The sequence below is a fragment of the Zingiber officinale genome, chromosome 8A (genome assembly GCF_018446385.1).
Source record: "Zingiber officinale cultivar Zhangliang chromosome 8A, Zo_v1.1, whole genome shotgun sequence".
In the NCBI taxonomy this organism is placed as follows: Eukaryota; Viridiplantae; Streptophyta; class Magnoliopsida; order Zingiberales; family Zingiberaceae; genus Zingiber; species Zingiber officinale.
The window spans coordinates 67,977,945-68,050,033 of NC_056000.1; the positions used below are offsets into that span (position 1 = coordinate 67,977,945).

General features: G+C 38.2%; 2 protein-coding genes, 1 long non-coding RNA gene and 1 pseudogene across 3 annotated transcripts; 3 read left to right on the top strand and 1 right to left on the bottom strand.

Annotated features, from left to right (window-relative positions):
* The first annotated feature begins 20,148 nt into the window (after positions 1–20,148).
* Positions 20,149–20,317, top strand: LOC122013082 (annotated as a pseudogene).
* Positions 20,318–22,504: 2,187 nt separating this feature from the next.
* Positions 22,505–25,721, bottom strand: LOC122011652 (probable nucleoredoxin 1-2). The gene is made up of 4 exons (XM_042568028.1): positions 25,632–25,721; positions 24,000–24,479; positions 23,436–23,924; positions 22,505–23,302 (listed from the first exon to the last, which is right to left on the bottom strand). The coding sequence occupies exons 1-4, from the start codon at positions 25,713–25,715 to the stop codon at positions 22,700–22,702; spliced, it is 1,656 nt and encodes a 551-aa protein (XP_042423962.1). The 5' UTR covers positions 25,716–25,721; the 3' UTR covers positions 22,505–22,699.
* Positions 25,722–36,739: 11,018 nt separating this feature from the next.
* On the top strand, positions 36,740–38,640 carry LOC122011653. The gene is made up of 2 exons (XR_006119998.1): positions 36,740–37,246; positions 37,350–38,640. It is a non-coding gene; the product is annotated as an uncharacterized LOC122011653 (long non-coding RNA).
* Positions 38,641–41,435: 2,795 nt separating this feature from the next.
* On the top strand, positions 41,436–42,646 carry LOC122011686. The gene is made up of 2 exons (XM_042568057.1): positions 41,436–41,604; positions 41,684–42,646. The coding sequence occupies exon 2, from the start codon at positions 41,688–41,690 to the stop codon at positions 42,558–42,560; it is 873 nt and encodes a 290-aa protein (XP_042423991.1). The 5' UTR covers positions 41,436–41,604; positions 41,684–41,687; the 3' UTR covers positions 42,561–42,646.
* The last annotated feature ends 29,443 nt before the right edge of the window (positions 42,647–72,089 follow it).

Sequence of the window (72,089 nt, forward strand, 5' to 3'; positions counted from 1 at the left end):
AATTAACATCTTAATCCAAGAGTAGTACCACTCAACCTTATCGTCATGTCGAACTAAGTCCACCTGCAGGGTTTAACATGACAATCCTTATGAGTTCCTCTTGGGGACATTATTAACCTAAATTACTAAGACACAGTTTCCTTCTATAATCAATGACACACACTATAAGTAATATCATTTCTCAACTTATCGGGCCTATTGATTTATCGAGCTAAATCTCACCCTTTGATAAGTCAAAAAAATAAATATTAAATATATGTGCTTGTTATTATATTAGGATTAAGAGCACACACTTCCATAATAACTAAGGTCTTGTTCTTTTATTAAGTCAGTATAAAAAGAACTTACCTTAAATGGTTCTACTCAATACACTTAGAGTGTACTAGTGTAATTTATTAGTCAAGATAAACTAATACATAATTACACTACGACTATTCCAACGGTTTGTTCCTTTCCATCTTAGTCGTGAGTAAATGTTTATAATTTATAAAGAACCGATAACATGATCTTCTGTGTGTGACACCACACACCATATTATCTACATTATAAATTAGTTGAACAACTACACTTAGCATATAAATGTAGATATTTGACCAATGTGATTCTTAAATGTTTATACAAAAAGCTAGACTTTTAGTATACACTCTAACAAAGGAAGAGGATAAAGCTATGGGATTTCGCCTAACTTAGAGGTATTGTCAAACATTAAAAAGGGGGAGATTGTTGGGGCAATTTTCCTTGGTCAAGTTTGACCAGTTTGACTAAGCTTGAGTTGAGTCAAGCTTGAGTCGGGATTTGAGTTCTGATGTTTGACAATATATAGAGATTGCTAGGGCAATCATCTAGTTGTGGAGATGGTCAAAGGGTTGACCAGGTTGATGAGAAAACAAGTCAAGTAGGTCAGGGATGATAGGAGACTAGACTGGGTAAGTCCTAACTGTTGGAGTGTATACTAAAAGTCTAGCTTGTGTATAAACATTTATAAGAATCACATTGGTCAAGTATCTACATTTATATATACCAAATGTAGATGTTCAATTAATTTATATTGTAGATAACATAGTGTGTGGTGTCACACACAGAAGATCGTGTTATCGGTTCTTTATAAATTATAAACAGTAGCTCACGACTAAGATGGAAAGGAACAAACCATTGAAATAGTCGTAGTGTAATTAGGTATTAGTTTATCTTGACTAATAGATAACACTAGTACACTCTAAGTGTATTGAGTATGACCATTTAAGGTAAGTTCTTTTTATACTGATTTAATAAAAGAACTAGACCTTAGTTATTATGGAAGTGTGTGCTCTTAATCCTAATATAATAACAAGCACATATATTTAATATTTATTTTTTTGACTTATCAAAGGGTGAGATTTAACTCGATAAATCAAAATGCCCGATAAGTTAGAAATGATGTTCTTATAGTGTGACTTGTTGATTATGAAGAAACTGTGTCCTAGTAATCTGGGTTGATAATGTCCCCAAGAGGAGCTCATAAAGATTGTCATGTTAAACCCTGCAGGTGGATTTAGTCCGACATGACGATAAGGTTGAGTGGTACTACTCTTGGACTAAGATATTAATTAAATGAGTTATCAGTAACTCACTTAATTAGTGGACATTCGATATCTTAAACACAGGGAGACTAACACACTCATAAGAAGGGCCCAAAATATAATTGATTGATGATAGTTCAATAATTCTTTGCTGGTATGAATTACTATTGAAGGGTGAACACGGGAAGCTTAATTTCATCGGGAGACCAAAATCAATTCCTCCTCTCGGTCCCTATCCTAGTCTCTTGTATATAGAGATTTATACCTACCACATATCCACCTTCTTACCCATCCTAATGGGGCCGGCCAAGCTAGCTTGGAACCCAAGCTAGGGCCGGCCAAGACCAAGTGGATGAGCCAAGTTGGTGGCCGACCAAAGCTTGGGTCCCAAGCTTAGGTGGTCGGCCACTAGAAAATTAAAAGGAATTTTTATTAAAATTATTTCTTATGTGGATATCATGGTTTTAAAAGAGAGTTTAAAATTTAAATATTTCCTTTTATAGCTTTCTACAAAAAATTAAGAAAAGATTTGAAATATTTCCTTATTTGTAGATTGAAAGGAGATTTTAATTTTGAGAAAACTTTCCTTTTTAACCATGTTCATGATTTAAAAGAAAGTTTAAAAATTAAATATTCTCTTTTATTAATTTCTACAAAAGATTAAGAAAAGATTTGATATATTTCCTTATTTGTAGATTGAAAAGAGATTTTAATTTTTAAAGATAACTTTCCTTTTTGAAAATTATTCACATGTTTAAAAGAAAGATTTTAATTTATAAAATTTCCTTTTACAAATCACAGAAAAATTATTGGAGAAATTTTTATAAATTTTCAGAAACAAATTAGGAAGTTTTAATTCTTGTTTTAATTAAAACTTTCCTTGTTTTGGGGAGAAAGTGGCCGACCAAGTAATTGGAAAAAGAAAATTGATTTTAATTAATTATTTTTTTTTTTTCATGGCAAAAGAATTAAGGAAGTTTTTATTAAAATTTCCTTATTTGTGAAGACCAAGGATTATAAAAGAGGGGGTAGAGGTGTCTTAATGGCTAACGACTCTATTCTTTTCTTCCTCTCTTTTCCTCCTTGGTGTGGCCGGCCCTAGGGTCTCCTCTTCTCTTTCTCTTCTCTTTCTCTTCTCTTCCTCCTTTGTGGCCGGCGACATCAACTTAAGGGAAGTCCATGGTGGCCGGTTCTAGCTAGGAGAAGATGGAGAGAAAGAAGGCTTCGTTTCTAGCATCCCTTGGAGCTTGGTGGTGGTGGTCGGACCTTTACTTCTCATGGAGATTTAATGGTGGCCGAATCTAGCTCGGAGAAGAAGGAGCTTGGTGGTTCTCGTCTCAGAAGATCGTTGCCCACACAACATCCGAGATAAGAACAGGAATACGGTAGAAGATCAAGAGGTTATTTTGCTTACAAAGAAAGGTATAACTAGTAATTGTTTTCCGCATCATACTAGTTTTCTTTGTATAGTTATTTATGGAAATACCAAACACAAGAGGCATATGATTCTAGAGTTTTCATAATAGTTTTTTTCGAGTTTGTGTTTTCTTCTTTTTCGAATTTGTGATTCGATTGTTCTTTTTTGGTTAACCTAGAGTTATTTAAGGAAATAAATATTAGTTTTCCTTAAAAGGCTTTGCCTAGGCGGTGGTGGTTGCTCCCATATCCAAGAAGGTCATGCGCCTCGCCATGCAGTCCTGAAAGCCAATTTTGGAAATTAATATTTATAGAATTAATAACTTAGGTAGATTTGAATAAATAGTGTTAAGTTCCACTTGCGATTCAAATCTAAACCATTAAGAATAGATAAGTTAAATTTGGAATCAATGATGTTAAGTTCCATCTGGGATTCCTAATTTAACTTCTAAAGAACACAATAGGTTATTTAAGGAAAGGTTCGACACTTGTACAAAAAAATTTTGTACAGTGGAATCGGTACGATTTTCTTAGGACTAACCAACACTAACTAGAGGTTAGGCATATGTAAGTCCTAACTAGAGGTTAGACGTCTGGAAGTCCTAACTGGAGGTTAGGCAGTGGTGAAGTCCTAACTAGAGTTTAGGCAGTATTGGAAAGTCCAAGTGTGATCTTGGCAAGGCAGAAAGTCCTGGTGAGGAGCCAGGCAATTGGAAAGTCCAAGTATGATCTTAGCAAGGGAGAAAGTCCTGGTGAGAAGCCAGGCATTTGGAAAATCCAAGTGTGATCTTGGTAAGGGAGAAAGTCCTGGTGAGGAGCCAGGTAATTGGGAAGTCCAAGTGTGATCTTGGCACAGGTTGTAAGTCTAAGTATGTGGTCTTGGCAAGGTAAGTTCTAGTGTGACTTGGTAAGGAGAACTCAATAACTAGGATGAGCCCGAAGGAAACTCTTGAAGGCAAGGCGTGAAGGATGGGGAGATATCCGAGGGACGCAAGGCTGATGGAGGAGGCTAGAAGGCTAGTTTGAGGTTAGTCGAGTGTGGTGGTATAATCCGACAACTAGGATGAGGCCGAAGGAAGCTCCTAAAGGCAAGGTGTGAAGGATGGGAGATATCCGAGGGATGCAAGTGTAACGACCCGCCTTCTACTGCCTAGGCTGTAAGGCCGGACCGTCACATTATGCTGTGCTAAACTATATCCATGACCAACACTAAATCTAGATGCGGAAGCTGTACTAATTAAAACCTTGCTGAGCTCTTATCATTTCTTTATTCTATATGTGCTAAGGGGTGTAATCTAAACTATTCATGACATATTTTACATCCCCCATGGTCAAGGAACTGAACTAAGGGTCTTTCGGCTGTTGTCAGGCCTCCCAATCGATCCATGGATCGATTGGAATGGTCTAATCGATCCAGTGATCGACCCAGCATGCTACTACTGTATGCGGAACTTAGGTTGGAACGATCCAGTGATCGCTCCAGCACGCTACTGTGCTCGGATCGACCGATCGATCCGGTGATCGATCCCAGGGCTTCTGGTTGCGGAGAAGGCATCCGGATTGATCGGCTGATCGATCCAGAGCTTTGATCGCGATGCGAACTTCTCAATCGATCGGATGATCGACTAAAACCTCAATCGATCGGCCGATCGATTGGGGTTTCTATTCGTACCATAAGTCGATTTGACACTGTTTCGTGCCAAATTCACACACACAAGTTCTAACATGACTATAAACATCCCAATAACACTAAGCGGCATTCTAGCAGAACACTAACAATCTAAACAGTCTTTCATGATTCGTAGCATTAAAATAACTGAAATGAGGAAAGTAACAACTTAATAAAATGCTAAGGTTTCAGATTTATTTCTAGTTTCTCCAAGGTCTTTATTCCAGGTTCCATCCACACACATCTTCATCATTGCATTGACCTCCAGCCTCCGCTAGTCCATTTTTCCTTTACCTTTATCTGCAGTATAAGGAAAATAATATCTGTAAGTTTGAGAGCTTAGTAAGAAACCATCTACCTCACTAAAACATGCATACAATTTATGTTTTTAAAACATGTTATTTGAAATACATACTAAAAATGCTAAGCATGCATACAACACATAGGACTAAGAAACTGATCATGGCAATAAGAGCTAATCATAAACTATCATGTTGTATCAATAGAAAACTAAATTGATACAAAAGCTGAGTTAGGCTATTACTATTCTGATGCTAAAGCTGTCCCGAATTCACATAACTATTTTTGTGAAAGCTTGAAAACTATATATATATATAATAGATGAAAATAATAATCATGTCATTGTTTGGGTCCAGGTGTCAGACAGAATCAAGAGCGGGTTAGCAAGTCCGAATTTTCAGTTTGCTCAAACGCTAGGTGAATTTCCTAGGGATCACTAATCCCGATTGTCCCTGCCAGAGATATAAAATCTAATTGATTATAAGTTCTTCTTATTCTTTATCTAGGTTTTTAAAAACTAGGCATCTAACTAGATGCGACTATGGGAGCCCACCATTGGACGTAGTCCCATATAAGCTGTAGTAAGACTGCATATACTAATTAAATGCTTCTATTGCATTTAGCTAAATTATTAAAATGCCCAAGTCGCATTTTAATTACACTGAACATACTATCGAGCACTTGGCATGCACTGTTGCACACCCTATGTGCCCAAAAATCCATATACTACTAAACTAAAGCATGCAATCACACGAGAACTACTTATACTGCAGGTGAGGGGTTTCTTACCTCCTGTGCTAGTTTTCTTACAATTCTAATCGCTAGATTTCCGGTGGAGACGATCTTCTCGACGGTTCCCTCGCGTCTACGTGTTCCTCTCATGAAGAAGCGTCCTCGTTATGTCGCGGAGGTGCTCCTAGAGCCCTTGGCTTGGTCGCCGAGAGAGGAAGAGGAGAGGGGGGCGTGAGGTTAGGGTGAGGAGGAGAAGATCACGATAAAATAACCCCACTTAATAATTTCCTATTTATATCAAGTGGTTAAATTCACCCAACTCAAATATAAATATAATTGTTTCTCTTTCCTTTCTGTACACCTTAGTTACTAGAGTCCGCTATAAGTCGTAGGACCCAATAGGTCTCGGGTTCAATTCCGCTTTAGTTATATTTATTTTTCCACTTCCGCTATTCTAAAATTCCATAAAATATTCTAAAATTCGGAACTAGGATATTTCTAATAATTATTTTGAGAATTTTTAAGATCCCCCATACCTTATAAAAGTTCATCCTTGAACTTAGAATAACTCTGAATACTGCTACCTCATCTCCCAAGTTGCCTCTTCTGCAAGGTGATTTTGCAAATGACTTTTACTAATGGTACCTCCTTGTTTCATAATTTCTTAACGATCTATTATCCTAATAGGACTATCATGCGAGGTCTTGGCAATTTGGTGAAATCGAGCTCAATCACAGGTGGCATCGGATATGCTTCTTGACATAGAGACATGAAATACATTATGGATGGTGACATCTCCTGTGGTAGCTCTAGCTCATGCTACCTTGCCAACTCTTCTAGTGATAAGGTATGGTCCCACATATATCCCTTCGGGGCCATTCTTCATACTCTTCTGGGAGCTACGAGGAACACCGAATCCCCAACTGGAACTCTAACTGGTTCGTATCAACAAGATAGCTTTTCTGGGCGACTGAGTGTCTCTATCCTCTGGCGGCACTGCATAGCTGCTGGTGTCTGCTTCTAGATCTGCTCAAGTTCTAGTTCTTCTCACCACCACTCATACAGTATTGGAGATCTACACCTCCGCCCATAGAGCCTCATAGGTGCCATGGAGTGGTGGCTGATAAACATTGTTGTATGCAAATTCTAAACTCGATATTTGCACCAACTACCCTTGAAGTCTAGGGCATGCTCGAGCATATCTTGAGTACACAGTTTACTCGCTCAAAATCGACCATCTGTCTGAGATGGAAAGCCGCCAACTTTAACAGTGCCAAAGCTAAGTATACACTCCAGTGGGATGTGAACCCTCATCTCTTCAAATAATGGTCCGTGGGACTCCATGTAGTCTCGACGATCTCCTTGAGATATAACTAAGCTAGCTGTTCCATGGGATATCGATTGCTAAGAAGTGGGTTGATTTAGTTAACTTGTCAACTATTACCCGGATGGTATCAAAACCATTCGTGGTTCGGGATCCTACTATAAAATCCATAGAGATGTCTTCCCACTTCCATTCGGATGGATAGGGTGTTCTCCGTCTCTCGTGTTCTCGGCTTGACTTCTAGGTTGACGGTGATAACATATCGCGGTGTCTCTTTTCATCCCGGCACAAAAATGTTTCTTTAGATCTTGGTACATCTTGGTGGAACTCGGGTGCATCGCGTCCTGTGAGCCTCGTCTAAAATCTTCCTGCGTAGTTCCTCGATCCAGGAGCGCGATATCACACCGAACTATAATGCCCCACTATCGATACTACAATCCCCACTTTCGATTCTGCTAACCCTTGCTTGATTCTCTGAATTTCTCTGATTCTGAGCCGTCTGGATGTCACCAAGGTAGATGCTAATGTCATAGTAGAGTTGTCCCACTATGAGTTCGAGACTAAAATCTGATCTCTCTTCTGAGGGGTGACATAGTGCTAGGGATAGTAAGGTAGCACTTTCTGCTATGCATACGCTACCTTATTAGCTTTCCTGGGTGGTAGAGGTATATCATAGTCCTTGACCAGCTCTAACCATCTGTACTGTCGCATATTCGGATCCTTCGGTGAAGAAGTACTTGAGACTCTGATACACTCTGACTGAGCTCCATACAAGTAATGTCTCCAAACCTTGAGCAGACACTATCACTGCTGCAAGCTCAAGGTCACGAGTAGGGTAATTCTTCTCATACTCCTTGGGTTGTCTCGGGCATAGCGTCACCTTGCCATTTTGCATATTTTCTCCCAGTCCCAACTTAGGGCATCACTATAAATGTCAAAACTGTCTGTTTTCCGGTAGAGTCGAATATGTGCATGGTCAATCTCCTCTTTAGCTCGCTAATGTCACACCTCACCGAATTGCTCTTTTCTTTGGTAAGAGTACATGCTGGGAGGCTATCTGGAGAAATCTTCACGAACTTTCTTAATACACAGTCCCACAGATCACTGGAGTTCTTGGGTCTTTCCATTCCTCATGACTTCTATCTTGCTGGGGTCTACCAGATACCATCCTTTGAGATGATGTGACCAAGGACACCGATCTAACCAAAATTCACATTTCGTGAACTTGGCGACATGAAGGTCGCAATACTATTCTCGGGTGCTCTGCGTTCTTCTTCCGAGTTCAATAGATAAGAATGTCATCGATAAACACGATAACAAATCTATCTAGGTAGTCCCCTACAATACTCCTTCATGAGGTCCATGAAAGTGTCGGAGCATTTGTCACGCCTAAAGGCATGACTACGAGTTCGTAGTGTCCGTGATTCAGTCCCGAATGTTGTCTTGGGTATATCCTTTAACTTTCACCCATGATAACTGATCCGAGGTCTATTTTAGAGAACACTCCTTTAGGATCAAGCGGGTCATCAATTAGGAAGAGGATACACTTCTTGATGGTGACTGGTTTCTTTCGTAATCTATCGCAGGCGCATGCTCCCGCTCTCCACGAACAATACGCCCCCATGGTGAGTGGACGGATGAAGCCTTTGTCAAGCGCCTCAGATTTGCTCATGAAGTTCCTTCACCTCTGCTGTGCAGTACGGTGCTTTGGAAATAGGATTGGTAACGGGAATGAGCTCTATCTGAATTCAATCTCTGTCTGTTAAGTAACTCTTCGGGAAGGCAATTTGGTAGTCACATACGACTCGGACCTCTCGCTAGCTGGTCCTGTCACAATCACTACGTGTGCTAAAATCCGCACATCTGAATCCATTAATCTTCATAGCTGAGAGAAACTTGGCCTTTCTCTTGGGTTCTCAGGTGAACTCGACTTATGCTTGTGGTTGGAATATGACTTTTTGCTTATGGCACTCTATCGATCAGGAAGTCCATTCCAAAGATGATCTCATAATCGCCATATCTAGCACCTCGCACAAAAGAGTTCTCTATAATGATCAATCATCCTTGCCGAAGCCGGCGTGGATGCCATAATTTCTCCCGAAGGTAATGTCATCGAAACTAACTCGAGTCCCTCGAGGTTATCCCTAACTTTTCGAAAACATCTCGATATAGGAATGGGTTGCCCCAGATCGAATAAGACGCTTGTACTTTTGTAAATAATGATCTGACTGTAACTTGAGGCATTCTCGCTACGCTCTCAGTGAGTGCGTAGATCCTCATCGTCGTGTGAGGGGCTTCTAGTGCCTCGCCGATGTGGACCATCTAAAGCGGCTGCATCTGAGTGTATCGAAGTGGCTGGCCTCCGTGCATCAATCTAATGGGGTTAAGAAGACTAATCTTGTTTGGGCACTGCTAGCCATATGCCCTTTCTGTCCACATTCAAAGCATCCTCGTGTGCCCTTGCAAACCCTTGGTGGAATTTCCCACAAGTAGCACATTTGGGATAACTAGGTTGTTTACTAGTTGGTCCTCCTTCTGCTCCTCGGTTTGCGCTTGTTCCGGAGTTCCCTTTCCGTTAGAGTTGTGGCCCCTGTTTCGAGTACCGAGGCCTCCTTGCCCTGGACTCAGAGGACTTGTCACGCTTGATATTGTTCTCGTAGTGCTTGGTTAGAACACCGACTAGTTCTTCGGTGGTTTGCGGCCAATGACGCCAGCCACGCTCATTGCTATTCCGGCCTCGCATCTTGAGCATCAACCGACTCGTTCTTTTTCGTGACTAGTTCAGGCATAGATGAGCCAATCTATTGAATTTCTTCACTGCCTCAACTGATAGGTTGCCTCGACGAAACTCAGAACGTCGCAGTGGCGGTTTGTGACCCGCATGTGAAAGAACTCCTCAAGAATTCTTTCTCAAGTCGGCCCATGTCATCTGGTTCATCGCGCCTTCCTACTCTCCCACCATACCGCATGCCGCGGCGAGGCGCACCACCTTTCATGCTCGCCACCCGTAAGCTCCATCGTGTTTCCATTGTTTTGAACCTGCTTGAGCATCCCATGGTTCACCGTGATGATTCTCGGGCTCTCACTTCCACAGAATGATCGATAATCCTTCTCTTCCACTCCCACTCGTCGGTGGAACCCTAGGCGGGTTCCGACTGTGGGAATAGTCTGCTGATTAGCCTTTAAGGTGGCTATCTCCTGTTGTTGTTCAGCTAGCTGCTGTTGTAACTGAGCCACTAATGCTGTAAGGTCTGGAGGAGGCACTGAACTGTCTACCTCATGCTGGGGCTCAGTAGCTGGTGCCCTTCTAGCTGGGCATCCTCGTGCCATTTCTAAAGGAACAAAGGACATACATAACTAAATTATCACGTTCACATAGCTAATACTATCATGTTAGTTACTATCACGGATAAGCATACTTGGGTTATCTACAACATGAAAGCAATAACATACAAAGTGAGAGATATTCTTACTTGGAAGTTGCAGGTTCAATGCTGATGTGTGTGAAGGAAGTATGGAAACTGCTCTGATACCACTCTGTAATGACTCGCCTTCTACTGGCTAAGCTGTAAGGCCAGACCGTCACATTATGCTGTGCTAAGCTATATCCATGACCATCACTAAATCTAGATGCGGAAGCTGTACTAATTAAAACTTTGCTAAGCTCTTATCATTTCTTTATTCTATATGTGCTAAGGGGTGTAATCTAAACTATTCATGATATATTTTACATCCCCCATGGTCAAGGAACTGAACTAAGGGTCTTCCGGCTGTTGTCAGGCCTCTCAATCGATCCATGGATCGATTGGAATGGTCTAATCGATTCAGTGATCGACCCAGCATGCCACTGTATGCGGAACTTAGGTTGGATCTATCCAGTGATCGATCCAGCACGCTACTGTGCTCGGGGCAATATTCTGGATCGATCGGCTGATCGATCCAGACTGGCCAATCGATCCAGTGATCGATCCCAGGGCTTTCTGTTCGCGACAGAAGGCATCCGGATCGATCGGCTGATCGATCCAGGAGCTTACTATTTGTGGTACGAACTTCTCAATCGATCGGCTGATCGACTGAGAAGCCTCCAATCGATCGGCCGATCGATTGGGGTTTCTGATTTTGTACCATAAGTCTGATTTCAGCACTGTTTCGTGCCAAATTCACACACACAAGTTCTAACATGACTATAAACATCCCAATAACACTAATTGACATTCTAAGCAGGAACACTAACAATCTAAACAGGTCTTTCATGATTAGTAGCATTAAAATAACTGAAATGAGGAAAGTAACAACTTAATAAAATGCTAAGGTTTCAGATTTATTTCTAGTTTCTCCAAGGTCTTTATTCCAGGTTCCATCCACACACATCTTCATCATTGCATTGACCTCCAGCCTCCGCTAGTCCATTTTTCCTTTACCTTTATCTGCAGTATAAGGAAAATAGTATCTGTAAGTTTGAGAGCTTAGTAAGAAACTATCTACCTCACTAAAACATGCATACGATGCAATTTATGTTTTTAAAACATGCTATTTGAAATACATACTGAAAATGCTAAGCATGGCATGGCATACAACACATAGGACTAAGAAACTGATCATGGCAATAAGAGCTAATCATAAACTATCATGTTGTATCAACAGAAAACTAAACTGATACAAAAGCTGAGTTAGGCTATTACTATTCTGATGCTAAAGCTGTCCCGAATTCACATAACTATTTTTGTGAAAGCTTGAAAACTATATATATATATAATAGATGAAAATAATAATCATGCTGCTGTTTGGGCCCGGCAAATGTACGTGTTATGCGTGCATCCCTAACTAGACCCGGGTTTGTAAGTCCCGAATTTAGTAGGGTTACTAGGTTAGCTGAACCTAAGGACGACTATGGGAGTCCAACCCAGAGGATATCTGATCCAGTACAGTGCCACTGCTAAAATAAAATACTGATTATAGCTGAGTTCTTCTTATGTTGCTATTTCTAGGTTATCTGAACCTAGAGGCGACTATGGGAGCCCACCCATTGGACCGTAGTCCCATATAAGCTGTAGTAAGACTGCATATACTAATTAAATGCTTCTATTGCATTTAGCTAAATTATTAAAATGCCTAAGTCGCATTTTAATTGCGCTGAACATACTATCGAGCACTTTGCATGCACTGTTGCACACCCTATGTGCCAAAAATCCATATACTACTAAACTAAAGCATGCAATCACACGAGAACTACTTATACTGCAGGTGAGGGGTTTCTTACCTCCTGTGCTAGTTTTCTTACAATTCTAATCGCTAGATTTCCGGTGGAGACGATCTTCTCGACGGTTCCCTCGCGTCTACGTGTTCCTCTCGCGAAAGGAAGCGTCCTCGTGTCGGAGTCGTCGCCGGAAGGTGCTCCTAGAGCCCTTAGGCTTGGTGCGCCGAGAGAGGAAGAGGAGAGGGAGGGGGCGGCGTGAGGTTAGGGTGAGGAGGAGGAAGATCACGAATAAAATTCCAACCCCACTTAATAATTTCCTATTTATATCAAGTGGTTAAATTCACCCAACTCAAATATAAATATAATTGTTTCTCTTTCCTTTCAGCACGGCCTTGCTGGGTTCACTTAGTTACTAGAGTCCGCTATAAGTCGTAGGACCCAATAGGTCTCGGGTTCAATTCCCGCGTAGACTATTTTCGTTTTCTATTTATTTTTGCCACTTCCGCTATTCTAAAAATTCCAGAAAAATATTCTAAAATTCCAGAAAAATACTAGGATATTTCTAATAATTATTTTGAGAATTTTCGGGTGTTACAGTAAGGCTAATGGAGGAGGCTAGAAGGCCAGTTCGAGGTTGGTCGGATGTGGCCAAATGCTAGGCATAGAGACCCAACAGGTCACGGTTGACCAGGAGTTGGGTTGGAGACTTTGGACTTGAGTTTGAGTCAAGTCCAGGCTGTTCAATTGATTGGGAGATCGATTGAACCACGGTCCAATCGATCAGTCAATCGATTGGAGTGTGCTGCAATTGTGGGAAGGCCCAATCGATCGGTCAATTGATTGGGAGGTGAAATCGAGAGCAAAGAGGCTTTCCCAATCGATCGGGCGATCGATTGGGAGCTGCCAATCGATCAGTAGATCGATTGGGCAGCAGAAGCTCTCGCGCAGACGCGAGAGCACAGAAAGTCTCTGAATCGATCGGGCAATCGATTCAGGTAGTCCCAATCGATCGGTTGATCGATTGGGAAGTGACCGTTGCGCAGGAAACGAGCGATGGACGGCTGGGATGGAGCGGTGCTGAAGTGGCAATCAATTGGGGATGAATTGAATCGATTAGGAGCATTGTTTAAAGCCTTGGCGGAACGTTTTCTCCGTAGATCTTTGCAATTTGTTTCCTGCGATTTCTCTGCGATTCACAGCAAGCTTCTCAGATCTTCACCGCCAGTTCTTGAAGGCTCTTGGGAGTGTTCTCTCAAGGTTTAAGAGGCAACAACAAGCAACAAGTAAGCAAGAAGGAGTGTGTGTTTCACTTGTATCTTTGTATTTTCTTCTTGTGTGAGTTGTATTGTTGTGTGTGAGTTTGTACAAGGCTTCTCCGCCTTGGTTGTGACCGAGAAGGAGGTTTTCATAGTGGAGATAGCGTGTCATGTGTGGATCCTTGGATTAGTCACCTCATCTTGAGGTGGATACCAAGTAAACCCTAGTTGTTAGCGTTGTGAGTGTTTTTGTCTTTGTATTCCGCTGCATATCATCAAGACGAAGCAAACCGACGCAAGCGCGACGAACCGCTATTCACCCCCCCCTCCTGCGGGTATATTGGTCCCAACAGTGTAGACATAAATATTTCCTAGATTCTTCTATTTAAACTATTAACGCACAATTCTTACATGCAAAGAAAAGAGAGACTTATGATCAGGGTCGACTTTATGCATAGGCCTAGGGCCCTAATTTTTATTGGGGCTCATTATTTTCAATATATTAAATATATTTTTATATTTTTTAAGCGAAAAGAAAAAAAATAGGGTCGATGTGATCAAAAATTTACACGATCTATTCTTTAAAAATTAGGGTAATTATTTTTAATATATATATATATATATATATATATATATATATATATATATATATATATATATATATATATATATATATATATATAAAGAGAATGGAAAATAATAAGGTCATGTGATTAAAAATCTGTATGATCTCATTTTACGATCAAAGTTTCAGTTTCGGATTTTGATTCCATCAAAGAAAGAGAGAGACATAAAGGGGATCTTTTTTAACATTTTAGATTTATTTTTAATTATGTATATTATTTTATAAGATCTAATTTATTCATATTTAATATCTCTCAATCCTAACCTTCTCGTTACATTTCTCTTTCATTAGTCACGTGATGCGTTGATAAGGAGGGGTCCACCCTGCGGAGGACCGTTGTCATGGCGGAGGTCAAAGTTAAGATGGTCAACGCTTCGATATCATCGACAGATCGGGCAAGTGGGTCTCCTGACTCGGAGGAGAAAGACCCGATTCGACATCGCCTTTGACTCGGCAGCACACCGAGCACGCGATGCTCAATAAGGGAGAAGTCACCAAGGATAAGTGTACCTATCAGCCAGATGGACAGTGGAGTAACGGCCGAGCGGCTATCCTCCTCGGCCAGGTAGCCGACTCATTAGCTGAGCGAACAATAGAAACCCGAGTCGAGCGGCTATCCCGCTCGGCCCAACAATAGACATAGCACCATCTTTCGATATCCTTTTGGAGCTAGTGCCGCTGACAAGAGGCGTGGTCAGACAGAGGATCGTACAGTGGAAACTTCCACTGTCACTTCAGAGATATGCTTGGCCCGTTAAGGTACTGTGTCAGGGATACTTTACCGATAAGTTTTTTCAGGAAAAGCTTTGAAAAGCGTGCATACCTTGGGAAGCATGTACGCGCGCTACAGTAGCTCTATATAAAGGGGGTCCAAGTTTCAGCGAAGGTATGCGCAATAGTTGTTGCTACTGTTCACTTCTTGTTGCTCCGCTTTCATCCTCATCACAGGTGACTGACTTGAGCGTCGGAGGGCCAACGCTAGGAACCCCTTCCCTGGCTCGGCACTAATGTGGTCTGTGGTTACAGGTCCGAACAGAGTCCACTAGCGGTCAGCAGGAGAGCAACATCCCCAGCTTCTATATCTTCGATATGCGGACAGGATCATCACACTTTCTCCTTTGATCAATAAGAACATGAATTAGAAATTTTTTATCTTATCCATACAATACAAAATATAAATGCTAGTTTTTTAGTTCCCCCTCTTCCCCTTTTCCAACTCTCCTTCTCTGCGCTACTCTTGCTCGTTGAGATTGGGAAAGTGAAAACACACCTAACACTATCATGTTGATCATGTTGGCGCTACTATACTCCTTACTTGATTAAATTCAAATGTTGATGCATTCGTCCGTATTGCATCTGATTGAAATGGAGGATTTTATTATTTTTTAGCAATAAGGAGTTAGATACCTCAACCATTCCGCTTCCTTGATAGACATTAAATTTAGCTTTTATTTAGATGTATTTATAATTATAAATTGTTCGATTTCCCCTTTATCTTCATTCTATTATTTACAACTATTCTAGGTTAGGTGATGAAAAATATAATTTATTTTTTCTTTTGCTCTATACCTAACTCATTTAGTTCTTGATAAATGATAATGACTTGTTTACTCTCGTTGTAATATTTATTTTTTAATGATTGTATTGAGTTTTGTTATTTTATACATGTGCTTTTTATTTATTTATTTTTTGTACTTCGTGGATAATGATGAGTTGATCATGAAAACATAATTTTTTCTATTGTTGTCCTATTACATACTTTTTATTTCTTTAATTTTATTTCTTTTTATAGGGATTGTTTTCTTCATCTTTTATTTAAGTAATTAGACATACTTTTAGTTTTTTTTTTTAAACAATTCTGAATATATTTATTTTCAGCTAAGCGAATTATACACTTATTATCTCTTTAAGATATATTATTATATCTAATAATAATACACTGTTTAATATCGTAAATCTTATACTTCTCTAACTTATCAAAACTTAGAATATGATCATTTAATTAATAATTTTAAATCTCAAATAGTAAGAAAATTAAATTTTATATAAAAATATATTTTTTTAAAATTAATCTTTTAATTCGTTAAAAAAATTTAAAATCATCATTTTCCATCCCAAGTTTAAAGTTTGTTGGTCTCAAAGGCCGAACCCATAGAAAAAAACAATTCTACCTAGAGCCTAAATAGCTAGCTCTGCTTATGACGTCAATTATTGGTCTTCATTTTCATTACATTCTTTTTTTAAAAATTTTTTACATTTGTCACTTTGATAATTAGCTTAGTGGAGGCTCTCTGCCAAATTTTGATCATTTTATACTAGCAGCCGCCTACCGTATATCACACTGTCATGTATGATGCTACTGTAGTCTCCTTGGACCGTGTGATAATTAACACATGAGATATTTTTAAGTCAAAATTTGATGTATTGAACATATTATTTTTATATCTTAGTCACTAGTATTAACAGTTAATAGTCATCTATCATATACATTTTCACATTTTCTATAAGGATAAATTGGTTGGGGGCGTTGAGAGAAATGAATTACCTGTTTTTATCACATGTGCTATACTACTATAATATTTTTTGCAAGTACTTAAAATTTTTAAGTGCAATCATTTACGATTTTATTTATGTTATGGGATTATATTTTGATGAAATTTAGTTTATTAATATATTATTTGCATAAATAAACAGTGGTTGTATTTCACAATCCGTATGTTGCTGTATCGCAGCATTAGAGTCCCTTCAGGACGGTAAGATAATTAAAGTATAGGGTATTATCGTATAAAGTTAAAATTTGACGTATTCAAGGAAGCCTTCCCTCATATCTTATCTGTCTATACTAATGGCTAGTAGTATTAACAAATGCTCAGAGTTTCTCTATTCAATCCTTCTTATTTTTCTTGTTGCTAGATATCTCATTCGTATATATCTTCTCTTTGTTTCTCAAGCCTCTAGTGAGTTACAGATAGAGTTAGAAAAGATCAAATTTTTGATGTTTCCATCATACATGATTGAGTTGTGAAAAATTCTTTCCAGTTAAAGAATCTCTTGCTAGTTGTTTTGGAATAATTAGGAGATTTTTTATGAGTTGCCCGGGACTCGAACTCAGAATTAGTCGGATGGAGTAGAAATTTTTCCTTTTGGTATGATAGATAACAAATCTCTCCCCAAAACGTGCTTGCATTTTTCATTACACACGACTTTCCCTACGTATACATAAAAATTAAAAAACATCCCGAGAAGAAAATAAAGTGCAAATAAGAATTTTAACTACTTAGTTGATTCAAGCAATACAATCTACATAAGCATTTCAGAATGATAATTCTCTGAATATTTTTTCGTTTGATCTATAGTATAAATATAGATTATTTGTACATCTTCTATGAATCATATATTTATATTGTATTATATTATATCGTGACTAATAAATAATTTACCAGGTCATTGATTCGGATAATATCCAAATACCAAATATATTATCTATATGATCCATATAAATAAAAAGAAATTATTTAGCAAAGATTAAAAAAATAACATGTTCTTCCGTAAAGAATTCTTTTAATAATCCCGAACTTAATCTTTGCAAAAAACTATGTGCTGAACTTTTATGTTTCATTTCATGCAAACTCTATTTTTTTGAGGATCCACTGTGATAGTAAGAAAGTTTTCTATATATCCAACCAAATCTATTAATAATATCATAATCTGCTAAATCAGTCTAAATTGATTTACTAATAACATACCCAGTACAAAATTGAGCTTTAGACAATAATAGAGGAATAATCAGAATTATAATATCGAATTTCTTAGTAAGTGTATCCATTAAAAATGAATTCTCTAGCATTTGATTCCTTACCATCCAAGAATTCATTTGTACACTTGAAAAATAACCAAGAAAATAAAAAGAATAGTTTGATAATTTCTTTATACCAATCCTATATGGTTGAGACTAAAAATGAAAATAATATTGTCAAAAATTAACAAGGTGGTGTTTCCATTTCTTCATAAAAAAAAATGAATCCCTCTTGAACCCAAAATCAATTTTTCTTAATATCGAATATAATATATGAAAGGATTCTTGAAAATCTATGGGTGTGTTTGGTTCGGGGTTATCATTGATAACTTTGGTTATCCATCTAAGGTTATCAACGAAAACCTTGTTTGGTTTAGGTAATCAATGATTTTCGAGTAATGTTCCATGCCTCACACGTCAACAAAAGAATCATGCAACCCGGAATCAGAAAATCTCAGAAAACTAAGGGTGCGTTTGGTTTGTCCTATTTTCATTTTCATTTTCTGAAAAACGCGTATTTTTCGTTTTTTAGAAAATAACTTTTCCGCGTTTTTTGTTTTCTTAGAAAACGCTCTCTCATTTTCTTAAAAATGAACATGGAAAACGCAAACCAAACGCGTTTTCCATTTTCTCAGAAAATGAAGCAAACTAAACGCCCCCTAAGGTTTTTCTTGATTCTGGGGTTAACGATTTTTTTTTATCAAAATACCCTCCGATAAGAAAAAACATGAAAAAAAGAGAAAAAACATTAAAAAAAAAATATTAAAAAATGTAAAATAAATAAAAAATAATGTTTAAAAAATTTTAAAATTTTAAAATTTTTTAAAATAAATAATTTTAAAAATAAAAAAATAAAAAAAATAAATAAATAAAATTAAAAAAATAAAAAATATATATATAATATATAAAAATATAAAAAACATTAAAAAAATAAAAAAAAACATAAAAACGTAAAAAAAATATACAGGAAAAAGAAAAGTAAAAAACATAAAAAAAAATAAATACTAATAATAATAATAATAATAATAAGTATAGTTGGTTTTGTAACTGAGGGTAATACAGTAAAATATTAAATTAGGGTATTCGTTAAAACCTTCAAACAAATAAGTTTTTGTTGCATTACCTAAGTTAAACCAAACAACATTTGGTTATGTTTTATTCCTCATAACCTTGGTTATGTGATTACCTAGTAATCACATAACTAAAGTTATACATGATAACTTGAACCAACCCAGATACAGTACAAAATTGAGCTTTAGACAATAATCAAATAAGAGGAATAAGCAGGATTATAGTATCGAATTTCTTAGTAAGAGTATCCACTAGAAATGAATTCTCTAGCATTTGATTCCTTACCATCCAAGAATTCATTTGTACACTTGAAAAATAACCCAGAAAATAAATAGAATAATTTGATAATTTCTTTATACCAATCCTATATGGTTGAGACCAAAAATGAAAATAATATTGCCAAAAATTAACAAGGTGGTGTTTCCATTTCTTCATCAAAAAATGAGTCCCTCTTGAACCCAAAATCAATTTTTCTTAATATCGAATATAATATATGAAAGGATCCTTGAAAATCATAGAGTCTTCTGATAAAAAATTCACACACTCCAAGATGTTCTATTTTTACATAAAAATGTATTTATTCAAGAAGGACTCCAAAATATATTAATCTTAAAAAAGAGGATGGTTTACCATGAAATACTAATAGAAATTCGTATTTATTAGTTTCCAAAATATATTAATCTTAAAAAAGAGGATGGTTTCCAAAATATATATATATATATATAATTTTATACAGAATCTTTCCCTTTATTAACTAATTTTGACAAAATGAAAGTACGTTAATGTCCTTTTATTATTCATATCGAAATATTTCTAAGATTTATTAGTAATTTTCACAAACACATCAATCAGTGATCTAGACTTCGAGACTCAGCTGTGGTGTATTATTGATAACTTTTCTAGTTAATTAATTAGAAATCTAAAGTTCTCTTTAGTCCCACATCTTAGAATTGACAATACTGCGAGCAGAGAATGTTCTATAAATACCTTGGGCCGGTGATATTAGAAAACATATTTTTCTCAACTTTTTAGCTAAGATCAAGTATTATATTAAATTAATTTTTATAAGAGGGAGTATGTTATTGTTGGGATTCTTTTGCACAATTTATTGAGTGTCACCTTATCATTGTACTATTCCATGGGTCTAGCGCACTCTTAGGGATTCTCGAGCATCACCCTAACACATCCGTATCCAATTTATAGATAATTTTTTGACTAAGATTAATGTAATATTTATTCTTATCAGTTTAATATCTGATATAAAGAATTAAATTATTTTTTTATAAAAGAAAGTATGTTACCTGCGTGCATTTATGTATTATATCAGGGGTGGATCCAGCAGGGGGGCGACATCGGCGGTCGCCCCCCCCCCCCCTTTTTACCGGCGGTGGAACTCCTAGTATTATGAAATAGAGGATACCGCCTCTTATTGCACGTAAAAATCGTCCCTCCATGCTTGAATTCCTGGATCCGCCATTTAATTATATTACACACACAAGCAAAGGCGGAGACACATATAGTTTTGGTGGGACAGTTGTCCCTTCTCAATTCTTTTTTGTAAGTATCCCAAGAAGTGTATAAAATTATAAAAATATTAGAATTTTGCTTCATTAAAAAAAATAAAAGTAGGGATAATCCTAAAAAATTAAAACTATTTGTTAAGGCTAATTCTTCTTTCCTTATATCTCTCCTGCATTGCCCCACTTGGTATAAGGACTTAGCTCACGTAACACATATGCATAATCGCTAGTATAAATTATATAAGAAACAAAATAGTCTTTTATTTTCTTTTGAAAATACGTAAATAGATTTTTTCGTAATAACGAGACTATTCCAATTTAATATTCATGGAGAAGAAACTACAATAAATGTAAAGAGAGAACATCTAGATCCAATATTGAAGCATTTGGACTAAGATTTCCATATGGACGGGATAAGGAAAAATAGAGTATATACAAGGTAGTTATAATACGTGACTAATTATAAGCATGTTAAATTAAGTTACGAGTCTGAACCAATTGACATAAAGTTTGACATTGATTTTAAATAACAGTACCATATTGCTCTTAAAAGTAGATAGAGCCATCCATTTGTGTTGGATTCGTCGGGTTATCCGTCTTGCTAAATAATTTAAACGGATTTAATTAAAATTTTATGAAAGGTAGGTCCAAGTGGTGGGTCTGTAATCATATGCTCTTAAAAATAATTAGAGTTATCAATTTGAGTTGAATTTGTCTATCTCGTCAAATAATTTAAATAGATTTAGTTAAAATTTTATCAAAGATAAGTTTAAGTGAACCAATCCATTTGGCCGGAAATCTATATGGATTGGCCTGAGACGGACTTGAATTGGCAGGTGAGTTAAGAAAGAAATCTTTAAAACTTAAAATTAAAATAAAAAAAATTCAACCAACACTTTAGTTGGATATCCCTATGTCTTTCGATCTGATTAAATTTTATAAAATCAAATTTTATAATTTAAAAAGAAAAAAATAATTTTAGTTTTATGAAATTTGAATTCTATATAAATGTAAAATATAGATTCTTAAAATTTGGATTTCAATTTTGTAATACGAACTTTCATTTTATTAAATTTTCATAAAACCTATAATCTTATTTTTGTGAATTTTTTAAATTAAATTTTAAAATAGAGTATTAAGAATTTAATTTTTTTATAAAAATATTTCCACGAATCCAAAACTTAATTGTTCGAATTAATAGAAATCTAAATTTAGATTCATATAATTTTGTAAAAAAATTATTATAAAAAATTTATATTTCATGGAAAGTAAAAATATTTTAATATTTTTAAAATTATGTACACTTTTATATAATTCGTAGAAAATCATTTTAAATTTATTATTAATAAATGCAAATTCATTAATTAAATTGGCATATAGGTATTATCTGATTTATCAATACATCCTAAAATTAAATTAAATTATTCGTGAAAAAACAACTATCAATGCGTCATTACAATGACCTCATTTGCCTCTAATTATCAGGTCCTTATTTTTTTTTATTAAATTATTTAGATAGAGTTTCCACTCATTTTTCAATAAACACAACCACATGTTAAATATTTTCTTTTACAAAATTTTTTTAACAAAAGTAAATTAAATAGGTAAAATATTACATTTACTTGTTTTTCGCCACCTCCTTTCTCCCAGTTTCCAGCAGCAGCACCGAGATAACGTCCTTAATTTCTTCTTCGTCTTTTCCAAGCAACAAGGAAGATAGCTACAAGTGAATCCGGTAGCCCTTTCTAGTTTTCCACATTTCCCATGGAAGATAGATATGAATCCGAGTGGCTATTTACCCAAGCGGGAAAATATCCGAGTGGCTAGGTCACCGCGGCTTCTTCTCCTAAGCGGTTGACCGCGGAGGATGTTTTCGATAGGGGTGTTCCCAAGCTGCAACAACATGTCTTTCAGGAATGTTCCCAAATCTCAACATATCATTTTGGGGGCGTTCCCAAAAGGGATGTTTTTAAATCGCAACATGTCTTTTCGGGGATATTTCCAAATAGCAACATGTATTTTCTAATCAAATCCTCTGATCCGCACTTTACAAACTAAAGGATGGATCACACAAATTGTATTTTCATCATCCATCCACACAGTAGATAAACTTTGAGGAAATAGTCTAAAATCAAAGGTTTAATGGGTTCAAAGCTAGCCAACTTATTATAAAAAGAACAAGGCAAATAAGGTTATGCTTTTCTTCACAACACACACATATATTCTTCCTCACTTCACAAACACCATAGTGCACATTTTGGGTGCAGATCAAAATCGCATTCGATGCAACAGTAGGACCAACTATCTCCGCGCTCTCCACAACGATCACAGCAATAAGTCGAGCAACAACGGATAAGGAAGAGATAATGGTCGCCAGGATCCTGGGGGTTATGGAGGTCATGCCTTCTTATCTTCTTAGGCCACCTCTTTGGCATTTCCTTATTTCGATGCTCCAACTCTTTGAGTTTCTCCTCAGTGAATGGGTAAGCATCAGCTCCATGTATCATCAACAACTTCCAGACTTCATTGGTAATTGTTCGTCCTGTAGGACCTATAGCAACCAGCAGGGAAGGTATGCCATGGATTTCGAATCTACGATTCAAAAATTCACTCCTCTCATAATCAAAAGGTAGCGCCAACCATGGTATGTCTGAGAAGAATTCATTAAATAAATTCTCATCGTCATCATATTTGCCGGGGACGAAGATAACCTCAAAATCAGTATCCACATTCTTGATCTTGTGATACTCTTCGATCAGTTCATTGACATAGACACCACACCAATTATATGTGAATTGCAGGAGTATGGTCTTTCCAACAAGCTCTTTTACTGGAACCTAACGGAAGAATATTACCACACGGGCTCAACTACAAGATTATAAGGAAAAATCTACTCCAGCGAAAAAAAAGGAAAGTTCAGTTAGGAAAATTGGACGCTGCTTACATGTTAAGAAAAAAAAAATTCTTTACCTTCAATCCTTTTTTTCCAATGACATAGTCCTGATCACCCGAAACCAGAAGTGACTCGAGTGTCTGCGACTCAAGTTTGGCCTTTTCTTTCTCTGAAAACTCATGCATCTTCTCCTGAGAAAACGGGAAAGCTTCCCATGCATCAAGTCCATACTCTTTAATAAGTTCAATTAAATCAACATCAATAGTTTTCCCATCTGATCCAATCAAGATGACAGTGGAACATATATATAACTGGAGACCAAAATAGCAAGAAAGCTTATCACATCTTTTGTCATTGAAAGGAAATGCAAGCCAGGGCATGTTTTCTACGGCTTTATCATAACAGGATTCCTCGTCATGCAAGGGCACTAGCACAACCTCAAAGCTCTCTCCAATTTCTTTGAGCTTCCTATAGATTTTTGTAAGTACTAGAGTGTACTCAGCGCAACAATCATTGCATGAGAAGTACAAAGCCACTATTTTTCCTTCGAGATTTGAAACAGAAACCTACATCAAAATCAGCATATAATAGACATAATTGTTAGTCAACATATCAAAAAAATACTGGAACATTTGCATCACCTTAGATCTATCGTTTGCAATCAAGTAGTCACGGGAAGGTGAAACTAAGACACTTCGAAGAATTTGATCCTTCTTAGCATTCTCTGTTTCCTCTATCAGTTTACTCATCTTTTCGATAGTAAATGGAAAACCCTCGGTACCATATTCTCTTACAGCTTGAACACCTTCTCTATTAAGAACCTTCCCATTGGCTTCAAGGATGATAAGTTCGGGATCAAAGGCCATGACCAGGAAAATATTTTCAAGTTTTATCCTCATCCAACTGTCAGAAAATGGGATTGCTAACCATGGCATTTTTGAGAAGCACTCATCAAAGAATTCCTCATAAGAATCTTTAGACACAAAAATAATTTCAAAGTTACTGTCCTGGGAGGAGAGCTCATTATACACTTCAATCAGCCTAAGAGTGAAGAGATTGCACAGTGAAAAGCGTGTGAAGTACAAAGCAATAATTTTCCCTTCGAGACTACCAATAGCCACCTAAACAAGTAAAGAACTGATTAGTCGCGTGATTTTGAAAACTGTTCATAAGCGCATTCATGTTAACATGCAAGAGGACATTGGGCTATGAAGTGCAGCCAACATAGAAAGAGAATTGAAAGGACATTCCTTCTTCATTCTTTTATTGTAGCAAACAATTGTATTGCTATAATTTTTTTTTTTTTTGCTACAATAAAAGAATGAAGAAGATATTTGCACGAAACAGAGCACTCATCTTATTCATTTAACTTTGGTAATAAGCTACCTCCCAAGTTGTTACTAAGTTGTCAATAAATGATTGTGCATTCCATGTAGATTGATAATCTGTGAAATTGCTTTTTCATAAGTTGAGTGTGCTTCAGGATGTATATATTCTTTCACTAAAACTTGAATCTTAACTTAGCACAAATACAATATGCAAAATAGTAGTATGTAATCCACTAATATAGTTAATAATGGACAAGGGGAGCAGCTGCATAACCTATTAATTGGGAATTTTAAGATTTCCTGTATTCTTAAAATATTGGATGGCCTGGATTGACAGCCAATCATAGTGCTTGGAATTACACAAGATGTAATTCAGAAGGGTAGACTTGAGCTAAAAGATTTTGACAAAAGAAGAAACTGGCAGAATAAAACTCAGCTAAAAAAGAATTTCTAAGAGCAATGAAGAAACAAGAATGCTCAACTACCTCCACTTCTAAATAATTGAAGGTACCAAAAAAAAAAAAAAAAGAAGAAAGAAATGTAACCAAAGTGCTCCTCTAATTGTATCGTCCCTTCTCATCCAATTCCCACAAACTACTGTAAAATCTCTCATCAAAGATCAAAAAGGATTGCTCGCTTAGGTCAAAGTTTTCATGCCGTAACAGTACTTACCCTCAACCAAAATCCAGTCCTCAGTTCATCTTAGTCAAATAGCTAACAATCGGATCGATCGACCCATCGAAAGATATCTCTTGAACCAACCAAAATCCCCAAAACCAAGGTTTAGCTTAGAGTGATAGATATGCAAAGAACAAGATCCCAACTTTCTATATCTTACTCTGCAATCGTCAAAACTTGAGATGAATAATCAATATCTTTGTAAAGAGATAGGTTCGTTCCTCATAAACTACAACAGATCAAAGTGGGTACTGAAAGGGAGCAAACCTTGTCGCCATTATTCCGGATGAGGAAGTTCCTCTCGTCGGTGGAGAGAAGCGATACGATGTCTCCCACCTCCTCGGCTGCCATTTTCTCATCGATGAAGTTACTTGGGAGCTAAATCGTTTTATTTATAGAAAATTTTCATTTACCCTTACCGCCTTTCAATGCTTTCCTATAATATTAAATTTTATAAAATCGAAATTTATGAAATCTGAATTCCATATAAATGTAAATTATAGATTTTTAAATTTGGATTTCAATTTTGTAAATAGTAACTTTCATTTTTTTAAAAAAAATAAGTAATCTTTTATATTTCTTATAAATTAATTTTAATATTAAATTTTCTATTAATAAATTATCAATATATCCCTAAAATAGCTTTTGATTTGAAAATTTTAAAATTAAATAAATTATAAAAACAAAACTTGAGCGTCAAGTTAAAAATTAAATTAAACTGATTCAATTAATTTAACATAATTTTTTAAAAAAAAAATAAAATAATTTTTCTCTTTTTCCACGTGCCGAGCTACCCCTTCCCTTTCTTCTTCCACCACCCTATTTCTTTCCTCCCTCTTCTCCAGCAACAACAGCAAATCTTTATGTATCTTCTCCTCTTCACAGCACCATCTTTGCTGCCCTCTTTCAGTTCCCTTCCTTCGCCTCCAGCAACCCAATAACGTAACAGCAAGCTTCTCCCATTTTCCAGCAACAGCACTAAGATAGTACTGTCCTTAGCTTGATTTCTTCTTCCTCTTTAATTTCCAAACAACAAGGGCAGTATTACAGGACTTTCTTTTGCAATTATCCAGCAGCAGTGAATCCGGTAGCCGTTGTTCAGCCTTTACAGCTTTCCATATTTCCCATGGAATCAAGATATTCTGATTTGAAAATAACCATTGCATATATTCGATTTGAGAAAGAACGTGAAGGGTTTAATTGATGGAAAATTATTTTTTAAATTTAAAAAAAAAATAACACTAAGTACATTGTCCATGATGGATGTGCAGGAAATAAATAGATAGAGAGAGAAAAATATCATCCTACACCTCCAATGGCGCAACAACTTATTTAGTTTTGTTTGTTTTTTTGGTTTTTTAAAAAATTTCATTGCTTAAATAGTATATATAAATACGACTGTACAGTTGGCATGCAACAATTTTTATTTTTTATTTTTATGTTTATGGTTTAGGCATTTAGGATTTTAACTTTTTAAGTTTAGAGGTTATGATTTAATATTAAGTCTAAAAATATTTTCAAACAAAAAATTATATTAGGTGTTTACAGGGTATGCATAGATACAACTATTTGAATCTCGATTAAAAAAAAAAATCATTCAATTAAATTAATGGACCGAGCTCGAGTCTATTTTCGAGTTCGAAAATATTATTAGTCAAGCTCGAGTTTAACACTAATTAGTTCACGAGCTCCCAAACATATTCATTAGCTAAATTAGCTCGTTTAACATTTAAATAAGTTATTTTCGAATTGAGTTCAAACTTAACTCGTTAAATTTTTGAATGAGTCATTTTCGAACCGATCTTGACTCGTTCATAAACTATTTGATTTCATTAGAAGTCAGGCTCATGCTTTAGAATTAAAGCTCAAATTGAATTTAAGCCCAGCTCAAACCTCTAGCTATTTAACTACACCCTTAGGTGTGTGGGACGTCACCTAATATGAGAGGTGTCCATAGGCACAACGTCACCCAGGCTTTTAGTCTTAGTATACAATTTTAATGGATGATTATAATCATTAGTGGTAAGAGAGAGGATCATCTAGTTCACTTTTTATAGATCAAGGAACAAGGTCGATTCTGAGGTATATCATCGGAGACGATAGTGGTATTGTCTTACCTGGCATGTACATCGGCGGAACTCTACTTAAGAGAGCGGAGCACCATTCTCTCGGGTAAGAAGTAATCGAGCACAACTTCTTCCGCTCTTACCTTTCTCAGATTGCTCCCCGCGGCGCTTCCTGGAGACAGATTCCTGGAGAGGAAGAAAGGTACGCGATCATTCTCCTAATACCTAATTCTTTTGGTGATTTTTATTTTCTTCTGATTATTAATAGAAGTTGTGCGCAGACTTCCTTTCTAAATTAATTAAAACCACCTTTTTCTTTGTAGATGTTGCTTTTCCTAACAAAGGTCCATGCAGATTAGTTTCGGAAGAAGATCGCAACACCGACAAGAACTGCTCAAATGACAGGACCTAAGTGTTTTTACGAACGTTGTCAAAACATTTCGTTTAAAAAATGTAACAGGACAGGAATTATTATTTTAAGCGAATCTAACGAAGACACGTCATATGATGACGTGGTATTGTCTGTTGGGTTTTTCGGGCCGCGAAAACCACTTTTTCGCGTCGCGAAAACCCCGAAACCCCCTAGCCATTGGATCCGTGCGAAGAAAACTTTCGAAAATACGAGTACGAGTTTCAAACTATGATCTACAGTAGATCTACAAAGGAAAAATATTTTATACCTTCGATGCGTGCCCTTCGCGAATCCCGCTCGTCCAAGGTACGCCGGATCTCGTGATTGTCAACGTAGACAATCCTCTAGAAGTATCCACACGAACAAGATGTGTTCTCTAACACACAAGGATGGAGAAGAGAGCACCACAAGTGTGCTAGCACTCTCTAGTGCTCTCGGGTAGGATTGGAAGAAGAAGAAAGGAAAAGAAGAAAACATACTCCTCTAAAATCTCTATGTGACTTTCACTAACCTTTCTTCTTGGATTAGATTCACTCTCCTTTCTTCTCCCTTGCTTAAAACCCACGACCAAGAGAAGAGAAGGAGCAAGAAGAGAGCTTAGGAGGAGGAAGATCACTTGAATGAGAGTTACTCTTGCAAAATGAAACTCTTTTCATCTAATTAAGTGGTTTGTAACCTCCATGGGATACCAAGAGTCACAACTCTTGGTAACTCACATGAGGTGGCACTTCACTTAAGTAACCATGATGATGTGGAGCATCATCATTGGTCCACTTAATGCCAACTCACCAATGAGGTGGCATAAAGTCAAGTCAAACTTGACTTAATCTCTCTCATGGTTGATCTAATCCAACCATTTAATTCAAGCCAATTTAATATAATGAATCTAATTCATTTAATTAAATTGATTTAATGAGTCATAATCTAAATTAGACTCATTGAACACATGAATCAACTTGAGTCCAACTCAATTAGCCCAATTAGGATTACTCTTAATCCAATTTGATTCATCAAATGAATCTAATCCTCTTGGTTCATCATATGAACCTAATCTCCATCCACTTGTTCTTTGTATGTGACCCAATAGGTTCTTGTAACGTTGGCAATGCCCCTAAACTCATTTAGAAACATAAGTAATGAGCGGTATCTAGCAATACATCATTACTACCCAAGTTACAAGAATGTTGAGATCCAACATCACCTTGTGACTACTAATTGTGACTCCTCACAATATATGACAAGTGTCCTTCTATCGTAGACATCTAGATTGATCAATGTGAGGCATAGACCGTGTCATCCTCTAATCAATCTAAATCTTGAACTCCAAGTAGACTCACTCAATCAAATGATCTCAATATCTCATATTGACTCATTTGGGCATGACCATGCACTTCGTGGTCTCACTCTATCAATAATACTGATGTCTCTCCCGTCATATAGGAGGGATAGATCCCATCTACATCACTCACATCCCTCCGCATAATTTGTTACATACCCAGTAATCGCCTTTATAGTCCACCCAGTTACGGGTGACATTTGACGAAACTAAAGTACATAACTCCTTATGTAGGGAACCATGGTGACTACAGGTCTAAGGACTAGTAGTCATACTAATAGCCACATGAGAAAGTATATGACACTCATATAACGATCCATGATACTTTCTCATGGCGGGTCATTCAGTATACATTCTTCAATGCATACCCATGTGTCAACTTGATATATCTATATCCATGACTTGTGAGATCAAGTCATCGAGTTGACCTACATGCTAGTCTTATTGCATTAACATTGTCCCTGAATATAAATACTCGACTAGGAATGATTAAGAGTAGTGTTCCCTATATCATCTCACTATTGGTTCAACTAACCGATTAATATAGGTGAGAACCTTCTACTCAAGGACGTTATTATACTTAGTTTATTTGGCACCAATACAAGTAAGTATAATAACCAAAAACCAAATACCTTTATTTATATAGAATATGATACAACAAGGCTAAAATACAATCATCAAATGATTGGCTCTAGGGCTCTAGCTAAGATGTCTTACCCGGCATGTACATCGGTGGAACTCTACTTAAGAAAGCGGAGCACCATTCTCTCGGGTAAGAAGTAATCAAGCGCAACTTTTTTCGCTCTTACCTTTCTCAGATTGCTCCCCGCGGCGCTTCCTGGAGGCAGATTCCTGGAGAGGAAGAAAGGTACGCGATCCTTCTCCTAATACCTAATTCTTTTGGTAATTTTTATTTTGTTCTGATTATTAATAGAAGTTGTGCGCAGACTTCCTTTCTAAATTAATTGAAACCACCTTTTTCTTTGTAGCGGTTACTTCTCCTAACAAAGGTCCATGCAGTTTAGTTTTGGAAGAAGATGGCAACACGGACACGAACTGCTCAAATGACAGGACCTTAGTGTTTTTATTAACGTTGTCGAAACATTTCGTTTAAAAAATGTAACAGGACAGGAATTATTATTTTAAGCGAATATAACGAAGACACGTCATATGATGACGTGGTATTCTCTTACCTGGCATGTACATCGGCGGAACTCTACTTAAGAGAGCGGAGCACCATTCTATCGGGTAAGAAGTAATCGAGCGCAACTTCTTCCGCTCTTACCTTTCTCAGATTGCTCCCCGCGACGCTTCCTGGAGGCAGATTCCTGGAGAGGAGGAAAGGTACGCGATCCTTCTCCTAATACCTAATTCTTTTGGTGATATTTAATTTCTTCTGATTATTAATAGAAGTTGTGCACAGACTTCCTTTTTAAATTAATTGAAACCACCTTTTTCTTTGTAGCTGTTGCTTCTCCTAACAAAGGTCTATGCAATTTAGTTTCGGAAGAAGATCGCAACACTGACACGAACTGCTCAAATGACAGGACCTAAGTGTTTTTACGAACGTTGTCAAAACATTTCGTTTAAAAATGTAACAGGACAGGAATTATTATTATAAGCGAACTAACGAAGACACGTCATATGATGACATGGTATAGTCTTACCTGGCATGTACATCGGCGGAACTCTACTTAAAAGAGCGGAGCACCATTCTCTCGGGTAAGAAGTAATCGAGCGCAACTTCTTCCTCTCTTACCTTTCTCAAATTGTTCCCCGCGGCGCTTCCTGGAGGTAGATTCCTGGAGAGGAAGAAAGGTACGCGACCCTTTTCCTAATACCTAATTCTTCTAGTGATTTTTATTTTCTTCTGATTATTAATAGAAGTTGTGCGCAGTCTTCCTTTCTAAATTAATTGAACCCACTTTTTTCTTTGTAGCTGTTGCTTCTCCTAACAAAGGTCCATGAAGTTTAGTTTCAGAAGAAGATCGCAACACCGACACGAACTGCTCAAATGATAGGACCTTAGTGTTTTTACGAACGTTGTCGAAACATTACGTTTAAAAAATGTAACAGGATAGGAATTATTATTTTAAGCGAATCTAACGAAGACACGTCATATGATGACGTGGTAATATCTTACCTGGCATGTACATCGGCGGAACTCTACTTAAGAGAGTGGAGCACCATTCTCTCAGGTAAGAAGTAATCGAGCGCAAATTCTTCCGCTCTTACCTTTCTCAGATTGATCCCCGCGACGCTTCCTGGAGGCAGATTCCTAGAGAGGAAGAAAAGTACGCGATCCTTCTCCTAATACCTAATTCTTTTGATGATTTTTATTTTCTTTTGATTATTAATAGAAGTTGTGCGCAGGCTTCCTTTCTTAATTAATTGAAACCACCTTTTTCTTTGTAGTTGTTGCTTCTCCTAACAAAGGTCCATGCAGTTTAGTTTCGGAAGAAGATCACAACACCGACACGAACTGCTCAAATGACAGGACCTTAGTATTTTTACAAACGTTGTCGAAACATTTCGTTTAAAAAATGTAACAAGGACAGGAATTATTATTTTAAGCGAATCTAACGAAGACACGTCATATGATGACATGATATTGTCTTACCTGGCATGTACATCAGCGGAACTCGACTTAAGAGAGCGAGCACCATTCTCTCGGGTAAGAAGTAATCGAGCGCAAATTCTTCCGCTCTTACCTTTCTCAGATTGCTCCCCGCGGCGCTTCCTGGAGGCAGATTCCTGGAGAGGAAGAAAGGTACACGATCCTTCTCCTAATACCTAATTCTTTTGGTGATTTTTATTTTCTTCTGATTATTAATAGAAGTTGTGCGCAGGCTTACTTTCTAAATTAATTGAAACCACATTTTTCTTTGTAGCTGTTGCTTCTCCTAACAAAGGTCCATGCAGTTTAGTTTCGGAAGAAGATCGCAACATCGACACGAACTGCTCAAATGATAGGATCTTAGTGTTTTTACGAACGTTGTCGAGACATTTCGTTTAAAAAATGTAACAGGACAGGAATTATTATTTTAAGCGAATATAACGAAGACACGTCATATGATGACGTGGTATTGTCTTACCTGACATGTACATCGACGGAACTCTACTTAAGAGAGTGGAGCACCATTCTCTCAGGTAAGAAGTAATCGAGCGCAACTTCTTCCGCTCTTACCTTTCTCAGATTGCTCCCTGCGGCGCTTCCTGGAGGCAGATTCCTGGAGAGGAAGAAAGGTACGCGATCCTTCTCCTAATACCTAATTCTTTTGGTGATTTTTATTTTCTTCTGATTATTAATAGAAGTTGTGCGCAGGCTTTCTTTCAAAATTAATTGAAATAACCTTTTTCTATCGAAACATTTCGTTTAAAAAATGTAACAGGACAGGTATTATTATTTTAAGTGAATATAACGAAGACACGTCATATGATGACGTGGTATTGTTTTACTTGTCATGTACATCGGCGGAACTCTACTTAAGAGAGCGGAGCACCATTCTCTCGGGTAAGAAGTAATCGAGCGCAACTTCTTCCGCTCTTACCTTTCTCAGATTGCTCCCCGCGGCGCTTTCTGGAGGCAGATTCCTGGAGAGGAGGAAAGGTACGCGATCCTTCTCCTAATACCTAATTATTTTGGTGATTTTTAATTTCTTCTGATTATTAATAGAAGTTGTGTGCATGCTTCCTTTCTAAATTAATTGAAACCACCTTTTTCTTTGTAGCTGTTGCTTCTCCTAACAAAGGTCCATGCAGTTTAGTTTCAGAAGAAGATCGCAACACCGACACGAACTGCTCAAATGGCAGGACCTAAGTGTTTTTACGAACGTTGTCGAAACATTTCGTTTAAAAAATGTAACAGGACAGGAATTATTATTATAAGCGAATCTTACGAAGACACGTCATATGATGACGTGGTATTGTCTTACCTGGCATGTACATCGGCGGAACTCTACTTAAAAGAGCGGAACACCATTCTCTCGGGTAAGAAGTAATCGAGCGCAACTTCTTCCGCTCTTACCTTTCTCAGATTGTTCCCCGCGACGCTTCCTGGAGGCAGATTCCTGGAGAGGATGAAAGGTACGCGATCCTTCTCCTAATACCTAATTCTTTTGGCGATTTTTATTTTCTTTTGATTATTAATTGAAGTTGTGCGCAGACTTCCTTTCTAAATTAATTGAACCCACCTTTTTTTTTTGTAGCTGTTGCTTCTCCTAACAAAGGCCTATGCAGTTTAGTTTCAGAAGAAGATCGCAACATCGACACGAACCGCTCAAATGACAGGACCTTAGTGTTTTTACGAACTTTGTCGAAACATTACGTTTAAAAAATGTTACAGGTTAGGAATTATTATTTTAAGCGAATCTAACGAAGACACATTATATGATGACGTGGTATTGTCTTACCTGGCATGTACATCGGGGAACTCTACTTAAGAGAGCAGAACACCATTCTCTCAGGTAAGAAGTAATCGAGCGCAAATTCTTCCGCTCTTACCTTTCTCAGATTGCTCCTGGCGACGCTTCCTGGAGGCAGATTCCAGGAGAGGAAGAAAGGTACGCGATCCTTCTCCTAATACCTAATTCTTTTGATGATTTTTATTTTCTTCTGATTATTAATAGAAGTTGTGCGCAGACTTCCTTTCTAAATTAATTGAAACCACCTTTTTCTTTGTAGTTGTTGTTTCTCCTAACAAAGGTCCATGCAGTTTAGTTTCGGAAGAAGATCACAACACCGACACGAACTGCTCAAATGACAGGACCTTAGTGTTTTTACGAACGTTGTCGAAATATTTCGTTTAAAAAATATAACAGGACAGGAATTATTATTTTATGCGAATCTAACGAAGACACGTCATATGATGACGTGGTATTGTCTTACCTGGCATGTACATCAGCAGAACTCGACTTAAGAGAGCAGAGCACCATTCTCTCGGGTAAGAAGTAATCGAGCGCAACTTCTTCCGCTCTTACCTTTCTCAGATTGCTCCCCGCGGCGCTTCCTGGAGGCAGATTCCTGGAGAGGAAGAAAGGTACGCGATCCTTCTCCTAATACCTAATTCTTTTGGTGATTTTTATTTTCTTCTAATTATTAATAGAAGTTGTGCGCAGGCTTCCTTTCTAAATTAATTGAAACCACCTTTTTCTTTGTTGTTGTTGCTTCTCTAAACAAAGGTCCATGCAGTTTAGTTTCGGAAGAAGATCGCAACACCGACACGAACTGCTCAAATGACAGGACCTTAGTGTTTTTATGAACGTTGTCGAAACATTTCGTTTAAAAAATGTAACAGGACATGAATTATTATTTTCAGCGAATATAACGAAGACACGTCATATGATGACGTGGTATTGTCTTACCTTGCATGTACATCGGTGGAACTCCACTTAAGAGAGCGGAGCACCATTCTCTCGGGTAAGAAGTAATCGAGCGCAACTTCTTCCGCGCTTATCTTTCTCAGATTGTTCCCCGCGGCGCTTCCTGGAGATAGATTCCTAGAGAGGAGGCAAGGTATGCGATCCTTCTCCTAATACCTAATTCTTTTGGTGATTTTTAATTTCTTCTGATTATTAATAGAAGTTGTGCGCAGACTTCCTTTCTAAATTAATTGAAACCACCTTTTTCTTTGTAGCTGTTGCTTCTTCTAACAAAGGACCATGCAGTTTAGTTTCGAAAGAAGATCGAAACACCGACACGAACCGTTCAAATGACAGGACCTAGGTGTTTTTACGAACGTTGTCGAAACAATTCGTTTAAAAAATGTAGCAGGACAGGAATTATTATTATAAACGAATCTAACGAAGACACGTCATATGATGACGTGGTATTGTCTTACTTGGCATGTACATCGGCGGAACTCTACTTAAGAGAGCGGAGCACCATTCTCTTGGGTAAAAAGTAATCGAGCGCAAATTCTTCCGCTCTTACCTTTCTCAGATTGTTCCTCGCGGTGCTTCCTGGTGGCAGATTCCTTGAGAGGAAGAAATGTACGCGATCCTTTTCCTAATACATAATTCTTTTGGTGGTTTTTATTTTGTTCTGATTATTAATAGAAGTTGTGCGCAGGCTTCCTTTCTAAATTAATTGGAGCCACCTTTTTCTTTGTAGCTGTTGCTTCTCCTAACAAAGGCCCATGCAGTTTAGTTTTAGAAGAAGATCGCAACACCGACACGAACTGCTCAAATGACAGGACCTTAGTGTTTTTACGAACGTTGTCGAAAATTACGTTTAAATAATGTAACAGGATAGGAATTATTATTTTAAGCGAATCTAACGAAGACACGTCATATGATGACGTGGTATTGTCTTACCTGGCATGTACATCGGCGGAACTCTACTTAAGAGAGCGGAGCACCATTCTCTCAGGTAAGAAGTAATCGAGCGCAAATTCTTCCGCTTTTACCTTTCTCAGATTGCTCCCTGCGACGCTTCCTAGAGACAGATTCCTTGAGAGGAAGAAAGGTACGCGATCCTTCTCCTAATACCTAATTCTTTTGGTGATTTTTATTTTCTTCTGATTATTAATAGAAGTTGTGCGCAGGCTTCCTTTCTAAATTAATTGAAACCACCTTTTTCTTTGTAGCTGTTACTTCTCCTAACAAAGGTCCATGCAGTTTAGTTTCGGAAGAAGATCGCAACACCGACACAAACTGCTCAAATGACAGGACCTTAGTGTTTTTACGAACGTTGTCGAAACATTTCGTTTAAAAAATATAACAGGTCAGGAATTATTTTTTTAAGCGAATCTAACGAAGACACGTCATATGATGATGTGGTATTGTCTTACTTGGCATGTACATCGGCGGAACTCTACTTAAGAGAGCGAAGCACCATTCTCTCGGGTAAGAAGTAATCGAGCGCGACTTCTTCCTTTCTTTCCTTTCTCCTAATACCTAATTCTTTAGATGATTTTTTATTTTCTTCTGATTATTAATTGAAGTTGTGCGTAGACTTCCTTTCTAAATTAATTGAAACCACTTTATCTAGTAAGATTAGTTGTATTCGATTTTTTTTCTTTGTTTTTTTTGTTTGTCTTTGATCGTTTTTGTTAGTTGAATGGAGTGGAATTGGTTACCGACTACTACGGAATCAAATTTCTTCGACACGTCTTTGATTCAACAAAATAAGGTTGTACAAATTATTATTGACTGTTACCTGAAAGTCATGATACCGCATATCAAATTTAAACTAGTCAGCACTGTCAGAGAGATTTGCCCCTTCCTTTTCGTGATCAACAATGTTCAACGTGTTCTCCGTGCGAAGAGTTTGAGGGAACTAAGCAAGGCTGTGCTCTTAAAACTTGGCGGAGGCATTTTTGAAGAACTAGAAAAGCTTGATAATTCGACGTGGGGCACTCCTCTTTACCCAAAAGCAGTTGGATAATTCACAGTATGGTTGAACCCAGGACCGGATCCACAGGCGTTGGAACTACTCTAAGGACTCTCTCCCCTTTAGTGCCGACAGAAGTGGGTAATCGGGTCCCCTAAGAACTATTGTAGGGACTTCAACAACTTCCTTTATCTATGGGGCTACTAATGCGGCGAGAGACTCCGTGGTAGAGTTGCCCTCTCTCTTCAGAAAATGGCTTTACCCATCTCTGAGTTGGAAGGTGATGGCATTCTCCTCAATCAAGCGGTTCTCCAAGGCGGAAGGAGCAAGCAAGGGTGAAGTTAAAGGGCTTTATATGGTATAGGGTTCTATTCCAAGCGAGATCACAAAAGAATCACTTTCGGTCATGTGCATAACCTGGGCCAAGACAAGAATGTCTATTCGTTCTTACCTTACGAAGGAAGGCGACCAATGTCAAACTCAAGCCTTGCCAGCAGAATATGGAGCTTCCTTAGTTAGGAGGCTACCGACCTCTATGTGGTGGACGGTTTATGCCTTGTCGATCTTGCTCCTTGAATGAAGCCTTCCTCACCTTATCAATAAATAGGTATGTTTGGAGCGGGGAAAGTGAACTACTCCTTACCGTATTATCACCTTGCTTCTTATTCCCTGTCCTCCACAATGAGAAAGATAATTGCGTGGAACGTAAGGGGGCCGCTAGGCCCAATAAAAGAAGGTTAATTTACTCAATCTTTAAAAGCGTCAATTGTGTGCTTACTATAAACTAGGGTAAAACATGCTCACTTTTCTTGTTTGCTTGATGTTCGAGGCGGGTTCAGCTGGGCTCGTTGTGCCAGTTTCTTTCTTATCTGTCAGATGGGAAGAACTAGTTTGGGTTCAGAATGGGCCTAACAAAAAAAGACAAAGAGGCGTATATACTAAGAGTAGCTTTCCCATGAGCACATGAAATATATTATATGAGTAAGGTTCTTCCCGGAAGAACGGAAAGAGAAGCGAAGGGGCGAAGAGTTGAGCCGAAGGGGCGAAGAGCTGAACGTAAGGGAAGGGGCCTGGAAAGTTTTTCTAAATCTGCTGAGAGGGGCTAGCTATCAGCTATAAGAACAGCTGAAGATCGGCTTCATAAGGGAATCCCTACCATCTCTTATTTACAGAACTGTGCCAACGTGTGCCTACATTCTGAGTATATTTGATTTAGGGAAGAGAGATTTATTGAATAGAAAGAATGAAACCAGTACCAGCAACTCGCCAACCGTGCTTCCTACCAACTCCGCCCCCCCTAGTAAGGAGAACTCTGGTTGCGCGGCTTTTTCTTATGGGGGTCTCTTTTCTCTGACTTCACTCAGCTTTACCTACTTGACTCAGCGGTTAGAGTCTCGCTTTCATACGGCGAGAGTCATTGGTTCAAATCCAATAGTAGGTCAAACCGGCCAAAAGCCCTGCTTTTTCCAGCATGACAGCAAGCAAGCAATAAAAGTCAGAGGAAAAGATCCAAGCTAGCTCAAGCCCCGAAAGAAATCTATCTCTTTTGACCCCATTGAGAAAAAGCGATCTCGATACGATCTGTCTAAACCAATCTATCACTGGCACTGGAATGAACCATTCGTTACTAGTATACTGGGCAGCGTGATCAAGTCAAGTCCTTCTCTTACCAGATTGAAATTCGATTAATGTGAGCTCGTATGGGAGTAGAAGGCACTACTTTCCCCTTCCCCCGATCTTTATAATCAAAGGTGTGTGCTCCATACTTGTCAAAAGTTATTGCTCATATACTGGAGAAAGCAGACGAACTCTTCTTTGCTCAAGCTTATGCTCGTACCTTGTCCTGGCAGCTCTTTCAACGTCTGATAGTTCAAAGACGGAGAAGGGATGATTTTCTTGACTTTCATTTAAAGCAGGCGCCTTTGGCTTGAAGAAGCATATCCTTGGCCCGAAGAAAGGGAGGCGTGGAAGCCTTTGTCATGGAACTGCTGAAGAAAGTTGGTGCAGAGGCTCTCATCGCGTAACTGCCGAAGAAGCGGAGCGGATTCGGATGAGGCTGCTTATGCGCGTGCGGATTTTCCTCGTGTAACTGCCTAGTTCTAGCCCCCCTTGGCGGGAGGGGTTTAGGTATTCAGGAAACCAAAAAAGAGGGAAAAGTTGTCAATCTTCCTTGTGTGTTTGCTGACCGTCACCCCATATTCTTCCATTCGGCTATGACTGTGCCGTAGCCGAAGGAAAATCGCCCATTCTGTTATCAAGCGGCTTGGCTCACCCACCCTGAATTTTATGAGGTATTTAAGGAGGCATGGACGAGTAGTGATTTTTTATTGCATGCAATTGAGAATTCCACTCTCCTCCGCTTTAGATACTACTTCCTATTCGATTGGATTTGAAAAGCTAGATAGCAGGCTGAGTATCAGCTAAAGCAGCATCAACTGTCGGAAGGGGTTCTCTGCTTCATCGATCTCCCCAAAGCCTATCAGCCTTTATTGGTCTTGTTCTAAAGGTTAATGCCTCCTCCATATGAGGAGAGGTTTGCAGACGTTTGGGAAAGGTGCAATTCAGATTAGTGAGAGAAATAAAATACTGTTTTAATTATTCAAATCTTGGGCTACTCTACTCTAGTAGAGTTTATGACACTGAAAATTTTATCATAAGTAATTCTCTTTCCGTTGTGTCCCCTTGCCAGTAGCTGGCCCACCCGAAAGCAATGAAAGCATCTCTCTTTCCATCATTCGAATCCCTGCCATCTGTCCCAACCCTTTCACATTCAATTCATTGATGCCGCCTTATTTAGATAACATTTCTGAAGCTGCCAATCTGAAGCTTCCTTTAATAAGAAAGAGAGACTTGACTTGAATGAAGATTAGCGGGAGACAAATTCTAGTATTTAAGAGTTTGATACTCGTCTGCGTTCTATCTTTCTATCTGCCTAGCCAGGCGCCTAGAAAAGTTCTGGAAAAGAAACGGCAATCTTGGCCTAGAGAATAGAAAAGGGATCCTCGAATAGGAAGGAAGTGGCACTGGTATTGAATTCCTTTCTATATTTATACAAAAAAGGATTCTTAAACAAAGCAAGTCGGTCCAAGACCGGTTGCTAAACCCGGATCGGATGCTATCTCCTAAACATCCAGTGAAAAAAAGTTTGCCTTCGCTGAAGTTAGATCTGAGGACGGAAAAAGAGAGTCCGCTATCCCGGAACCGGTTGCAACCTTTTTGGGTCGAGGTCAGGCGGGAGACCCATACATAACTAGAGAGTCACTGTCGGCAAGTAAGAAAGATCTTTCCCCAGAGTGCCTTCCTTAAGCGTCTGGTGCTGCGGAGTCTGCAGGAGATGATCAAACCTCTTCCACCGCCGAACCTCTTTCTCTTGCTCAATCGTCCACTTTAGATGAGACTACTCAACTAAATCAGTATTATACTCTAATAAATCAGATTCTGCGGCAGAGACAGAAGGTGTATCCTCTAAGGCAGACAATTAAGTGACATAAGTGGTCTCGTCTATAGCATCTGATGAAGCAAAAGCCTAGTTCTCGGTAAAGCAAACTCTCGCCTCAGGCTCAGGAAATGGAAAGAAAGTGGAAAGAGCATTTCAAGCATCTAGTCACACAAGAAGGTCGGGCCGGGCCTCAACCAAGAAAGAAAAACCCTTAGCCTTGCTCGAATAGGAGGGCAGAGCCCGATAGACCAACATAGGTTATGGTTACGCAATACAGAATGGAAGGTCTACGGCTTACTAAGACACTCGCCAATGTGCATCCAAAAGGAAAAGCAGAACCTTAGTCTTCGTCCCTTTCCCCCATTATCAAACAAAAACCGGAGATCCATCAACTGGAGCCCTATCATTTCTGGCTGGGCCGTCGTAATCCTAAATCGAAATGGTCCCGTAGAAATTTATTTCTGTATAAACCCTCTAAAAGGGATCGATGTTATTCTGATGGTTGCAGCTTCGCCACGCTTCAGTGGCGACACTCCATACTTCTGCCTCTGACGAGGATTTAACTAGCCCGATCCTTTATCAACATCTACGTAGCTCGTGACTTCAAGAATCTTATTCGGGCAAAGATCTCGAAGTTCATGGAGATCATGGAATCTTACTAGGATACCATTATTTCGGCTTTAATTAGATTTATAGCACTTACGAAATCGTAACTATTACAACGTGTCTAACTAATTTAAAATTTAGATGGGAGATTTAGACGAAAGATAATAATACTAAATAATATTGAATAGTATATGAGAAGATGGAGTAAAATTAATTGACTAAACATGGTCGAAAGGGCGTCCTTTTAATGAAAACTAAAAGTAGGATGTTCCTTTGATGTTCTAGTAAAAGAAGCATCATCTTGATTTTTGTCCAAGTTACTTGACTGCCAAATACATGAAAAATAAATATAGAGCGCTCATTTGATAGTTAAAAAAAAATTAGACGTCATCTTGATTTTTACCCAGGCCAACAAGTAATTGCAATGTATAACATCATGTGCGTGAAAGAGTTCAACAAGAAGTTCGATAACTAGAGTCGCCTGCGTAGAAGGATTGAGGCTAAATTCCAACGCATAATCTTATTATTGTCCAATTATCATATAAGGATTTTTTTACAAAAAGGAAAAATATGTTAAATTTGATAATTTTTAAATTAAAGGGTAAAATTTATATTTTGAAATCTCCATCCTTAAATCCGTGTAGGTCTAGAAGGCTGCGGAGAAAACTTTTTAAAAATATTTTCCGTTATAATTGATTATTAGATTTGTTATTAATTAGGATTAGTTTATTAGATTTTTGATCGTTTTGACTGATGACGTAGCAATTTTAGATTACTCTTTTCTAATTTAATTATTTTTGAGGAAATTACAAGGGTGTCATACGCGAGGAAGATATGGGTCAGGAGGCGTAATCAAAGAAGATAATATGTCAGAGGACTGTCGGGCAATGGGAATGAGCGCAGCAGCTGCCGGACGGCTTAATGCAGAAGAGCCTATTACTTAAGCGGACGGAGCTCTTCCTCCCAACGCCTAGACTAAACATCGAGCTTTTCTTCGACGGCACGGGCAATCTTGTTAGTCTTCAAGAACGAGCGATTTATATATTTAGGTAAGTAAGAAGAATATTTTCTTATCTTGCCGTTGTTAGATTTGTATTTTTTTTTTGAATTATGTTTTTTTTTATATAGTTGAATGGATAGACTTTGGATTTCGACTGTTGATTCTACCGTCTCTTCCCAATATATTAATTATAAGGAATTCATTCGGCAAAATGAGGATTTAAATGCTATGACCAAGTTATATATAGATATCATCGCACCGAAGATAATGATCGAAATCGACACCATCGGTAAAAAGATATGCGATTCTCTCTCTGTCATCCACCATATTCATGATAGTTCGAACTTTAGAAAAATGAAGAGGAGGGAGCTGGACCGAGTTATCACAGACGCCTATCATGAGCAGGATAAACTCATGTGTTTCATCACTAAATCCGCACCTAAAGAACTACTTGATGCAGCTTCGGAGACGACGCACATACTCCCTCGACTGAAGGACAATATCTCAGAGCGGCAGAAGTCAATCAACCTGCGGCGTTCAATCTGCATCGGCTTCATCACGTTCATGGCTTTTGTTATGTTGATTTTTTCTATCTGGTTTGTATGCGTCAAGGTAGCTAAAGTGGCTGGCGTCGTGACTGGCATATTTGCAACGGGGATTTTAACCTTGGAGCCGTTCGCTAGTACAGCATTGAGGCAGAAGCAGCAGAAATTGAATGAGGAGAAGAAAGTGATCGATACGATGGAGCACGGAGTAAAGTTTATGCTGTTCCATTTTAAAAATTTGTACGAGGAGATGCATGACTATTTGGCGTCTCAAAAGGTTGAGTTTCAAGTAATGTCGGAACAACATGTGGGGGAAGAGGCATTGCTACGAGTTAAAATGCTAGGTGCGGTAAGGTTGACAGCGTTCGACATGAAACGCTACAAGCGTAAGATCAACCAATACGGCGACGAGGTCCAAATGCTAAAGATGACTTTCTTGGATATGATAAAAGAAAATTAAGTTGTGGTTGTATTGTAAAAAAATATGTCCATTTTAATCTTACTTTTACTTTTATGTTCCTGTTATCTTCTAGTAGGTTACTTTTAAGTGTCAGAATGTAATTTGTTTTCAATGCCAATGGTATTAGTCTCATAATGTTACTTTTAAGTTGGGTTATTATATATTATCTTTGAAAATTTATTTATTATTTTATATAAAATGAAATTATTAAAAATATTATATTTTTAAAAGTGTATTCCAAAATAATTTTATACACTTTTAAAATTTAATATTTTATTAAAAATAAAGAAAAAATTTAAATAATATTCATGAGATTCGAGTTTGATTTTTTTAAAATAAGATAATAAACCCTTTTTATTTTTTATTTAATAAATATATTTTTTTCTAATTAAATTTATCCCGACTCGATGGTATGATTTGTTGCAGTCAAGATCTGACGGAGAACGTGGGGCGCCGGGGCGGTGCGTTAGTGAGGAAAAAAGCTGAAGGCGTGTGGACCTCGGCGGTCAGCATGCCCTCTGTGTAACGAAGATTTTTTTTTGTACTTGGACTTTCTCATGCAAGAAATATCAAATGATGAATCAAACATGAACACAGTGGTAAAGAGTTCAAAAAAACTGAAACCAATGCTCTCTGTCCTAAAGCAAGAATTCGACCCTTTGGTGTCAGTTGATTCTGATCTTTTACCCTAGAGATAGAATCGATGTAAGATTTACTGTGGAACCCCTTTCAATGTTGAACATCCTAACGTACACAGACATGAAGATATGGAAGAAAAATAATAAAGAAGAACATTTAGCGAAGAAGGAAGAACATTTAGAGAAATCTTCACTGCTTTTGACTTCTGAAAGGTATTTGATCCTGTACAAAATTTAGGGAGATGGTAACTGGACACGCGGCTCTGTTGAAGACTCAAAGAAGACCTCACATCCGCCCTGCAACCACAAGGAACATTAGTATCGGGCCAGAAAGGATTTTCGACGTTGATCATTCGACGCTCAAATAAGCAATTCTTACAAATGGAGAAGAAGAAAAGTAGGTAAATAGTTGATTTCACATACCTCCCCCTTGGAGGGGTGTCCTTTTATAGTGCCCCGGTAGTGCCTATTGTTGGTAGTTTTCAGACAATGAAACAAAAATAAAATTAGTCACGTAGACCAGAGCGAAATTAGTCACAAAGACTAAATAAGTCACGTAGACTTTATGAGGATCAAGTCATGAAGACCAGAGCAAAATTTAGTCACAAAGACCAAATAATTCACGAAGACTTTATGAGGATCAAGTCACGAAGACCAGAGCAAAATTTAGTCACAAAGATCAAATAAGAACATCCATTCCATACATTAGGGAAAATGGTTCGTGCGACAACAAGCACAGTGAGCATTCAATTGCTAAGAAGATTGTCACACCTTACTTAGCTGCTCCATAGAACAAATCAGAGATATAAATGTCCATAGAACGAATCAAAGACATAAATGACTTGCTTTTACCCTAGATTAAATTATTTATATCATTATGAACAGCTCTAATCCCTCATATTGACCATATGTCAAGAGCATGTTCAACATTTCCAATCAAACAAATTATTCACAATTACATTTTATGTACGGAACTAAAAATGTAATCGGTACTAGTGAATAAATGTCACAGATGTAAATCAATCTTAATCTTCCTTTTTAGCTAGAATCTATTCATTCTAATCAGTCGTTTTCCTAGTTATGCTCCATAGACCGAATCATCCATAGTCAATAGGAAACATGCTAAAGTAGCAGACACTGATAAGAACTTCAAGTAGACAGCTAAATAGTCACTTAAGGTAAAATCGAGATTAACTTATAATCTCAAGGGTCTCACATAGTAGAGAAGCAGGGATCCATTCTCCTACTATCCTTCTTGTCGCCATAGCACATGTGGTATGAATCACATGCTACGATGTTATTCTCTTTTCCAAAAAGAGCACATGTTTTTTCCAAATTTAACATCGTACAGATTTCAATCTAGATATTCTCAATGTCTAATCCTGAATTCAACATATGAATTCTAATCTGGTCTCAAGCAGATTCAGTAAATGGTGGGTGTATTTACTCTAATCATTACACAAATGATCTCATCTTGACATAAATATCAAGGCAACCTTAACTTATGGGTATGTCTCTATTCACAATTACATAAGCTGTCCCATAAGCAACGGTCATACCTCTATTTGTACTCAACAAATAGAGATGATTGTCCATGTGAGTGGACCAATCCCAATCTGCCAACATGCTTATCGAGACTTTTATTCAAATGTAACAAAGACATATACACTGAATAGATCATGACATTTTTCATTTATCAAAATGTCTTTACAATTAGTTACATTCTTCGAAGTCCCAAAGACTTCACATGTCCATGAAATGACTCTTTAGTCAATGGCTTAGTAAAAGAATCAGCAAGCATATTCCGTGTAGGGATGTACTCAAGAATTATCTTTTTCTTGTCAACAATATCCCTTACAAAATTATACTTAATTTCTATATGCTTGCCTTTGCTGTGATATTTGGGATCCTTGAAAAAATCTATCGCAGCTTAACTGTCACAGTACACAGTAACAGGACTCCCACTATCTTCATCAATCTTCAGATGCTTCAGGAATCTTCTTAGCCAGACAACCTCTTGCACAGCCGCTGCACAAGCTACATACTCAGCTTCCATTATCGAGAAGGCTACACAAGCCTGCTTCTTGCTGTTCTATGAGATGACGCTACCATTCAGCAAGAAGACATAGTCGGATATGGATTTTCTGTCATCAAGGTCTCCTGCCCAATCTGCATCTGAGTAGCCACTTAGGCTCATATATGATCTTTGGAAACAGAGGCAATAATCAGCTGTTCCTTTAAGATATCTGAATATTCTCTTCACCGCTTTCCGGTGTCTCGATCCTGGGTTTGACTGGAAATGACTAACTAAGCCAACATCATAACTTATATCGGGGCGAGTACACAACATAGTGTACATCAAACTACCATTAGCACTGGCATATGATTTCTTCTTCATTTCGGCTATTTCCTCAGGAGTCTTGGGATACATACTTTTGCTTAAGACAGTACCTTTCGCTATAGGCGTCTGTTCAACGTGGCAATCTGACATATTGAAATGTTGTAGCATCTTAGTGATATAGGCTTTTTGAGACAAACCTAAAAGCCTCTTTGATCGGTCTCTAACGATCTTCACTCCTAAGATGTGCTCTGCTTCTCCCATATCTATTATGTTAAATTGTGATGAAAGCCAACTTTTGACTTCTATCACACACTTTATGTCGCTTCCAGCTATTAACATATCATCAATATATAATGATAAAATGACAAACTTTCCTTTTTCCATTCTTAGGTAAACACAATGATCCTCATTGACCATCTCGAAACCATAAGACAATATTACTTCATTAAATCTTATGTTTCATTGTCTTGACGCTTGCTTTAGCCCATATATATACTTCTGAAGTCTACATACTCTTTTCTCTTGGCCTTCAGCAACATAACCTTCTGGTTGTACCGTATAGATTTCTTCGTCAAGATTACCATTAAGGAAAGCCGTTTTTACATCCATCTGATGTAATTCCATGTCATATTGTGCTACTATAGCTAGGATGACACATATTGACACAAACTTCACAACTAGGGAGAATGTCTCTTCAAAGTCAATACCCTCCATTTGGGTATATCCTTTTGCAACCAATCGAGCTTTGTATCGATTAATTGATCCATCTGCTTTCCTCTTTATTTTGAGAATCCACTTATTCCCAATAGCCCTTCGGCCCGGAGGAAGATCGACTAAATCCCAAACTTGATTCTTTCTCATTGACTCCATTTCTTCATCCATTGCAACTTTCCATTCTTTTCTAACTGAGCTTCTCAACGCTTCCTCAACTGTTTGAGGTTCCTCATCATCAACTAGGAGAACCATCAATGCCTCATTCTCAATATCAAACTTTCTCTGAGGAATAATCTGACGACTACTTCTTCGAAGGTTAGACTGTTGAGAAACTGACTCATTCAGTGGCAAATTACTCTCACTCGGTTGACTAGATTCAGGCATCTCCTGATCTGTTGATAAAGGAACATTATCCTCCTCCTCTATCTCATATAGAGGAATTGTCTTATCAACTTCACCTCGTGTTGGGAACTCAGTTTCTAGAAAAGTAGCATCTCTTGACTCTATTTCAGAGATGGTTCCATCTTGTCACTCACCAATAAAAACATAACCTTCAGAAGTCTCAGAGTACCTTATAAAGATACACTTCTTACCTCTGGGTCATTGTTGGTTGGTCCTAGGAAGATCGTACCGGTTCCACTGTATAAAAATTTTGTACAAGTGTCAAATCTTTCCTAAACAACCTAATATGTTCTTTAGAAGTTAAATTAGGAATCGCAAACAGAATTTAACATTATTGATTCCAAATTTAACTTATCTGTTCTTAATGGTTTAGACTTGGATCACAAGCAGAACTTAACACTATTGATCCAAATCCACCTATGTTATAAATTCAATTAAATATTAATTTTCAAAATTGGCTTCCAGGACTGCATGGCGAGACACATGGCTTTCTTGGGTATGGGAGCATCCACCACTGCCTAGACAAAGCCTTTTAGGGAAAGCTAATATTTAATTTCCTTATATAACTCTAGGTTTAACCAAAAAGAATAATTGAATCACAAATTCGAAAAACAAAGAAAACACAAACACGAATTACTAATTGAAAAAACTAGATCTAATGCCTCTTGTGTTTGGAATTCATACAAAAAAAAATAACTAGCATGATACGGAAAACAATTGCTAATTGTACCTTCTCTTTGTATGCTAATAACCTCGAGATCTTCTGCCGTATTCCTCGCCTCGCCTTGGATGTCGTGTGGGCGACGATCCTCCAAGATGAACACCACCCAAACCCTTCTTCCTCCTCCTCTAGAATTCGGCCACCACCACCACCAAGGAGCAAAAGAGAGCAAGGGGAACAGAGAGGGAGAGAGGGCCGACCACAATGAGGTGCTCCACCAAGAGAATAAGAATTGTTATCACATGAGGCCTCCTCTCTCCTTCTTTTATATTACTTGCCCAAGGCAAATAAGGAAAGATTTTTTACAAAAGTTAAAATCTTCCTCTTGTTTTTCCTTTTCCCCTTTTATTTTTCCTTTCCTTTCCTCTTGATTGAATCAATCATCAATCAATGTTTTAATTGATTTGGCCGACCCCTATAAGGAAAGAAATAAATCTCTTGCAAAAATTTTAAAAGTAAAGAAGGAATGCTCTTATAAAATTTTTCAAGCTCTCTTTTGATTTCCTAAAGTGGATATTAAAAAAGGAAAGTTTTAAAAATTAAAGCCAAGTTTTAAAATTTAAAACATCTCTTCTAAATTTTTCTTTTTTAACATGGTTACAAAAAAGAAAAGTTTTAAATTTAAAATTCTCTTTTAAAAAACCATGAGGATGGTTAAATAAGGAAAGTTTTAAAACTTTTAAAAACTCTCTTTTAAACCATGTGGCCTAATTCAAATAAGGAAAGTTTTATAAATTTAAAATCTCTTTTTTACAACTTGTAGATTTCTACAAAGAGAAGATTTTAAAAATTCAAAACACCCCTCCTATTTGAATTAATCATGGCCGGCCCCTCTTTGCTTGGACACCAAGCAAAGGGCCGACCCCTTTGGCTTGGTCACCAAGCCATGGACCGACCTCTTCTTGGACACCAAGAAGGGCTTTCATGAGTGGACTATGAGGCACTAATGAGGCTACAACAGGGACCTAGAGGAGAAATTGGTTTTGACCTTCCGATGAGTTTGAGTATCCCGTGTTCGCTCCGAACACACAACTCAAGTTCATCAATAATAACTCATTCCACTAGAGAGTTATTATTGCACTACCGCACCAATCCCAAATTACATTATGAGCTCCTTCTTATCATGAATGTGTTAGTCTCCCTATGTTTAAGATAACGAATGTCCATTAATTAAGTTACTAACAACTCACTTAATTAATATCTATTTCCGAGAGTAGTACCACTCAACTTCATTGTCATGTCGGACTAAGTCCACCGGTAGGGTTTAACATGACAATTCATATGAGCTCCTCTTGGGGACATTCTCAACCTAGATAACTAGGACACAGTTTCCTTCTATATTCAACAACACACACTATAAGTAATATCATTTCCCAACTTATCGGGCCTTTTGATTTATCGAGCTAAATCTCAACCTTTGATAAGTCAAAGAAATAAATACTAAATATATGTGCTTGTTATTATATTAGGATTAAGAGCACACACTTCCATAATAACTAAGGACTCATTCTTTTATTAAGTCAGTATAAAAAGAACTTGCCTTAAATGGTCCTACTCAATACACTTAGAGTGTACTAGTATAATTTATTAGTCAAGATAAACTAATACCTAATTACACTATGACTAGTCCAACGGTTTGTTCCTTTCCATCTTAGTCGTCAGCAACTATTTATAATTTATAAAGAACTGATAACATGATCTTCTATGTGTGACACCACACACCCTGTTATCTACGATATAAATTAATTGAACAACTACACTTAACATAAATGTAAATATTGACCAATGTGATTTTTTTATTTCAAATATAAATGTTTACAAAATCTAGGCTTTTAGTATACACTCTAACAATCCTAATTTTCTATATTCGTGAGTCTTATCATGAACGTAGGCAGCTGACTCCCAAGGTCTCAGATTACTTAAATCCGACTTTCTACCTGTCCAACGTTCATGTGAGGTAGATGGAACTGACTTTGAAGGTACTTTGTTAAGTATATAGGCCGCAACTAATAATGCATCTCCCCAATAGGAAATTGGCAAATTAGCATGCGCCATCATAGACCTAACCATTTCAAGAAGAGTTCTATTTCTTCTTTTAACAATCCCATTTTACTGTGGAGTTCCAGGGATAGTTAGCTGTCTAATAATCCCTTTCTCATTACACATTGTCTTGAACTGATCAGACAAATATTCACCTCAACGGTCACTGCGCAAGGTTTTAACCTTACATTCTAATTGATTCTCAACTTCGTTCAAGTAACCAATAAAGCAATCCAATGCTTCAGATTTGTGAGAAATCAAATACACATGACCAAAACGTGTGAAGTCATCAATAAATGTAACTAGCCTTCATATTCATCAGACCACAAATATCCGAATGAATTAATTGCAATGGTGATTTAACCCTAATAGCCTTACCAAATGGTTTCCTAGTTGTCTTTCCAGCAAGACAATACTCATATATAGACAAGTTAATCTTAGCATGAGTGCCTAAGAGGCCCTCCTTAGCTAATCTATTCATTCGTTCTTGTCCTATATGTCCCAATCTAGCATGCCAAATGTTATCATTAACATCAGCATTACTAGTAAGAGCAATGTTTGAAAAATAACCATCATTATTATTTTGTTCTACATCAAGAATCATAAAACCATTTGTCACAAAACCATACCCAATTAACACAGAGTTAATTCGAAGTTCCACACAACGGCTATAAAAATTTATATTTTAACCTAAATCAAGAAGACAAATAATGGAAACCAGATTCCGTCGAATATCAGGAGCGTACAGGACATCATGTAGAAACAAGGTGCCTCCACCACGTAGGTTGAGCTTGTAAGTGCCAATTCCTTTGACTTCAATTCTTGCATTGTTTCCTACATATATCCATTTGTTGCCAGCTGTTACCCGACGGCACTCCACATATGTAGCTTGATCACAAGCTATGTGGTTCGTTGCTCCTGAATATTTTTAGGCTCAGCACACTCCCGAGCAAAATGACCCTTCTTGCGACAGTTGAAGCAAGTCAACTTGCTCCTAGGGTTTTGTCCATTTTTCTTTCCTTTCTTCTTGATTTGGTTTTTCGCAGTAACAACATTGGCCTCCTTTCCTTTTCCCTTTCCTTTCTTGAACCATTTGTTCTTATTATTGGAACCAAAATCTTTAGCTACAAAAGCTTGACCAGAAATCCTTGCGGATTCAATCCTCTTCGCCTCAAGTTTCACATGACGTGAGACATCAGTGAAAGTCTTGATACTCTCACTATGGGTCAGATTCTATTTCATTGTTTCCCAAGAATCAGGAAGGGAATGAATGACTGCCTGAACCTATTGTTCATCGATCAATGCATAACCAGCAGTCTTAAGCTCTCGAATCATGTTACCCATCTCCTTGAGATGTTGGGCCATGGTAACATTTGAGCGCTTTTTACAGCTATCAAAATTGATAGTTAGCTGACGGAGCTTACTCAGACTGACTCTACTGTACTTCTCTCTAAGGGCTACCCAGACAGCATGAGCAGATGGCGATGGCTCATATTCAAATACCAGGTCATCCACTATTGAACTAATCAATATACCCTTAGAAATGGAGTCCTTCCTTTTCCATGCCTTATAGGCATCAAGGTCACGTCTGTGCTGTGCTGTAGAACCATCAACCGGTTCTTCATGATTTAATTTACAGCCTCTAGAACTTCTTGTTCCTCAAGAACGTATTGTATCTTGAGGTGCCAGATTTTGTAGCTATCCCCATATAATTTCTCACCCTTATTGAGTTCAGCTATGATGTTTTTAGTTGTCATAATCTACATAAATAAACACATTATTTATTATTTCAGTGTAATTCATATATGTGTAACTATTTATTGACTCAGTGTAAATTAGAGTTAGTTTACAAAATCAAGTGATAACATTGTTTCCACTCATCATTTGTATGTTTTAATCTAATCAACACTGATCAATCATATTACACATATCCCATCTAATGAACGAATCATTATTAAAATGAACTAATCATTTTTCATATGAACTAATCATATGGATATATGAACAAATCATATTCACATGAACTAATCATGTTATGAAATGAACTAATCATTTCCAAATTTGTTAACATATAACATGACTTTTCATTATATAATTCTGTTCGTACATAACGACAGAAATTATTACATGACTCAAAAACTAGATGAGCTAACATTGTTCGTACATAACGACAGTAAACAGAACACTAATAAACTAGATATGCCAACACTGCTCCCACTAGAACAAACACTAGTGCAGCAGCCAATATTATCCCTATTAACCTGGACTCATTTAGGATAATCTCAGATGGGGCAGCTTCAGGATTCTCCATCAGATCCATTTCTGGATCTTCCTCGATCATTTCCTGATCCTCTTCAGACTCTTCAGGCTCTTCTTCACCCATATGGTGAAGCAGCTCCTCACACAGTTCTGAATATGTGACGTGTCCTTCATGACGCCCCTATACATAGTCTGCTATTATCCTAGGATACTCTGACAATGATTGCATTAATGCCCATATCCTATAACTGTCCAGGACTGGAAATTCTTCTTACTCAAGTTTCCAGAATAGTCTATCAAGCCTTCTTACATGTCCGTCGACTCCATAAGCAGACTTATACTCTATCTCCTGAATCTCCTCTCGGAGCTGGTTTCGCCGCACTTCGTGACGAGTCAATGTGGTAATAGTCCGTGCCATCTGAAAAATTGAATTTAAATAAGTCAGTACAAAACTGACTAACCAGTACAAAACTAGTTTAATTCAATTCATACATGCATAATACCATCATTATAAATCAAGAAAAATAAATCTTCTTGATTTTCAGGAGTTTAAGTCGACCGCCCCATTGGACCGGTCAATCAGGAGTCCGGGTCTTAAGCTTAGTCTATTGTCCTCATTAGAACTAATCTAATTGGACAGAGATTTCTGACCTATGTTCTGTTATTGTTTAAGCTCATTTGAGTCAATCTCAGACTTATTGATCAAACTCAGGTTCATTTGATTTGTCCAATTGCTCATTGGATTGAGTCTGACCCATTAGAACAAATCTAATTTTTTATGATCAAATCTGACACACCAGAATTAATCCGGTCATATTTGATCAACCCAACTTCTGTAATCAAGTTCACCCTAATTAATTCAATAATAAACTGAACTGGTTAAACCAACAAATAATTTGAACCAGATCTTGATATCATTGAATCAATTTAGTCTGCTTAAATTAATTAATAATTTAAACTAGATCTGAGTTTGATTGGACAAGTTGGTAGGGTTTTATTTTCAGTAAATTGAACCATAAATTAATTATTTATTTATTTATTAATTAATTCTATATGTATTTAATTAATTAATAAAAATATTTAATTAAATTTTAGCCACTGTTCATGCATGTTAATTAAACTTTAAACATGCAAGTGACCATTGTTCATTCATGCATGTTAAAAAAAAACAAAAACGAACAAATTTTTCAGTGTACTTCGTGAAAAATATTTGCATTTTTTTCATTGTGCTTCATCAAAGTACTGTTCACCTTTTTCTCAATCGATTCATTTACTGTGCCGTAAATTGAATCGATTCAATTCCTTATCAATTGATTCAAATATTTGAATCGATTGCACAATCGATAAAAACAGAAAAATATGCACTGTTAGCGTTTTTTAATTTCTCTTCAATCGATCCATAAATCGATCGAAGAAATGTGTGCGATTTTGAATCGATTGAAATGCAATTTCAATCGATTCAATTCAATTGGATCGATTGGTTAATCGATTCAAATGACGAACAATGTTATTGTTCATCTTCTTCTTCGTGACAGAAGAAGAAAAACGCGAGCTTTTTCGCGTCGATTTCCATGCTTTCAAAATCATGCATGCTCTGATACCATTATTGGTAGTTTTGAGAGCATGAAATAGAAATAAAATAATGCGATAACCACTCATAGTGCTTTCCTAAAGAAATCATCGAAGAACCGCCGGAGACATCGGTGCTGCTGTCGCCGAGAAGATCACCTCACAGAACCTCCTCGAACTCTTTCATGAACCAAATCCCGACCTCTAGGCGTTCTCCTCTGCTCGCTTATCACCTCCCAAAACTCTCTGGTCACCCCCGCTTCACTCGCACACCTCTCCACGGATCTGTGCTTGGACGCACCTTAAATTCCTCTCCACGGATCTGTGCTTGTGCAGTGTCATCATCCTCTTTCGCTTGTATCAAATTCCTCTTTTGCCCCGCATCTTTCATTATTTATTTTATCCCAAGTTGTCCGAGCCAAGCACCTTTCGATTCTATGTTCGAATCGGCTTGGTTTACTTCGACTAAATGCACTCTTCCATCAAACATTAGAAAGAGCATTACTTCTTCTTGCGTCTTCTTGATCAGCCTTCTTTCTCGACAGAGTGGCAGATTGACCTGTCATCACCTCCGTGTAACGACCCAACTCCTGGGTACTAAGCTGTGAGCCGGATCGCTACATTAACTACTGAAACTACTGTGCTGTACTGTGCGGAAACTGGGTAAAATAAAATTTTACTAAACTACTGTAATTGCCTCTGTTAACACTGTGAGAGTGAGATTTCATATTCAACTACCCTCTAGATATTCATAGCTATGCTGGGGAGGTGAAACTGAAGCTTTGGATCGGTCCGTGGAACGATCCACTGGCGCGCATGGGAACGCTGGCTGGATCGGTCCGCCGACTGATCCAGCTGCTCACTGATCGGTCGGCTGACCGATCAGTGACTGCTGGTTTCGTCCCGAACTCTCTGTTCGCGGACGGATCGATCGGCTGACCGATCCAGGGAGATACAGTAGGCTACTGTATCCATCTGGATCGGTCGGCTGACCGATCCAGGAGGAGGAATGGCACTGGATCGGTCTGCTGACCGATCCAGGTGCTGATAGTCTGAAAACGAAATCCGAATTTCTGATTTCCAGCACTGATTCGTGCCAAAATCACATACACAAGCTCTAAATACATGAAAAACACTCTAGCATGTAAATATTAACATTCTAAACATGATAAACTAAACAAGACATAGTTTACTAAGCTATAACACCTAGTAACAAGACTAAGTCATAAAACTAGACATGTTAAGTACTAAAACTGAAATAAAAGTGTATAGATCCCAAGGATCTTTATTCCAGACCCCTTGCACACACACATCATCGTAGCATCGCCCTCCAGCCTCCGCTAGTCCACTTTTCTTTTACCGGTATCTGCAGTATAAGAAAAGTAGCATCTGTAAGCTAAGAAGCTTAGTAAGAAACCATCTATCTCACAAAAACATGCAACGATGCGATTATGTTTTTAAAACATGCTGTTTGAAAACTGAACTGAGCATGACAACATGGCATGGCATACAAACATGTACTAAACTGATCATGGCATACAAACAAGCTGAGCATAGCATACTGTATCTAAAACTAAGCATGAATACTGAACTGGTCATGCATATACATCTAACTGGTCATGAACTCAAATCATGAAACTTAACTGAGATAATTAACTGAAACTGAAACTAAGTTAGTGTTTCCATCCCTGATTACATATTTGGAAAACTATATATAATAATAGATGAAAATACTAAACATGCTGCTGGGGCCCTGGCAACTACTTGCTGCTGGTCTGCTACTTGATTCCGGATTGAGCCACAACTTCAGAAAGATTGGGCTCAGTGGGAGTCCAACCCATGGATATCTGATCCAAGTACAGTGCCAACTGAATAAAAGTAAAATACTGAATACTGTTTTATTTTACTTTGTTGTTCTAGGTTATCTGAACCTAGAGCTAGGTTATCTGAACCTAGAGGCTACTGTGGGAGCCCACCCAATGAATATCTGATCCATATAGCTGTAATAACTGATAATAAGCTGAATAAAATGTTTCTAATACATTTTACATGCTGTTAGGACGCCTACTGGTGCATCCTTCTGAACTGGGCATTCTACCGAATACTTGGTGTGCACTAAAAGCACACCCTAAAACTGAAAACTGTAGAACTACTGAACTAACGCCAAAACTAACAAGCGAGAGCAATTATACTGCAGGTGAGGGGTTTCTTACCTCAATCGTAAGGTTTTCTTACTATTCTATCCGCTAGGTTTTCCGGAAAAAACTGCTCCGTTCGACGAACCGCTTACGTCCTCGCGTTCCTCTCGCGGAGAAGAACCGACTTCGTGCTGGTGTTATCGACGGAAAGTGAACACACGATCCTAGGGAAGGAACCCTAGGTCTCCTTTGCTTTGTTTGCTGCGCCGAGAGAAAGAAACGGGAGAGGGAGAGAAGATGCCGAACCAAAATAATATAACCCAACCTCAACTTAAGTTTATATTTATATTAAGTGGGTAACTAGGCCCAACTCAAATATAAATATAAATGTTTCCCTTCTCTTTCAGCACAGCCCTGCTGGGTTCAACTGGTTACTAGCATTATCCCTTAAACCATAGGTCTCGGGTTCGATTCCCGCCTAAGCTATTTTGCGACTTATTTGTTTTTGCTACTTCCGGTACTCCAAAAATTATGTAAAAATATCCTAAAAATATAGAGAAATCGTAGGATATTTCTAAAATAAATTCGGGAATTTTTCGGGCGTTACACTCCGTCACTCAGGAGAAACCGTAATGCACCAAGCTACCTTCAAGCAGCCTCTCAACTCGCCGATCAGAAATATCATATCCATAGGCTGCTTTTTGAAGGAGTCTTGTATGTGTTCAAACTAAGTCCCATCCAAACGTGTCTGCCCATGCCTTTAGGTAAGCCCATTTTTCTCTCCTTCACCTTTGATTTTAACTGACTATTTTTCCTTGTAGCACACGTCATGAATCGTGCACTGCTTGTTAGTTTACTACTTGAAATTTTGTTCAGCTTACCCTGTATAACAATTTGTGCAAACATGGAACTTTTCCTAGCAACCTATGTGTTCTTCATGAGTTAAACTTGGATTGGAAACGGAACTTAACATTTTTACTCCAAGTTCAACCCATGTGTTCTTCAGAATTTAGACTTAGATTGCAAACGAAACTTAACATTTTTAATCCAAGTTCAACCCATGTTACAGAAGTTGATTAAATATCTATTTCAAGGATTGACTTCCAGGTTAAACATGGTGAGACACTTGACCTCCTTGGCTATGAGATCATCCACCACTTCCTAAACAAAGCCTTTCAAAGAAATTGAATATTTAAACTCCTTATAGTAACCTTAGGTTTAACTTCAGAGATCACAATCGAAACACAAAAATCGCTAGCCTCTTATGTTGGTATTTCAGGATCCATACAAAGAACACAAACTAATTATGCAGCGGAAACAAATAATTAGTTATACCTTTCTTTGTAGCTTAAAGACCTCTTGATCTTCTGTTGTATTCCTCTTCTCCTCTTGGACGTCGTGTGGGCGACGATCTACCAAGATGAAATCTACTCGAACCTTCTTCTTTGCCTACAAGTTTCGGCCACCCAAGGAATGCTAAAATAGGAAACTTCCTTCTCTTCTTCTTCCCCTCCAAGCAAACTGGCCACAAGAAGATGGAACTTGATGTGATGCCGGCCTTAAGGGAAGAAAGCAAAAGGAGAAGAGAAAGAGAGAGGGGTCGGCCACCAAGGAAAAGAGAGGAGGGAACTTAGGTTGTGTTGTATTCATAAGGCACCCTCTACCTCTCTTTTATAATCCTTGGTCATAGCAAAAAAGGAAATTTTAATAATAATTAAAATTTCTCTTTTCTAAATTTCCTATTATGATGGCTACAAAAGGAAAGTTTTAAAAATTAAAATATCTTTCTTTTAAACATTGTAGATGACTAAAAAAAGGAAAGATTTTAAAAATTAAAACTTCTCTTTTAAATCATGGTTACAAAAAAGGGAATTTTTATTAAAATTAAAATCTCTCTTTTTAAACCATTATAGATGGCAACAAAAACAAGGAAAGAATTTAAAATTTAAAACTCCCTTTTAAAATCATGTGGATACCTTCAAAAAAGGAAATATTTTAACAAAATTTTATTTTAAATAAAATCTTTCTCTTCTTTTATAATATGGCCGACCCCTTGCTTTGGAACCAAGCAAGGCTTGGCCATCCCACAACTTGGGCACCAAGCAAGGATGTGGCCGACCCCTAGCTTGGGTGGATAAAAATGCTTATATCTAGAGGATACAACAGGGACCAAGAGGAGGAATTGGTTTTGGACTCCTGATGAGCTTGAGCTTCCTGTGTTCGCCCCGAACACCCAACTCAAGTTCATCAATAATAACTCATACCACTAAAGAGTTATTATTGAACTACCGCACCAATTCCATATTACATTATGGGCTTCTTCTTATCATGAGTGCATTAATCTCCCTGTGTTTAAGATATCGAATGCCCATTAATTAAATGAGTTATTGACAACTCACTTAATTAATATCTAGCTCCAAGAGTAGTACTACTCAATTTCATAGTCATGTCGGACTAAGTCCACCTACAAGGTTTACATGACAATCCTTATGAGCTCCTTAAGGGGACATCATCAACCTAGATAACTAGGACACAGTTTCCTTCTATAATCAACATCACACCATATAAATAATATTATTTCCCAACTTATCGGGCCTATTGATTTAACAAATAAATCTCACCTATTGATAAATTAAAGAAATAAATACTAAGTATATGTGCTTGTTATTATATCGGGATTAAGAGTACGCACATCCATAATAACAGAGGTTCTGTTCTTTTATGCAGTCAGTATAAAAAGAACAACTTCAAATGGTCCTGCTTAATACACTCATAGTGTACTAATGTAATTTTATAGTCAAGATAAGCTAATACCAAATTACACTACGACCGTTCCAATGGTTTGTCTCTATCCATCTTGGTCGTGAGCTACTATTTATAATTTATAAGGAACTGATAACATGATCTTCTGTGTGACACCACACACCATGTTATCTATAATATAAATTAAATGGACAACTACATTTAACTAAATGCAGACATTTGACTAATGTGATTTTCATTTCAAAATAAATGTTTATACAAAAGCTAGGCTTTTAGTATACATCATAATACTACTGAGTGGCAAGTGCAATCTCACGGATGTCGACCTCAACACCAAAGGGGTGACTAAGCTGGAAAGCCACGGTCTTCTGCCGGTCGGGCCCTCAAAAGTTACTGGCGAGGCCGAGAGTAGCCAAGTGGTCGCAAGTAGCAGGGCGGTGTAAGTGGTGGCACCGCGACCATAGCCGATTTATCGGTCGAGCACCCCTCAATGGTTCCCATCACCATACCATCTGGATCAGCCACTGTTGCTTCCCAACCGACATCTTCTGAAGAACCATTGAATAGTCGGCGCAAGTGGGCTCGCGCGGAGTCGTCCACCAGAGCGGCATCTTCATCCAAGCACACTCTAGTCATCATTTCATTACCGCGCCCTATTCTAAGCGGGGGGAAAGTTCCTCCTCTATGGTCCCCGTCTGTGCGGTAGTTTTGCCGACTACACCATCATTCGACCGAACACCCTCGCTTGCGAAGCTACCGTCCGACGCAGTGGTTGCCCAACCGATCTCTTACCTTCCACCAATCGGGCTTGAGGGAACCTTGTCCGTGATCCGCTCGACGCCTTCCTCGAGACACAAGAGGAAGGTAACTTTTGAACATACCGGGTCAAGCGGTCGCAGGCATATAACCGTCCGGATTTACCTACCAACAGATGCTTGGCGGGATCCAGATTGCGTTGAGTTGTGGTTCCCTGATCACAAAATCAGAATCTAAGGCCCGCTCGCCCGCACCTAGGCAGATGCCCGAATCCGAGTGGCCACACTCCCCATCGGTGAACTCGCGGACCTACACACCAATAGGGCGACCACAGTAAGAGTAATCACCTTTCCCTGAATCTTTTTCTTCTGGCTTATTTTGCTAACTTTGCCATTTTTCTTACAGTTTTGGGTGGCACCATGTCCCAACGACTCGCTAATCTGGAGCATGAAAACAAGGAGCTGTGGGCTCTGCTCGACAAGGCTAGTTCTTCCCAAGCCGTGGTTGATCAATTAACTACGGAGGTGTCCAAGCTGAAGCTTGACCTGGAGTGGACCTCCGAGCAACTGCTGAACTCCAAGCTGGCCTTGAAGCACGAAAAGGACGACAACCATGCCCAGGTCGTTTGTAGCCTCTACACAAGAAGCCCAAGCCCATCAGGAGGCCTAAACCAATTCTTCCTCTAGGTCCCTGTTGTAGCCTCTACACAAAGCCTCACATCCACCTTAACAGAATTAGAGTTTTTTCTAAAAAGAATCTTGTTAATTCTTTCTTAGAAGTTTTTTTTCTAAAAAGAATTATGTTAATTCTTTTTTAGAAATTTTTCTAAAAAGAATTATGTTAATTCTTTCATAAAGATTTTTTCTAAACAAAATTCTGTCATTTTTTCTTTCTTTGTAACCGGTGGCAAGGGTTATAAAAAGGATCAAGGTGGCACCCCCTAAACCTAACAACCTAAGGCTTTCTTTCTCCCCTTCCTTCCTCCCCTAGGGCCGACGCCTTTCCTTCCCTAGGGCTGGCGGTAATCCATCTCCTTGTGGCCAGCGGGTTGGAGGACAAGAAGAAGAAGAGGAGGCACCCCTTGCTTTGCATCCTTTTGGTGGCCAGTGGTTTGGAAACAAAGAAGAAAAGAAGGGTGGTTTGTCTTGGTAGATCATCGCCGACACGATGCCCAAGAAGAGGAGAGGAATACAACAGAAGATCAAGAGGTCTTTGGCTACAAGAAAAGGTACAACTAATTATTTAATTTTGCTGTGCGATTAGTTTAGTTTTCTTTGTATGAATTCTGAAATACCAACACAAGAGGCCAGTGATCTTATGCTTCGATCAAAGTGCACTTTGATCCATCAAGAACTTTCTTGATTGATCAAACACATGTCTGATCGAGCATGTGGGTTGCTAGGAAAAGTTTTGTGCTTATACTAATTTTTGTATAGGGGAAACAAACAGAACGGAATTCCAGCGCCTTCAAGTGGTATCAGAGCAACTTTTCTGGCTCAGTGTGATTGGTTTTTGGTTAAATTATGCACTGCTCATATATAAATTTAGGCAGGATAATAGTAGGATGTGCAAGATAGATTAACTCTGTGGTTGCAGGCATCCTAATTCCAACTATTATGACCTTTTGTGTTTATGCGTGATTTGAACCCTCGGGCATGTCGAGGTTGTTTTGTGTGTGCATGATTATAATTATTAAATACATCCGGTTGTTGTATTATTTTTTTTTACATTCTGTTCAATCTAGATTACATGTAAATTCCTTTGTGGAATATATGATCGATAAATGTAATTTTTTATTTCTTTTTGTCACGACTTGTATCCTTGCTATGTGTGGTGCTATTTTTAGGACCGGAGGTGTGACGAAGAAGGAAGCAAGATAGACGCGATGGCATGATCCATTGGCGGCATATTGGAGGACAATGATGGATGAGGCCATAATAGTTGGAAATTTTATTTTCATATTTATTGCCTTTATATGCTATTTTTTTATGTGCTGTGATGTGTGTGCATGTTAAAATTTCTCAATTTAAATAACTAAGTGGGAGAGAGATTATTTAAATAAATTCCACGGTCTCCATTATTGGTTTGTAAGTGATGCATTCAAACTCACGCGTTGGCTTTAAGTGCCTTCCTCGATATCGGATGAGTTTGTTTGCAGATCACTAGATCAAACTTCCTCTGTGGATGATTATAGGATTAGGCATGTGTGATCTTCTCCATCTGAAGAGGCACAATTCTAATTAATGGACTAAGTATCAAGTAATGGTATACACTTAGGCGCATTTAATAGTATCCTCCCCATAGGAGTCATTGCTATTATTTATGTGGCCGAAGATAAACCAACTATTAATTTTATTTGTCATAAAGTTAGGTTGACAAGATAATAAAATTAATGGGTAAAACCTCCTCTTACAAATGTTTGAATTAGTATACATCCACACTATCGTGGCATACGAAATTCATGGTGTTTTGAGGTGTTGGTGAATTTAAATCATATTGTTTGAGGAATCAATATTATTTTAAATTCTAAAGTTTTGACAAAGTATTTTATTTTGTGATTCTTAGGAATTTAAAATGGGGTTCAATCCTGTTGTTGTTAGTTTAAAAGAAAACAAACTTACTAGTTCAAATTATATTGATTGGAAATGGAACTTGAACATTGTCTTAATTGCTGAAGAATACAAGTTCGTATTTTTTGAGGTCTGTCCTAGCGTGCCTGATAACGATTCTAGTGAAGAGGAGATAGAGAGACATAGGAAATGGGTCAAGGTAGATGAGATGGCGCGGTGTTACATTTTGGCTTCTATGTCAAATTGCTGCAACATCAGCATTAAACCATACCTACTGCCTATGACATGATGCTCAATCTCAAGGAACTCTTTGGACACTAGAATCGGGCTGCCAGGCAGGAGGCCATGAGAAACTTAATTGTAGGTCAAGCGGAGGCCGGCAAGAGGGTGTGAATTGTTGAAAACAAAAAATAAACTATACCCTCCTCAGATTTCAACTCAGAGCAAATGCAGTAGTAAAATAGTAGAGACAGAAAATAAAAGCAGAAACAGAATTTTAACCTGGTTATAACCAAGAGGGTTGTTAATCCAGGGCAGTGAAAAGCACACTAAGAGATTTCTCCTTTGCTGAAGGCGGAGAAGCCTTTTACACTCTAATTGCTCAGAACTACTGCTAGGAATTGCTTAGAGGTTGATTGCTTGAGTTATTATTGAATTCCTAGCTCCAGGGGCCTTTTTATAGCTCATGGAAAGTCTATCCCGAGGGTCCAAGGCGCCTCCAACAAGGTTCAAGGCGCCTCCAGTTCGGTCAGCGGATAAAACTTTATCCACAATGCAAACGGTCAAAAGTGACCTATTGAAGGCGCCTTCAACAAGGTTGAAGGCGCCTTCAACAGGGTTGAAGGCACCTTCATGATCGAGGCGCCTCCAAGCCTGCTGGAGGCGCCTCCAAGCTGGCAGCACAGTTTCCAACTTGGTTTTTCCAGCTTCCGACGCTCCGTTCTTTTGGGTGATTGCGGCCAACCGGAATAGGGCTCACCCGAACCCAATTCCCAGCCTTCTCCTTGAGCAGCCTTCCGTCCCAGCTTAACGTCTCTCGAACGCCGCGCACGCTCTTCACGCCCACCGGAGTACTCTTCCGCAACTCTCTCGTCCTTCAGATGCACCGAGCCAGTCGGCTCCCTTCCCGTGCCGTCCTTCTCACTAGCTGCGTCTTCCGCTCGACTTCCTGTGTTCCTAAGCTCCTGCACACTCAAACATAGGGATCAAACACAACAGAACCTAACCAACTTGGTTGTTCACATCAAAACTACCACGGGGTCCAACAATCTCCCCCTTTTTGATGTGCATCAACCCAAGTTCAAGTTAGGATTAAAATATACATAAAAAGTAATTTTAAAGAAATATTACTAAACTAGCAAGTTAAACATAATTTTTGCAATTAGTAAAATTGCAACACTTTTATAAAAATAAAGGAAATTTTAAATTTGTCTAACTCCCCCTAAACATTTAAAAAATAATAAAAGAAATATTAAATTTATCTAATTCCCCCTAAACTTGTACTTTTCTCTCCCCCTTTGATCACAGCAAAAATAGGGTCTTAAGTAAAATATTTTCAAGTAAGATTGAATTTTTGAAAAAATTTCAAAGTGAAAAAAATTTCTAAGAATGAACTTTTTAGAATTTTACAGAACAAATCCTAAGTTTTTAAAAAAAAAAATTCTAAGGCAAAAAAAATCCTAAGTAAACTTTTTGAATGTTCCCAAAAAAAATTCTAAGTTAATTGAATGAACTTTTAGAATTTTCCAAAAGAAAATTTCTAATCCAAAAAAAATTAAGTTAGAATTTTTCAAAAAAAATTTCTAAGGAATTTTTGTTTATTTTAACAAATATTTGATAAACTTTCAAAGTATTATTTTATTCTTGTTTAATGCTTTTTCAGAAAGTTAATTAAACATTTTCTTTCAATATTTTAGCTTCTAGGTCGTGGCGAGGCATTAGCCCTTCTTGGTTATTGGAGCAACAACCACTTCCTTAGACAAAGCTTCTATAAAGAATTTCAATGTTTAATTTTCTCACTGTAAGCTTTTAATATTTGAACAATTAATTAAGTACAGATTTTGGAACCCAATAGAGGTTCCTTCTTACAGGATTATTCAAAAATCTAGGGGGTACATAGTTTCTTGGTATTTTCCTAAGTTGACCTTGATGCTTCCTTATATACCAATTTAATTTACCATAAATTCTAATTTTTGACTTTGGAAATTTCTTTAAGCATGCATCATTTTTCAATTTTTCAATTTCTAATTTTAAATTTTCATTTTCTGATTTCAAATTTTCATTTTCTTTTTCTAATTTATCTAATTCTCTAGAAAGAGGTTTAATAAATCTAAAAGATTGATTCGAGGTTAGATTGCGTACCTTACTTACCTGATCTGGTGACGCTCCTCCTTCACTACAGCTTTCTTCCAACGTTCCTCCCCCTTCGTCGATACTCATCTCTGAGCTGGACGTTTCTTCTAGCTGATGGTTGGCCATCAGTGCTAGTCCCGAGAATTCTTCGACTTCCAATTCGGAGGATGACGAATCATCCCACGTGGCCTTTAGGTTATTGTGTTTGGAGGGTTCTGGCTTCTTGTATTTTGACTTTTCCCTTTCTCTCTCCTTTCTCTTTAGCTTTGGGCAGTCATCTTTGATGTGCCCCTCTTCGTTGCAGTTATAGCAGCGAACCGTCCTTTTCTTTCGATGATGCCTTTGCGATTTAAATTTGTTAGTACTGAAAAACTTATTGAATCATCTTACCAATAGTGTCACTTCGGATTCGTCGACTGAGGCTTCGGAGTCAGAACTGTTCATCTTTGCCTTTGAGGCAATGTTCTGACTTGTCTTCTCTGCTCCGTTGGGTTCTGAAACTCGAGACTCGTGAAGTTCAAAAGTAGAAAATAATTGTTCTAAAGTACTTACCTCGAGGTCCTTAGAGATGTAATATGCATCTACTAAGGAAGCCCACTCTGGAGTTCTCGGGAAGGCATTGAGTGCGTATCGGATAGAATCCCGGTTGGTTACCTCTTCTCCAAGGTTCGTTAGTTGCGTTATCAACTCCTTGATTCTCGCTTGGAGTTGCGCTACCTTCTCGCCTTGGTTCATCCGGAGGTTCGTTAACTGGTTCCGGAGGATGTCGCGCTTCGCTAGCTTCGCTTCGGAAGTACCTTCGTGAAGCTCCAGGAATTTTTCCCAGAGATCTTTCGCGGAGTCGTAGCTTCCGATCCGATTTACCTCCTGCGGCGGTAGAACGCTAGTAGGTGGAACTCAGCCTTTCCGTTGGCGACGAAATCTGCTTGCTCCTTTTTTGTCCATGTATTTTCCTCCTTATCTTTCGGAGCTGCATAGCCATATTTCATTATTAACAGAATGTCAAATTCGATTTTAAAAAATACCTCCATTTTTCGCTTCCATGTGGCGAAGTCTTCGTCGAACTTCGGGGGATGGATGTTCGCTCCGGCCATCGTCTTGATCGTATTGCTTCAGTTGGCGGTTAGTCCTTCTGAGGCGATCAGGCTCTGATACCACTTGTAGGTCCAGCGGAGGCCGGCAAGAGGGGGGTGAATTACTGAAAACAAAAAATAAACTATACCCTCCTCGGATTTCAACTCAGAATAAATGCAGTAGTAAAATAGTAGAGACAGAAAATAAAAGCAGAAACAGAATTTTAACCTGATTACAACTAAGAGGGTAGTGAAAAGCGCACTAAGAAAATTCTCCTTTGCTGAAGGTGAAGAAGCCTTTTACACTCTAATTGCTCAGAACTACTGCTAGGAATTGCTTACAGATTGATTGCTTGAGTTGTTATTGAATTCCTAGCTCCAGGGGCCTTTTTATAGCTCCTGGAAAGTCTATCCCGAGGGTCTAAGGCACCTCCAACAAGGTTCAAGGCGCCTCCAGATCGGTCAGCGGATAAAACTTTATCCGCAATGCAAACGGTCAAAAGTGACCTGTTGAAGGTGCCTTCAACAGGGTTGAAGGCGCCTTCATGATGGAGGCGCCTCCAAGCCTGCTGGAGGCAACTCCAAGCTGGCAGCACAGTTTCCAGCTTGGTTTTTCCAGCTTCCGACGCTCCGTTCTTTTGGGTGATTGCGGCCAACCGGAATAGGGCTCACCCAAACCCAATTCCCGGCCTTCTCCTTGAGCAGCCTTCCGTCCCGGCTTAACGTCCCTCGAACGCCGCGCACGCTCTTCATGCCCAACGGAGTACTCTTCTGCAGCTCTCTCCTCCTTCGGACGCACCGAGCCTGTCGGCTCCCTTCCCGTGCCGTCCTTCTCGCTAGCTGCGTCTTCCGCTCGACTTCCTGTGTTCCTAAGCTCCTGCACACTCAGACACAGGGATCAAACACAGCAGGACCTAACCAACTTGGTTGATCACATCAAAACTACCACGGGGTCCAACATTAATGACGCCCACCATTACTAAAGGAACACCCATGAGGGATCATATCCTCAAGATGATGACTCATTTGAACGAGATGAAAATCCTTGGAGCTGAAATTGATAGGAAAACCCAGGTCGATATCATTCTACAAACGCTGCCCAAGAGTTTTGAGTAGTTCCGCCTGAACTACAACATGAACAAAAGGGTTATTCATTAGCGGAACTTCTGACAGAACTCCAAGTGGCAGAAGGGCTATTTTGTCAAAGTTCTCAAGTTCACATTGTTGAAAACGTTTCTGCTTCTAAGCCAAAAGGTGGAAAAAAGAAGAAGAAACAAGTTGGTTCGGCAAAGAAAGTGATTTGACCTCAAGGGATTGGGCCGCAGAGAGGTGTGAAGAAGCCGAAGGGCAAGTGCTTCACATGCAAGCAGTCTGGACATTGGAAGGTGGACTGTCCTCGCAGAAAGGAGAACAATAACGGTAATTCTTATTCATTAGTTGTTGAAACATGTTTAGTGGTGTTATCTACCGATACCTGGTGTGTAGATACGGGAGCCACTGATCATGTCTGTAATTTATTGCAAGGGTTCCAAGAAATCAGACGACTACATGAAAGGGAGATCACCGTCTACATGGCCAATGCTATGAAAGTGGCGGCTGTTGTAGTGGGAGATATTTATTTAGCTTTTGATAGGAATAAAACTTTGATTTTGAGAAATTGTCTTTACGTACCATGTTTTAGAAAGAACTTGATTTCAGTTTCTAAATTATTTATGGATGGATATTCTATTTTTTTTATGACAAAGTGATTGTCAAGAAAAATAAGGTGGTTATCTGTTCTGGTGCATTGGTTGACAATTTGTATACTCTTATTCCAATAACTCTCACGATGCAACAAATGGAAATTAATAACACATCTTCTAATTCTAATAAGAGAAAGAAACCTTCGAAAATGAACCAAACATATCTTTAGCATCTAAGGTTGGGTGATACTAACTTGAGTAGGATTCAAAGGTTAATGGTCGATGACCTTTTGGGTTCATTGGTGGTGGAAAACTTTCCAACCTGCGAGTCTTGCTTGGAAGGAAAAATGACCAAGAGGCCTTTTAAGACAAAGGGGTATAGAGCCAAAGAAGTGTTGTAATTGGTTCATTCTGATTTGTGTGACCCTATGATTATCCAGGCAAGAGGTGGTTTCGAATATTTTATCTCTTTTATAGACGACTATTCGAGATATGGTTGATAGGATGTGTACTAAAAGCCTAGCTTTTTGTATGAACATTTATATTTTGAAATGAGAATCACTTTGGTCAAATGTTGCATTTTATATTTATTTATATGTTAATACAGTTATCCATTTAATTTATATTGTAGATAACATGGTGTGTGGTGCCACACAGAAAATGATACTGTTAGTTCCTTATAAATTATAAATAGTAGCTCACAACCGAGATGGATAGGGACAAACCATTGGAATGGTTGTAATGTAATTTGGTATTAGTTTGTCTTGACTATAAAATTACACTAGTACACTATTTGTGTATTGAGCAGGACCATTTGAGGTTGTTCAATTTATATTGACTGTATAAAAGAACAGAACCTCTGTTATTATGGATGTGCATTCTCTTAATCCCGATATAATAACAAGCACATATACTTAGTATTTAATTCTTTGACTTATCAATGGGTGAGATTTATTTGTTAAATCAATAGGCCCGATAAGTTGCATGTATATCTAAATCCATTTTAGATATACACTCTGTACTTCGAATTGCTTTCTACTTTTCATTTCCAATCTTCATTTGCATGTATGAGGTTTCTCCGCCTTCAATGTTTTGTTTGAGAAGGAGATCTTCAAAGTGAGCTTATCTTCATTAGAGTAGCAATCCTCTGATTGTCAACCAAGTAAAACCATTTGTCTCATACTTTTCTTACTTTAATTATTTTTAATTAAGTGTGTAATTGTGTTAAGCCTGATTGTTTGAGAAAGGTATTCATTTTTAATTGTGTAGGGCAATTCACCCACCTTTTGTCGGCCGCAAGGGACCAACAGACTGTGTTTCCTCCACATTAATATATTCGGTTGCTCGGTAAGTAGATGAACGAAATCTATGGGAGGCCTCCTGATGAGAGAGTGAAAGAAATCATTATCAGTGAGCCCTTGGGAAAAGACGCTTATAAAAATCTCCAGGGTGACCGAGGAAACATCCATAACCACCTGATTAAAATTTTTGATGTAAGCTCAAAGCGTTTCCTTGGGCCCCTTCGTGAGTGAAAAGAGTATAGGACCGTTAGACCGGCTAGAAGGGGGGGGGGTTGAATAGCCCTGCAAAAATCAAAACACAAACCAACCCTTCTCGAACTCTTAAACTGACACTTGTAGAATAATCAAAGCAATAAACTAAGATCAGAACAGAAAACGAGGCACCAGGTTTTGACTTGGTTACAACCGGGGAGGTTGTTAATCCAAGAAAGATGATCGCACTAGAATTTCTCCTTCAGGCGGAGAAGTCTTTTACAAAGTTGAAGCGCACAACAGAAGCTAACTACAGAAAGCGTACAAGTGTTTGAAAGAAATGCGTGAGTTCTGAATTGATGAAAAGCTTCTGGACCAAGGCTATATTTATAGCCTTGGTCGGGGCACCTGGAAGGGTTCCGGGCGCCCTGGGGGGATAAATTTTATCCCACAATGTTCAGATCGAGTTTTGACTCGATCTGGTGAAAATACTGGGTCCGGGCGCCCCGGGCTGCTCCGGGCGCCCCGGACTGTTCCGGGCGCCCCGGAGCCCAAAGTCAACAACCGTTGACTTTTTCATCCAGGACCTCTTCTCTGGTTCAGTCCCGCCTCGGTCCGATTCTTCTCCTCCGGATACGCTCACTTGGGTGATCTCTGCCATCCGGAAAAGGGCTCACCCGAACCCAACTTCCGGTCTTCTCGAGCGGGCTTCCCTCCGGCTTCTCGTCCCTCGGAATCGCCGCGTGTTTCCTTCTCGTCCGTCGGCGTACTCATCCGCAGTCTTCGTCCCTCAGACGCACTGTGTGCCGTCCTTCTCGCTAGCTGCGTCTCTTGCTCCCCGAGCAATCTTCCGCTCCGGCTTTCGTCCCTCGGAACCACCGCACGCTTCCTTCTCGTCCACTGGGGTACTCTTCCGCAGCACCTCATCCCTCGGACTGTCGTCCTTCTCGCTAGCTGCGTCTTCCGCTCGACTACCTGTGTTCCTAAGCTCCTGCACACTTAGACACAAGGTTAGAAACACACAGGACCGAACTTAACTTGTTGATCACACTAAAATAACCTTGAGGTTCCAACAATCTCCCCCTTTTTGGTGTAATCAACCCAAGTTAAGATAGGGTAAAATCGACTTTAAATAAAATTAAGTAACTTAACTTAATTTGCAATTTAAGTACAAAAAGATAGAAAAAAATAACTCTATCTACCTCAGTAATAAAGATAGACAAAAAAAATTAAATCTATCTACCTCCCCCTAGACTTATACTTTCCTTTCTCCCCCTTTGATCACAAAAAAATGGGGTTCCAAGAAAAACAATCTAAGGGTTAAAGACTTAGAAAAAGTATTTCTAAAAGAAATTCTAAGTTTTTAAGAGATTTAGAAAATTTTTCTAAGTAATTTAAGCTGAGATTTCTAGTTTCAAGAAAAAAGTTCTTAACTAAAAAATGATTTCTAAAAAAAATCCTAAAAAATTTTAATTTAAAAAATCCTAACTTACATTTTTAAGTTTTTTTTTTTTAAAAAATATTGACTTAGGCAAAAACAATTTCTAAGTAAGTAAATTTCTAATTTGAAATAAAATGTTTTGAATAACCTTTTTCAAGCACTAATTAATTCTTGTATTAATGCTTCATTAGTAAATTAATTAAACATTTATTTCAATATTTTGGCTTCCAGGTCGTGGCGAGGCACTAGGCCTTCTTGGTTATTGGAACAACAACCACTTCCTTAGACAAAGCCTCATAAAGAAATTCTTTGTTTAATTTTCTCACTTAAAGCGCTAATTGTAATTTTAAAATTAATTTAAGTATGATTTAGGAACCCAATATAGGTACCTACTGGATTAACTAAAAAGTTTTTAGGAATATATTTTCTTGAAATGTTCCTAATTTGTCCAGGGTGATATTTAAAGTACCAATTTAAATTATTAAATCTTCTAACATTGGTTTTAGATGAACATGTATGGTTTTTCAAGTTATCTACTTGAATTTTCAAATCATCATTTTCAAGTTTCAATTTTTCATTTGCTAGTTTTAATTTATCTAATTCTTCTAGGGGACAAGACTTAGCTAGAATTACTTTTAAATTTTATTTTCACTTTCTAATTTGCAGCAATCTTTTGTTAAAAGTTTAACAAACTTAAATATTTTATCGGGAGGAAGAGATCGTACCTGACTTACCTTGTCGATCTCGTTGTCCATTTCTCCCCCTGAGCTGCTGCTTTCTTCCGACGTGTCTCCCCCTTCATCGATGCTCTCGATGCTCATTTCGGAAGAGCTTGAATCGCAGTCGTCGTCTTGATGACTCGCCATCAGTGCGAGTCCGGAGAAAGCTTCGACTTCCGATTCGGACGATGTATCGTCCCACGCCGCCTTTAGGGCCTTTCGCTTTTGGATAGGCTTCTTACCCTTCTCCTTGTCCTTGTTCTTCAGCTTGGGGCAGTTGTCCTTGATGTGCCCTTCTTCGTCGCAGTGGTAGCAGTGGATCGTTCTTTTCCTCTTTCCCTGCGGATGGTTAGTAGATCTGGATTTACAAAGTTTCTTGAATCTTCTTACCATCATTACCATTTCCTCGTCGTCGAGAGAGGATTTCGATTCTGGTTCGTCTCTCGAGGCTTTGAGGGCGACGTTGTTTTTAGGCTCCTTCATTCCTGCACATCTTGACTCATGCACTTCAAATGTTGAAAAGAATTCTTCTAATGAAATCTTTTCTAAATCTTTAGAAATGTAAAATGCATCTACTAATGATGCCCATTTGGTATTTCTAGGAAAGGAATTTAAAGCGTACCTGAGCGAATCTCGGTTGCTTACCTTTTCTCCGAGATTCGAAAGACCGATGATAATTTCTTTTATTCTCTAGTGTAGATGCGCGACTGACTCGTCTTCCCCAAGTCGCAGGCTGGTGAGCTGATTACGAAGCAGATCTCTTCTGGCGAGCTTAGCTTCGGACGTTCCTTCATGCAGCTCGAGGAACTTCTCCCAAAGTTCCTTTGCAGAGTTGTATTTACCGATCCTATTGACTTCTTGAGGCGGAAGAACGCTTAGCAGATGGTACTCTGCTTTACCGTTCGCTACGAAGTCGACCTGCTCTTTTTTTGTCCATTTATCTATTTCCTTGTCCTCTGGAGCTTGAAAGCCAAGTTTCATTGTTAAAAATAATTCAATATCTGTTGTAAGAAATACCTGCATATGTTTTTTCCAAGTGGCGAAATCCCCTTCGAATTTCGACGGGTGAATGCTTGGTCCGACCATCTCGTTGCTTCGTTCGGCGGTTAGTCCTCCTGAAGCGCCTTGGCTCTGATACCACTTGTAGGACCGTTAGGCCGGCTAGAAGGGGGGGTTGAATAGCCCTGCAAAAATCAAAACACAAACCAACCCTTCTCGAACTCTTAAACTGACACTTGTAGAATAATCAAAGCAATAAACTAAGATCAGAACAGAAAACGAGGCGCCAGGTTTTGACTTGGTTACAACTGGGGAGGTTGTTAATCCAAAAAAGATGATCGCACTAGAATTTCTCCTTCAGGCGGAGAAGCCTCTTACAAAGTCGAAGCGCACAACAGAAGCTAACTACAGAAAGCGTACACGTGTTTGAAAGTGTTGGTTGCTACTCGGAAAACCTAGAGGTTCCACTGTACAAAAATTTTGTACAAAGGTCTGAACATTTTCCTAGCTACCATGTGTTCTTTTAAATTAAATTTTGGATCGCCTGCGGAACTTAACACGTTTGATCCAAAACTTAATCTATTTGTTCTTTTAGGTTTTGACTTGGATCTCCTGCGGAACTTAACACGTTCGACCCAAATCTCCTTAAGTTATTAATTCCATTAAATATTAATTTCCATAATTGGTTCCCAGTACTGACGTGGCGAGGCACATGGCCTTCTTGGATATGGGAGCAACCACCACCGACTAGACAAAACCTTTTATGGAAAGATAATATTTAATTTCCTAAAATAACTTTAGATTAACCGAAAAGAACAATCAAATCACAAGGGAAAGAAAAACAAAAGAACACTATATC

Excerpts from the sequence above, each read along its gene's own strand:
- LOC122011652 (XM_042568028.1), bottom strand. The coding sequence starts at position 25,715 with ATGGCAGCCGAGGAGGTGGGAGACATCGTATCGCTTCTCTCCACCGAC. Across the intron at positions 23,925-23,999 it reads TTGCAAACGATAGATCTAAG|GTTTCTGTTTCAAATCTCGA; the intron begins GTGATGCAAATG and ends ATTTTGATGTAG. Across the intron at positions 23,303-23,435 it reads TTGGAAAAAAAGGATTGAAG|GTTCCAGTAAAAGAGCTTGT; the intron begins GTAAAGAATTTT and ends TTCTTCCGTTAG.
- LOC122011686 (XM_042568057.1), top strand. The coding sequence starts at position 41,688 with ATGGATAGACTTTGGATTTCGACTGTTGATTCTACCGTCTCTTCCCAA.